The 72,089-nt window shown below is 32.9% G+C and overlaps 4 protein-coding genes across 4 annotated transcripts in view; 1 reads left to right on the top strand and 3 right to left on the bottom strand.

Annotated features, from left to right (window-relative positions):
• The window catches only part of LOC132313695 (probable polyribonucleotide nucleotidyltransferase 1, chloroplastic), a 27,390-nt gene extending 6,985 nt beyond the window's left edge, over positions 1–20,405 (bottom strand). Inside the window, exons 1-13 of the mRNA XM_059812590.1 lie at positions 20,006–20,405; positions 19,006–19,074; positions 16,881–16,987; positions 16,754–16,796; positions 15,642–15,725; positions 13,058–13,122; positions 12,794–12,950; positions 8,627–8,683; positions 7,278–7,391; positions 3,547–3,810; positions 2,303–2,377; positions 1,444–1,557; positions 256–348 (exon numbers count right to left, since the gene is read on the bottom strand). Coding sequence (XP_059668573.1) covers positions 256–348; positions 1,444–1,557; positions 2,303–2,377; positions 3,547–3,810; positions 7,278–7,391; positions 8,627–8,683; positions 12,794–12,950; positions 13,058–13,122; positions 15,642–15,725; positions 16,754–16,796; positions 16,881–16,987; positions 19,006–19,074; positions 20,006–20,290 — 1,527 coding nt within the window. The 5' untranslated portion in view covers positions 20,291–20,405. The remainder of the gene's footprint in view (positions 1–255; positions 349–1,443; positions 1,558–2,302; positions 2,378–3,546; positions 3,811–7,277; positions 7,392–8,626; positions 8,684–12,793; positions 12,951–13,057; positions 13,123–15,641; positions 15,726–16,753; positions 16,797–16,880; positions 16,988–19,005; positions 19,075–20,005) is intronic.
• A 19,385-nt stretch (positions 20,406–39,790) lies between these two features.
• Positions 39,791–43,897, top strand: LOC132313694 (uncharacterized). Its single transcript, XM_059812589.1, has 4 exons — positions 39,791–40,191; positions 41,375–41,636; positions 42,387–42,462; positions 43,533–43,897. Exons 1-3 carry the CDS (start codon positions 40,030–40,032, stop codon positions 42,452–42,454), a joined length of 492 nt encoding a protein of 163 aa, XP_059668572.1. The 5' UTR covers positions 39,791–40,029; the 3' UTR covers positions 42,455–42,462; positions 43,533–43,897.
• A 152-nt stretch (positions 43,898–44,049) lies between these two features.
• Positions 44,050–46,213, bottom strand: LOC132313692 (protein PNS1-like). The gene is made up of 3 exons (XM_059812588.1): positions 45,819–46,213; positions 44,545–45,687; positions 44,050–44,435 (listed from the first exon to the last, which is right to left on the bottom strand). Exons 1-3 carry the CDS (start codon positions 45,909–45,911, stop codon positions 44,301–44,303), a joined length of 1,371 nt encoding a protein of 456 aa, XP_059668571.1. The 5' UTR covers positions 45,912–46,213; the 3' UTR covers positions 44,050–44,300.
• A 20,027-nt stretch (positions 46,214–66,240) lies between these two features.
• On the bottom strand, positions 66,241–67,833 carry LOC132315106 (protein PNS1-like). Its single transcript, XM_059813864.1, has 2 exons — positions 66,767–67,833; positions 66,241–66,659 (listed from the first exon to the last, which is right to left on the bottom strand). The coding sequence occupies exons 1-2, from the start codon at positions 67,334–67,336 to the stop codon at positions 66,525–66,527; spliced, it is 705 nt and encodes a 234-aa protein (XP_059669847.1). The 5' UTR covers positions 67,337–67,833; the 3' UTR covers positions 66,241–66,524.
• Positions 67,834–72,089: the final 4,256 nt, after the last annotated feature.

The following is a 72,089-nucleotide window of genomic DNA, read 5'->3' as shown; positions in this document are numbered from 1 at the left end:
CCCCTTGCCTTGTCCCTTGGCGGTACAGTAATTTAAATTTTAAATATAAATTACAGTGCATGGCAACTCTCTCACAAAATTAAACGTCACAAAGTTTCTAAAAGAACAGGCTATGGTATGATAAAATAATAAATTAAAGGTAACCAAATCCTTGTAAAGCATACTCAGAGCTGCAACCAACATAATATTATCACACTGATCAGAAACAAAAATCTCATCTTCAATGCTTAAATGAACACACACACACATAAATACCTGAAGATAAAATCTCTTCAATTCTTCCACATCCACAAGGTTGTCTATTCTTTGGGCCATTTGTCTATCACCAAGTGTAACCACGGCTAGTGACTGTAAATAATTAAAAAAAAACAATAGAAACGAAAACTGCGAACATTATTTTCCATATAGTTAATGTCGCCGCCAAACTCCAAACTTAAATGAGGAAGTCTAATATCCTACAAGCTTTAGGTTGTCCACACAATTGTTTAAATGAATTGTTGATACAATTTTTCCTCCGTTTATTTCCAACAAAACGATGAATTTAATTTCCAAGTTATGGCTACAATTTGGCCTATACACGATAATGAATAGATGAAATTAAGCACAAGCATGATTGAATATAGCAAGAAACTTCGAAAAATACTTGTAAAGATCTAAGACAGTAGTTACAGGAGATAATGGAGACATATAAAAAAAGATCACATCCAAAGTCGCAATTCATGTGCAACCGTATGATACATCAATTACCATTTGGAAGTTCAATGAAACAACAAGATCAGGTAGGTTACCTCCTGCATAACTTTGGGCAATCAATAATTTATCAATTAGATTAAAGGGGTATAACCATTATAAGGATGTTCAGGTGGCTGAGTGGGGAAACACGGAAAAAGAAAAAAAAATGAGTCACCCATAAAAAATAGTCTAGAGTGTCCCGAGTGACATGTCAACACTAAAGTTAATGAGACCAAAAATAATTGCAATTTCAATCTATTGAGATAATCAACAAATCTTGTCAGTGTAGGAAGAGGTATGGTCTGTTTGGTAGGACAGAAGAGTGGAAGGAGGGGGGGGTTTCTCCTCTTTGACATTTTTGCCCAATAAAAATCCCTTTAACATGTAAAAGTTAAAAATAAAAATCACATGTTCTCTCTCCCTAGAAAAATCTCCTTCATCTTTCCTATCATTCCTTCCACATTTCCATCCCTTGTAACAATTGGAGCACCATTGAAGAGCCATATGGCTTAAAAAATACAACTCAAACACATTCATGAAACCTCATCCCTCTAAAAGTTAGTAATATCAACAGCCATAATCACAAAATATGTTTACAATATTGCCCCAAAAATGTTACAGATTGGAAGAAACACTCCAGAGAGAGAATGCATACAACTGGTCATCTCCAAATGTTTTTTTTTCCCTGCTATAAAAAGAATTTCAACAAACCTGTGTTTCCCCACGTGTGAAAAGAGCGCTTCCATGTGCTCTAGGAAGTAATCCACATCGTGAGTTAATTAAGCGTAACTCGTTTGGAGTTCGCCCATCGCTTCTTTTTCCCCCCTGTGACAAACAAAACAGAAATACAGTATAAGCAACATGATGGCTTCAATATATAGCAAGTATGGCTGGTGAGAAACCAACTTCCCATCAAGGTCAAGGGTTCCAGACTTGACCCCATAACGACATATAAAAATTAATATTTTGCTTATTAGTAAGCATCATCATTTAGTCTCTAACAATTTTGCTACTTTGACAACAATAACCAGCAGGTAAAATCTTTAGTACTCTAAGTATATCGATGGGAAGACACACATTTTAGTCAATCTTAAAGTCTGCCCTCTAATTTATCACACTTTCCAACTTTTCCAACTCCTGGTCATTCATGAAGAAAGATAATTGATGCTAATGATGAAAAATAAAGACAGAAACACTACATTAAAAAATTATAAATATAATATGTTCAAATAAAAGTAACAGTTTATTTACAGTACATATAAGAACATCAGTAGAACGACTCAAACACTTGACGTCAAACAAAACCTCCATCATTTAGATCAAGATAGAGCCTACTCATCGTGTTCATATCAATAAAAGTACATTACAATTCCAGTTGGTAGACCACTAGAACGCTTCCGTGGTTACACTTTTGTGAACCCAATATGGTGAAATTACAAAACAATTGCTAACTTCTTGTCTGTAACAGCAATTTAATGTAAAAACCAATCAATAAACAACACCATAATTATAAGGGAAATCTTTGTTCTGAATATTATATATTATTGTCACAGTAAATGAGCAGTTATACCTCCACAATACGTTTTCGCAGGAATTTGGATGTAACGTCTTTGAAAACCAGCTTCACATCAACTTCAGAAAACAGCTAGAAGACGAAAATAATAAAAAAGAATAAATACTTTAATTCATAAAACATAAATGAGATTGCATGTAAATAAACTACCAAAAAAACATTTATAAATTCAACAAGGTTAAATAAAAGAACAGAATTGATGATGCTGTTTAACATTATATAAAATAAACAGATAATATTTCTCATCAAAATAATATAACCAATGTGATATTATATGTAAATAAATCAACATTATTAAAGACCCGATGTAACTGGTCTAAGGTAATCATATAATAAAAATAAATAAATAAATAAAACATGATTGTTCATGTAAAGTTGCAGTTGATTTATATATAATTCCATAAATTACCAAATGCAACTGCAAAAATATTCCTTACAGAAAACGAGAAAAAAAAAAGAAAGAAAAAAAAAAAGAAAAGAAAAAGAAGTGCAAAAATATTAACCACTGCAATTATATTATACACACACACAAATGTGATCTCCTGCTCCCCGTCGTGGAGGTAGATTTGTGCGCAGCAGCTGTTGGATGTTATCCAGTTTCTCTACTCTTCCTGTATTCAGAAATCCTGTTTTCTTCGAAAATCGGAAGATGTAACCTAGTGTGCTAGGGTGCCTAAACTAATAAGGAAAGCTGATTTGAAATACAGCCGTTGGATTGCATTCAATGGAAAAGAACTGAATCACACAAAAATCTTGGGAGAAACAATGAGCAAGAGATCATTATTGTGTGTGTGTGTGTGTGTACATATATATAAACTGCTTAGGCATTAATTATAAGTCCACATTTCAAGTGCCTTAGATCTGCAGATCTCAAGCTCCTAGGAACTGATCAAACACTACAAGTCCTATGATTAATCAGAAAAAACCACCCTATCAGATGAATGATGATTCTTCTAGCTTGTTTGAAACATTATCCATCGATTGAAGCTTATATATATATATCAGTAATTGATTGAAGCTCATATATGCCAAAGAATAAAAATTATAAATTTGTGCTACCTACCTTAGTTAGATTAATTCTACATCTAACAAAAAAACTGCAAATCAAAAACCTTTTGGAGGCATATTCCACTTGAGAAGAAGGGACTGATTACAACCAGATAAGGAGGTAAAACCTTATAAGACAAAATCTCATGAAACAACACAAATGGAAGGAAATCAAGTCCAGAGCTAAACTTTACCAAGGGAATAGGTTTTCGTGAAACTGGCTTTATGTGCACATCACCTTCATCAACTTCGCCATCCACAACTACTTCTTCATCCTCGTCATCATCCTCAATCAAGTCTGGTATCAGTTCAGCAGCTGCAGAAGCTTCATCCTTGCTGACATAACCATTCTCTGTAAGTATAGTTAAAACTTTTTCTTCTAATGATGAGAGGGCCTTTCTTCTTGGTATTTTGTTTTCAATTTGTAGCACCTTCACTAGTTCATCACCAGCAATTTCCTGCAATGATTAAAAACTATATGATACCAATTACCACTACGAGACAGAAAATATCCTAATGAAAAGTTGACCAAACCAGAATATAAGTAACCACAGCTTATAAAGGGCAGGGAAAGTACAAATACAGAAAGAAACATTTGTAAAATTGAAATCGTAAAATATTGCACCAAATTAGATGAATGAATTGGTAATTCAAAAAGTTGTATTTAATTTTATTGACTTAGCTTCTGCCATAATTGCATTTCAGCTGTGCAGTGTAAGCAAAGTTCAAAGATCATATTATAATTCATGCTTTTATTTGTGCTGTATGCATAATATAAAATCTCTTGACAACTGAAATCCTAGTACTTGCATGACATGCACTCAAATATATATCCTAGAGAACACTGCGTAATACATAAAGCAGATATTTTAAATCCATTAACTCGATAAGACAAAGTCCTACACACAAATTTGAATTTATGGCTGACCTGTGAGAAACATATTAGATAACTTCAACAGACAAATAATTATGAATTTTTTTTGGTTGAAGTAATTTTTTTTGCCTTGATAAGAGTGGAAAGAAAAGAGAATTAGAAAAGAAAAAAAAAAGATTATTTTTCAGATTCTCCAGAAAATCTGAAGTACTCTTCAATCCAATTCAAATCTCAATCTAACTCCATCCTCTCCACTCCTATCACCATTTCCCCCTTGTTTGAATATTCTTGGAAAGAACCATTTTACCAACTTCTTAATAATCTAAAAAGAACCCTTTTATCATTTCCCAAAGCTTATCAATCATCACATTCAAATTCCACCAAGTATTCCTCAAACCTGAATTGAAATCCCAGTCTAACTCCTTCCTCTCCATCTCTCTGGAGTCTCAATATTCAAATCCCGATCTAACAATTCGATATCCATCTCCTTCAGGTAAGAACGTGAGTGCAGAGATTCACAAACGCTTAGGGGAGGAATTGAAGGCACAATTAAGACATATTTTTTCCTAGTTTTTAAAGAAATATTTTGTTTCTTAAGGCCTCCTTAAACTTGAAGTGGAGAAAAAAAAATTTTGAGGTGAGTTAGGTACCCCTTTACACCTTGTAGCGCAATTAAAGACTCAATAACTTAAGAAAATTCAATCTAGAATTGCACAACATGATACAAAGAAAATAAATGTTACAAAAAAATTTCTACTAAAAAAAAAATTAACAGTCATTTTTTTTTTTTCGACAAGTAAAATTGTATAAAGAGCACTCAAAAGGGAGCGCATCCCAAGAGAACTACACAAGACCAAATAGGGCCTCTAAACTTTCAAAGAGTCCAAAAAATCTACAATCTCCTCTAAAGATCTATAATTTTTCCTTACAACCCAAGAAAAAAGAGTGGTAATAATAGAGAACTTAAGAATGGAAATATTTTCCTTCAGAGAATCTCCTGTTTCTCTCAATCCAAAGACACCATCAGACACACAATGGTGTAACCCTCCAAACATCCCGGGCTTGGGCACCCACTGTACAACCTCTCCAAACTCAATGAACGCTCTAGAGGAGACCCACTGAACCCAAACAAAAAGCATCAAATCCCAACAATCCCTAGCCATGGCACAATGCAAAAGAAGGCGATCTACCGTCTCCTCATCACGAAGGCATATGCAGCAACAATTGACCACAACCTGATTCCTCCTCTTCAAATTATCCTGGGTCGAGATCTTCCCCAAAACAGAGGTCCAAGCAAATAAGGTCACCTTGAGGGGGGACTTAGAGCGCCAAACAGCCTTCCACGGGAAAGGAGCCCTTGCTCCTCCGTGAGACATCTATAGAAGGACCGAATATCAAAACGACCCTGAGAAGTGGGGACCCACACCCAGCCAACAGAAACTCCACCCATGATCTCCTGGCGATACAACAACTCCAAAAAATGAATGGCTATTATATCTTGAAATGACAATAATCTCTGTAGATACAACACTAAGGGCAGGAAGTGAGAGAGAGAGAGAGAGAATAGTCTATAATACAAAATTTTAAAGTAGTACACATGATTATAGACAAAAGGCAGTTAAAGAGTGTCAAATAAGGCTAATAAAAAAATCCTAATATGATATCAGACTCCAAATTTGTCACGAACTAGAAATGATTCTCCGGATGTGAGCAGCCCAAACAACATGTATAAGCAGCATGCAACACAATGTCTACGGTTCATTTAAGAAGTAACATCACTTGCTCCACGCCCCAAAATTCCTGCCTCCGAAAAATCAGTGACATAATTCCTTGTAGAAATTTGAAAAGAAAAAAGAAAAAGAAGGAAAAAGACACCGTTATTTGACCTGGCTCCTTCAATGTTAAGGAAGTGCTTAATGCTCCCTATAATCTTATTTCTCAGATACACTCAAGATTCAACTTCAACCTTTGTATTTCCCCTAGGGTTCCCAGTCAATGCAACATTATCACCAGAAACTATGAGAATGGTAATTTTACCTGCAAATGCTTTTTAAAAATAGGTTGCATTCAATCTACTAGGCTTGTAATTATATTTATGCAGAACTCGACTAGACTCTCAAACTATCAATTAGGTCGAGAATTGCATGAAGCCTGGAGGAACAATGATGAGTAATTCTTCATCCAAGTCTCCACAAAGAAAGGTTTTCTTCAGATCAAAATTGCTTAAAGAGTCCTCCAGGTATACTCAAGAGAGAGCAGCACCATGAAAAGAAGCCATCTTTGTTCAGAGCAATGGTTTCCTGATGGCCGATCCATGAGTATGGGACTATGGGATAATAATTTTTAACACCGATTTGGCATTGAATCTCTCGCCCAGTAAGGGAGGGAGTAAGGTGAGAGGAGAATGAGTAGAGTCTTAGAACGATTAATTCTAGAGTTTTGTGTGTACTACTTAAAACTACTAAGCAAATCCATTTCCGAACTATTTGGGGTCACTATATGAATCTTGTTATACCATTCTGCTCTACTTAGATCATAACCTCAGTTAAACACATGCTATCAATCTTTCCTAACCATATCAAAATATTTTAATCGATCATTTTTTTTCACCAGTGCAGTTATTCTCTCATTTTATAACTACAGATGATAAAACTATGCTAATCTATTCTCTCATTTTATCTCCAATTGGTGCTATTTCAACCATGCCATGAATAAGTTCATTTATAATTTTATCCTTTCTTGCCTTGCCACGCATTCATCTCAATTCTCATTTTCGCTACATTCATTTTACAAGTGTGTAAATGTGTAAAAATCTAAAAAATCCCATGTCATGACTGAGATGGAATTTACAAAGGGTAATCTCACCCGCTTATAGTTTGGGACAAAGCTGTTATTTTCCTAAACGTGGAAAAAAATAGTATTATCAATAGCTAATTGTACAAAGAACGCAATAAATATAAATCATCAGTTGCATAAATATTGAGAACACCAGAATTTAATTCTAGAAGATAGATTATTGGGGTTCATTAAAGAGGAAGATAAAATATATACCTCAACATGCTTATATAGCTCAGGAGGAGGTAATTTGATTGCATCAATCATTTTTGGTTTCCCACACTTCTGAACTAAAGCCTCCACCTCGCTGCAAATGGCACGTACTGCATCCTAATATTTGCAACAGGCAGAACTTTAGACACGTAAAAAAGATTACATGATCATTTAAAGAGTCAGCAGCGAGTTACAGACCTACCTCCCAAAGCTTTTTTTTTTTTTTTTCTTTTGATAAGTACCTCCCAAAGTATTATTAAAAAGTTCAAAAGAACAAGAAAGTTAAAAACCACAATTGAATTAAACAAAAGCCAATGGCAGACTACTTTTACATGATCATTTAGGGGTCATTGCCTTGTACAATGGTAAAAACTCAAACAAGCCTAAAGTGAGAGCAGCCACTTTGTATAAAATAATTTCCAAAGCTAGGTTTGTCACACAAATCATTCCCTCCAAACACCTTGGCATGGGCAGGACATATATTGGGTAATGCACTTTTAGTCTTTTAGATCATATAACAGGTAAAAGAGAACATAATATATTTTGAATCCAAATCACACAAATCCTTCAAACAAATTCTCAGCAACAATTATAATAACAATATTTACTCCAATACTACCTAAACAAGAACAGACTCATCATTAGCAATGAGTTAAGAATTTGGGTTTGGAAAAACTTGTGGTCAAAGATGTTCCTTTAAAGAGCTCATGTGACCTTCATAAGCTTACTGGAGCAATCAGGCCTTTCCGTTGCTGATATCCCTTCCCATAATTCAATTCCTTGAGATTTTTATTTTTTTGAGAATTCTAAGACATCATGAAACAGAAGAAAAACACGGGAAATAATCAACAATGAAAAAATAATAATAATAAATAAAAACCTTTTCCAGTGTGGGACTGTATCTCCCTCCCACCTCCTCAAGGTTAAAGGAGAGGAAGATTAGAGACAAACCTAACCCCTTGGCATTATTTTGGACAATGTGACTGCTTCCAAACTCAAACTCACATCTCGCGCCTGTCAACTCAAGTTTTTACCATTGCAGCAAGCAATGACCCCTTGTAAATTATGGTATACAAATAAATAAGAGAATGAAAGAACGCAACAAGAAGATGAACTCAAGTTCTTGACAAATAATAAAGTTTCTAGGACCATATCTGAAAGATAAATAATAATCTAAAATTGAAAAGTAAATGCATTTTAGGAACCACAAAACAACGTATCCTTCATGAGCAGTTGAGCACAAAGCTGAAATGATGGAAACTGGAGGTCTTGTCTTTAACTAAACAGCAAAGAGTTAAAGAGCGTTACAAAACAGAAACAAATAAGTAACATACTTAATTGAAATAAACAACCTGTCCAACTTCAACTGCTTGCAGCAACTTCTCTTCGGGAAGAAAATTACAAAACCCCTACAATGAACACCACCAGAGGCTAGAGTCGGCATGAATAAATAAGCACAGTAACTGTAAAAACTATACGGCTTTAGAGAGCATGTAAAACAGCATTTCCAAACTTGTATCGATTAACATGGATAGGGGCCTAGTGAGCAACTATTATAATGAAATTGTGACGTTGACTATTATATTGTGTATCAATTTCTGTATGCTCCATACCACTAATTGAATTCAGTAGTGCATATTAAGATACACTTGAGCCTAAAGGAAAAAGTGGGGAAAAGGATAAATTATTTGAAAAATGGTATCTAATACTGGAATGAAAAATAACAACCTAATATCATTTTTGGCAGTGCCAAGTGTCAAAAACACTCAATTGAGCATATCTAAGTACTTAAATTATAAGTGTTGTTTGAGGCATATATATGATAAAATAGAATAACTCGCTGCAATGCTTCATGAGTGGAGATAGAGTTTGAAAAGATATAGATGGAATTTGATATTCATTGAGATTGGCGTTGAAGAAGAAGAGATAGATTGGCGTTGGCTTCTTCGTTTCCCAGGCTTTTCAGGATTGCTGTTGACAGACATGCTTGGGTGGCCAACTGTTATTGGCTTGACAGCGGGAGGATCACTTGGGCTTTGCATTTTCGGCAACAGTTTAATGATTGGGAATTGGACGACGTTTCTGACTTGCTGTATCTGCTCAGGGGAGATTTGATGTCCAATCCTTTTTCTGCTGCCTCTCAGGCTTCTCAGGGGCTAATTTTCCTTGGAAGACGGTTTGGCGCTTGAAGGCTCCCCTCAAGATAGCTTTTTTTGTTTGGACAGCAGTTTGGGGCAAGATTCTGAATCTTGATAACCTCAGATGGAGAAGACAGGTTACGGTGAATTGTTGTTGCATGTGTAATAGGGATGAAGAGTCGTGGATCATCCTCTTTTGCATTGCTCCGTGGCTCGTGACTGTTGGAGTCTGATGTTTAGTCTGCTTGGTATGCAGTGGGTCATGCCCCAGTCTTCGAGAGGTTTGATTGACTCCTGGAGAGGGAGTGGTGTGGGTTCTCATGCTCATCATTTTTTAAGAGTGGCACCCCTTTGCGTTTGGTGGTGCATTTGGAAGGAACGGAATAGTAGATCTTTTGATGGGGAGGAATCTCCCATTGGATATTAAAATATTGTATTATTAGTTGTCTTTTTTGTTGGGGGATGGGAGAGATATTCTACATTTTTAGAGGAGATTGTTGATCTTTTGGGCTCCTTGGGTCCTTAAATCCCTCTTCTTTTTTTCTTTTTCTTTTTTCTAGGCTGTGGCCTTTGCATTTTCTTGGGATGCGTTCCTCTTTTGAACACTTTCTAATACATTTTTACTTATCAAAAAAAAAAAAATCCTCTGCACCCAATAATATTCATAAATTATTGAATAAGTGACATTTACAAGAATACCCCACTCTAGAATACTAACAATTCTTGGATATTAATCACCAATATTCTAACGTATTCTATCTAAACTCCCCCTCAAATTGGTGCATGGATATCCCCCATCCCAACTTGTATATTGTTGAAGGATTAAATATTAAAGTTAAGCTTAAGCTTTTGGAGTAGCTGGTTGTTAACATGGTATCAGAATAGGCAAGGTCCTGTGTTCAAACCTCGCCCCCACCCTGATAATTAAAATTGAAACACGTGTTGGACCATTAGAAGGTCACACGTGAGGGGGCGTGTTGAAGGATTAAATATTAAAGTTTCACCCTCTCTAATAACTTAAGCTTTAGGAGTAGAAGGTTGTTAACATATATAATGGAATGAAAAGATTACTATTGAGACCCTACGTGAACACATTCCCGACGGTATACAAATTAATCCATTCTTCAACTTTTATTTAATGAAGTATTTATCAATCTCAATATACATTATTCTATCTTGTTGGATTGGGTTACTAATAGGTCATTAAGACTCAGTGTTGGCAAATTCTGAAACAATAGCCAAAGGCTGTACAAATCAAGTAAATTGTTTTAAAAATGCTAGTTACGTTTGTTTGAGTTAGACATACATATTGATCCATGGACTTTGAAGATCATGACAAGGGTAAAAAGCTAACTTTTATCACTTTAATATCTAAATTAAAAGTCCGGGTTTTAATACATCATGATTAAGATGCACGACACATACCAATTATGGAAAAAGAAAAAGAAAAAGAAAAGATGCACTAGACATATTTCAAATGCATATAAACATGTTAATTAGAGGAGGGGGGGGGGGGCAACAAAATGTTGAATTGATCAAAGGATTGATCAACCATCACTGTTGAAGTTCGATCGATCACCCTACTCTTAAAACATTCCATCCCGTTTTAAGAATTCAGAGAACGGAAAACGGCTCTCATAGAACAATCTTTTATAATTCTCTGAAAATAGACATTTTTATAACTGAGTTTTCAAAAAATTGAACCAAGCAGAAGTTTTTGTACAGTTTTCTATTTTCAATTTTCTGAAAACAGAAAACTATTCTTAGAGTTGCAAACCAAGCAAGCCCATAATATTCACGATCTTTCTTCAACTTCTTTGAAAAAGAAACTATAAAGCTCTGTTTCTACTACATCCAGATACATTAGTAACGACAGCTGAGTAGCTTGTTAACACATTTAGATTCAAAGTTCGTGATGACATGTCCGTTTTTGGGAGGACCTTTGGTGCGGAGATCAGCTGCTGTCTCACTCCTTTCCTAGACTTTACAGTATTGCAGACAATAAGTATGTCTACGTAATTGATTGTTATCAACTTGATAACAGTGGAGTTACGTGGGATGTGCGTTTTAGGCGCCCCTTTCAGAACTGGGAAATGGAGGAAGCTTGTGTTTTTTTGGATACGTTGTATAGACAGAAGGATGTTGGCAGAGGGTGTGATGATATTGTGTGGGTTCCTTTAGCTCATGGTAGGTATGGTGTCCGATCCATGTTCTTGTGTCTGTCCAACTTCGTTGGTCACGATTTCCCATAGAAGTCTGTTTGGCGTTCTAAAACTCCTCTTAGAATCGCATTCTTCGTTTGGATTGCCACATTGGGAAAGATTGACATTGGATAACTTGAGAAAGAGAGACAACATCATTGTCAATTGGTGTTGTTTATGTAAAGCAGATGGTGAATCCGTGGATCATATTCTTTGATTATTGGAGTTTTATTTTTAGCATATTTGGCCTTTTTTGGGTAATGCCTAAGCACTCCTCACAATTGATCAACGCATGGAGACAATGTCCGGTTAAAAAACATGCTCGTGATTTTTTTTTTTTTTTTTTTTTTTTTTTTGATAAGTAAAGAACATGCTCCTGATTATTGGAGGATTGTTCCACATTATGTTTGGTGGTGTCTATGGTGTCAAAGGAATAACAGAACCTTTGAAGGAAAAGAATCGTCTTTAGCAAATCTAAAAATTCATATTCTTCGTTCTCTGTTCTGTTATGTAAGAAGAGCGCATGCTCCTCGATTGATGATTTCTTTGATCTTTTGGATGCTATTGGTCCTTTTGTTTTTTTTTCTTCTTGTATTAGGGACGCGTTCCCCTTTTGAACGCTTTTCTAATATTTTTTACTTATCAATATATATATATATATATATATATATATATATATATATATATATATATATATTAGTATTTTACCATCAAATTATGACATATTCCCACTTATTTTAAAAAAAAAAATTTATGACATATTCCCACATGGATAAAAAAAATTTGAGTTCACCCGCATTCCATGGACTTGCACTTATTAACCACATAAGAGAAGATGACCTGGCATCTCCTAATTAGGATGCTTGACTCGCTTCATATTTTGATAAGCATGAAGCTGTTGCTTCTGCTACAAATGGGCCATACTGCTATATTGGCACTTTGAGAAATTTTGTGCACGATGACAATATGGTGAGAGAAAAATGAACATATGAATAAAAGAAAAGTTGATTAATTCTGTAAATTTGTTGTGCAAAACAAATTTGAGAAATTTATAACAACTCAACCCCAAATCAATCCCCCTTGAGAACAGTCGTGGTTCAGAATATGCATGTGTGTGCATAGAACCATAGACATCAAGATCCATCAGCTTCGCATGGATGAATGAGTGTGATAAGTTTACCTCTATCATCAATATCGAACTGTCTGTGCCAGCTAGCAATAAATCTAATTTCGAGTCTTCCATCTCCTTGGTTGTGGGATTAATAATAAACTTGTCATCAACCAGACCAACACGAACTCCTGCGATAGCTTTTGAATTTGGCACTTCTGAAATAGCTCTGTTGTATTTCAATAATTAGGAATGAAGAATAAGTGTCTCAAAATGGCACTGATAATTTGTTCCTAAATGCCAAAATAATTTAGCAAGAAAACAAATGAAGCATACACCGCAATTCCAGCAGCTGTAAGTGCCAAGGAATCAGGGGAATGCAACCCATCATAGCTCAAAACCTGCAAGCATAGGAGGAAGATAGCAGTTCTTATCAAGATCAAGATAACATATGAACTTAGAAAGAGTTACAAATTAATTATCAAATATAGAAGCACACAATTGAGAAAATGTATTTATTCACAATCAAGCTTACTTAAACTTAGCAAAGATGTAGTAAAACGCATGAAAATCTAAAATTCAAATATTTAGTTACGCTATGTTTGCTTGGAGGGAAGGATTGAGGGGGAATGGATGAGAGGAGGGATGGATGAACCTTTTCGAGTTTGGTTGGAGGGAAGGGAAGAGAGGGAGGAAGTAAGGAGGGATGAAGCATCCCTCATTCTTTTATGTTTTTCTATCCTTCCAATTTTGAGGGGGAATGGATGAGAGGAGGGATGGATGAACCTTTTCGAGTTTGGTTGGAGGGAAGGGAAGAGAGGGAGGAAGTAAGGAGGGATGAAGCATCCCTCATTCTTTTATGTTTTTCTATCCTTCCAATTTTGGGGGGAATAGAAGAGAGAAAGAAGGGATAACTACCTACAAATATATAATTTACAATTTTAACCTTCCCAAAAAAATTGAAATGGATATCTACCTTTTATAATTTTATATAATGAGGGTGTATTGGTAAAAAAAGTATAAAAACTATATTTCCCTTCCTTCCAACCAAACAAAAAATGGGGGAGACACCTTCCCTTCCCTAAGGATGCCTAGTCCATCCCTCCCCCTCTCTCTTCCATCCATTTTCCCATCCCTCCAACCAAACGAAGCATTATAAAAAGGAGTTCAAAGGCAAAAGTAATCCTGTTACATCAGTTCAGCCTACATTTATCACTTGCTTATTTTCTTAAAGAAGTAAGGTATATACAAAATCATAGGAAAAACAATATATATATCAAGAGCCCAAGCAGTACTTCTAAGTTCTAATCTTCTATAGCCAAAAAAGTTACAGAATAAGAAAGCAACTCAGCAAATTATATCACATGTCTGCAATTGATATAAATCATTTGATAAGATGCATAATCAAATAACGACGATTAGGTTGGCAAATCATACATAGTTACACACTTCATTCACATAAGTCCTTACATCTATCAAGAGCAGTTGTTATTAATAATATTACAACACCAAAGGCATAAACCTCGAATATTACGCAATAGTCCACATAAATCAATACAAAGAATTGCTGGCCCGCCCACAAATAGTGTACTACAATAAATCATTAGAACAATATTTTGAATGCTTACAATCAGAGAAGGTGCTTACAGGACGTCAGAACAAATCGGACCTGGCTACTACAGAGAGCACAATAATTTGGAATGTGAAATTCACGGTGGCAGTTTGATGGCCTAATTCCATGTGACCAACTTTAAGTCCTAAACTTTTGTTTGGTAAAATATATGTTTTATATCAACATAGATGCAATGGGATGCATCGCACTTTGAGATAGACTGTTTGCATAAATTCTACCAATAATATAGACAATTAAAAATTGCAGCGACGATAGCTTCTTAGGATTTTTCTTTCATGCTCTTTATATAGGAAAAAGCTTGTGAAGAAATTTAAACATGATGAAATTAACCATGTGCATATGGAGAGGCTAATGTGGCAGCTGATCCTTTGGCAAATATAAGATATGTTCTTGACAGTTGTAGGTGTCAAATATATTTTAGTCCACATGGCAACACCGCATCATCAACAATGGCCCACACGGCAAAAGTCAAACAGTCAAAAGGTCAACAGTCAAAATCACGTGGCACTTACCATGTCATCAGTATACCTCGAACAGAAGACTGAAGACTTGAAGACCTGAGTTGGGAGCAGGACTCGGGAATACTTGGGATCCGAGGAGGTACTTGGTTTTGTGGCAGAAATTCAGGGTCCATCGAGTCCATCCTCAACCTGACTTGTAGAGAAAGAAATACCATTTTGACTCCCTTACAAAGAATCCCCATCTTGATTAATATTGCTTTATAATTATTTGAGAAATTTATCTCTTTTAATTATTATATTAATTAGCTCACATCACCCACCCTCTCACTTGGGCTATAAAAGGAGATGCTCCAAGGCCAAGAGAGGTAGAGCAAGGAAGGAGGACAGAACCTCGTAGACATTGAGAGCTCTAAGACTCTCTCATACATGTTGTCTTCACAACCACTAAACCTTTACCAAGGGAGTCAATGGTGTACTAGCACACTACCATCTTCTCTCTCTCTCTCAAATTAGCCTGGGCTTCCACCTCTAGGAGGGAGTGAGGGTGTGTGTGTGCGTGAGAGAGAGAGAGAGAGAAATTTCATGTCTCCCCTAGTAAAGTTGATTGGTTATCCAAGACGCAAGGAAAATGCAGAGTAAAGATGGTTGCGTAGGGGGTCAAGCAACATTATGCAAGCCAACAAATTATTAGGTTCCTAATTTTAGTATAGGTCAAATATGATACCACAAGAATATTACAATCACGTGTTTCGAACAAGCAGTTACAACCAAACAGGAAGCTGGGAACAACTACTACTTCAGCAAAGAGAAATCAGAGGGACTATACCCAAGATAATATCTGAGTTTCATGGTAGAAGCCTTTAAGCATAGTTGGACGCAAAGGCCTATCAATCAATCTACAGATAAGAACCTACATACAACAAGGAAATTTAGTTTAGACAAGGATACACACACACACACACACACACTTATCCAAAAATATATATATATACACACAGAGTAACAATTGTTTTAGTATGCACAACAGAATATCATTCTGCAAATCTAAAGGAGCTGGTTTCTTACTTTGCTATTCTGATTTAAAACTTAAATGAAAAAAAAAAAAAGAGCGAGAGAGCAAGAGGAGAAGAAGAAGAAAATACTTTACCAATCTATAACATAGAGGGGTATACCTCTATCTCTAAACACCAAGATGGATAAAAGTATGTATTGGATTCTGATCTAGACTATTAATGAATATGTGTGTGTGTGTGTGTGTTGATCCATATCAATTAATTTGTAGAAATTAGAAAGAAATATATATAGTGAACATTACTAAAATATCAGGCACCTCGTAATACAGTCAAAAAGGACGTGAGAGAGAGAATTTTAGACATTTTGACTAAATATATTTATAAATAATTTTTCCCATTAAACTAGTCCTCTCAATTTGAATGGAGAAAAAAAACTAAAATATTAAATAGAAAAGTACTTTTGAAAGGGATGGATAAAATTCATCACACCGAATTGATTATTGGCACACAAATGTACCAGACTATATACATTAGATAATGGATCTAAATCCCATTCTATATGCTAACAAGATTAAAACTTATCCTAATGAACTGCAATTAAATTTAATATTATCCAAGGCTTCCAAGCCCTTGATAATGTATGTAAACATTTGTCTGTGAACAGACATATCAAGCCAAAGGAAGAATGCTAAAATGCTGAAATTACTGGTGCCATACTGTCAATTTAATACTGAAACATAAGTTTCTTCTTCAGAAATAGAAACGACAAAAGTGAGTTGCAATCCACAACATAACTCACATCGATAAACGGGAAAAGCAGTCACATGAAGACAAAGAAAAAAGAAAAAATAATGGCATATGAAATGATTATGGTCTACCAAGACAGCTCTGGCTGTCACCTGCTACTAATAGCAGGGCCTAGTACCTCATGATCTTTTGTCCTTCCTTCTCGCTTGAAAAACCCTCCACTGAAAAATAGCATTAAATATAAGTTTCCTTTTCACATTATTAATGAATTATATTAAAGAAGAAGAAAAGAATACATGAGATACCTAGTTCGGCCAGCTGCTGAAAAACGTTCTTGATAATGTACAGAAAGAGGGAAAAAGTCAGAAGGCTCACTCGGAACATCAGCCAAACAAGCAGATGCGTATACAATCTACAAGAAGAAACATAAATCCATTATTTTTTTTATGAGCATATAGACATATTATGTCAATATGACATATTTGGCTAGTTTATTCAAAACTAGAGTCAGTTTGATTATTTTAGCCTTTGATAATTGTTTCAAAAGTTTGAGTATTTAGTTGAGTTACCTCTTGTTCAAGGGCAAAATGAAAAATCAAAGCTTTTTCAAGCAAGGGTGAAAAGGTAATTCAAACCTCAATTTGTGAACTCACCAAAATTAGGGTTTTTTTTTTTTTGTTTATAAGTAATAATTCATAAAAGGCGCTCGAGAGGGGAGAGCTCCCGAAAGGTTACACAAGCCGCCTAAAGCAACACCATAGCTGTAAACTATACACAAAATCCAAAAGACTATCCATAGATATACAATTTTTGCCCATTCACCCAAAAGAATTAAGAAACCAGTATATTGTATTTGAGAGACCAAATAGGGGTCTCCCATGCATGCATACATACCATTAGATGAGTTAGGAGATTCCTTCACTGGCAGCAGTAGACACTATCATCTGGAGTGAGTCTGGGTCAGAGGTAACTAGCGAATTCTTGTAACAGAGTTTGGTAAACCTAGTTGTAAATTTTTCTTTGTATTGACTAAATCTCGTGGTTTTTTTCCCCATGTATTTTCCACATAAAAATCATGTGCATGTGGATGTTTATTATGTTTATATGTTTTATATTTTGCAACATGCTTAATTGTAAGTTTCAAATCATGGTAACAATTACAAAGCAATACATGTAAATTATATGCTAATTGAAACTTCAAGCCAATTTTAAAGGGCCCCTTTAAAAAAACTTCTTCCAACATTGGCCTAATTTCTAAAACCGTAAAAAAGTTGAGAAAGTCTCTCTTTTGTTCTGATAACTACAAACTAGAAAAGGAGCAACATTCTTTCTCCACGAATCTAGTTTTCTCTGGAAATCGCACATAATGCAATCATATGGAAGAATATAGTATCACCAAAGGCAACAACTAGAGTATTAGAGTTCAAGAAAATAACAGAAAGCAGAAGTTGAGGAAACATGGTTCTGCCAAAATAACATGCATGCAAGGGTTTAGGGGGCTGAACTAATATAGACTCCGTTATCATCTATAACAAAAACGAATTCCCCAATACAAGGGGCCATAGCACTAGTAAGAACTCCAGTTAACAAATGTGAGGATGCAGGTTCAAGTATGTCAGCAGTCATTTTATCCTGAGAGCGGAAGTCGTTATTGTGCTTGAAGATCTCAAGGAAGCTGATTCCCTGGGTTTGAAGCTTTGCTGGTTAAAAATGATTCCAAAACTGCAGTTGGGCAGACTCATGGAAAAAGAAAAGGCTCTTGTAGGTACGTGACATTATTAGATAAATACAAAATATGGCCTCTCGAATGCAAGCGTCTTTTATTTGGATGTGCAGCTGGAGGAAATATGGGGCAGGTTCCTCGAGAAAGATCGTGACCATTATATGAAAGCCTTTCAAGGAGATCACTCTCCCAAAGTGTGTTTTTTGCAGTACAGTTCAGTGTCATTTTCCTTTTTCCTTGCCAAATTACCAAGATTGGAAGGATGTCTCATATTCCTTTCTATATCTTCTTCTTGTTTAATAGATTGGTTGGTATCAAGGAAAAATTTCAGTTTCACACCTATTAATCTTAATAACAGTCTAAGTTCATGAACATTGCCTCACAGTTTCAACAGATGGCAATACTTTCTCTTGCTATATTTGGACTAACATCGGGCCAACTAGGAATTGTGTTTCTACTTGGTTGATGAATCATGAAAGTGAGAATAAAAATATAAATTTAAGAAAAAAATGCACATAAAAGAAATGCATGTGGATCCACACAGGATATGAATAAGGTTGCACTCTTGTAAGTTTAGGTCTAACCAATCAGAAATAAACATCTAACTTGGCATTCACGCCACAGCTAAATACTCAAATGGCACAAAGATATTCCATTAATATATGAAGATACATATAAATAAACATATCATTTAGGTTAAAACTTACAGTTTCTCCATCTGTTACTGTAACAGCACCGCTAGCTTGTCTCCCTATATGACCCGTCTCAACCAATATCTGTGAAAATGTAATGACATTAAATATTTATTGGACGAAAGAACATTTGGCACACAATTTATCCCTTAGGAAAAGCATCAATGACATAAGCTTAGATTCGTATACAGTCCACTGTGGAAAAGATCCCTAAAAAGGTAGATTCGGCACAACATCTTACGTGACAAAATGTTTTTGCTTCACTAGGAGTGAATGACAATGATTCTTCCATTTCGGCAGGTTTGTACTTCTTATTTTTTATGTTTTTGGTGTGGATCACAATAAATATCGGAGGAGTTTGTAAATATCTTTAATCTTCTATGAACCTCTAGAAAATAACGAAACAGCGATATTATTATTCAAATTTTATATAAAGAAAATAATTTTGCCTGCCATCAGGAAAAAGACACATCCCTCCCCTAAATCAACTTTTGAAAAAAAAAAAAAAAAAACAATAGAAGCCTCATTTAAATTGTTCCAGCACACTCCTACTCTGACATATGTGAAAGATGGCATTTAACACATGAATCCACTCGGTAATGACCCAACCTACCACTAAGCTGAGAACTAGTAGGAGAATATGAATGAAAAAAATTCCCTTCCTTTATTATTGTCTTATTAGCTACTGATAAAAAGCCAAGTTCCCAGCGTTAAATAAATAAATTCAAAAAATCAAAGCAACAATGAATGGCCAAACAGTTTCAAAAATGTTACTTTTGTTCTTTCTTCTCCCTTTTACTCTTCAAATTCCTTTGATTCCCTTAAAGAAAACAGAGGGTAGCTGCCCTTGATTAACATATTATTTTGCAATAATTTTTTTCTTGTTTGTCTTTTGATTTGAACAAAATCTATATTTTGTCATGTTAGTTACTGAAATGAAATCCTGGCTTACCGTACACCAATTGCAAATTGGAGAAATAAAAAACTCCATCAAAAATGAAAACTTCTAACTTACATGTCTATCGCCTACTGGAATTCTGACAGAGTACGGCTGCGAAATATACTGTGCTCCATTGCTAGCCGGTTGTGAAGCCCCGTATTCGGCCGAAGCTTTAATACGGAATCCACGACAGCTTCTTCTTGATGAAATAATATATGAAGAAGGAATAAATAAAGATTTTCTGCAGTGAACATTGCGAGGACAAGGGGAGAAGGGGAGAGAAAGTCTGCGACAAGTAGAGTGAGAGAATCGAGAGGATGGATAATAAGGTCTGCCATGGAAACTAGGGTTTGCCAACATTTTTGCTTAGCACTAGCAGTGCTACCAAGTGAGCGCGCGAGAGAGAGAGAGACTTATCCGTTTTTCTCTCTCTACAGTAGAGTATTGTGTGTGGGCTTTGATTTTTTTTGCGTTTATTATTGTTATAGACATGGCGACGTTGCAGAGTCAAAATGGGTCCATCGGGGCTAGCGATGCACCATAGTTTCATTTTATTAGCCAATGAACCCATCGTTAAGTGGTCCAACTCCAACCCACGGGGTTGAGTACCATTGGATGGGATCAGTTGTCCTTGGTGAAGGAATGGATATACCGTATTCGGGCACACTCCACCAACTCATACCCATTTGAATTGTACATTCTTAAGTCATCGGCACCAGACTATCCGGCTTTTGCCTCTCTGAAAATGCTACAGTAACTTTTTCAAGAGTTATATCAGCAATTTCAAGAGCTACGTAAGTAATTTTTGCTCTCCAAAAATATGAACTCCATCAGGCTCTCCCAATTTTCGCTCTCCAAATAAAATAATAATAATAATATTTTTTTTTTTTTTTAACTTTTCCTAAACAATTATATTCGTAACGGGTATATTTTTAACAACTATATTTGCAACGGCTATATTTTCTCAACGGCAATATTTTTCAATCAAACAATATTTTTGCAAATTATTAAAAAAATTACGATTTATATTAGAACTTGAAACAATACATTATCCATTATGGATTAAAAAAAAAACAAATTAAACAAAATAATTAAAAATAACTTAAACAATACAACATCCTAAATTGGAATGAGAAAATAAATAGATCAAGGATTACAAAATCCTATGGGAACTTTGAGGCGGACCGTGAATTCAAAGATGTCAATATCTCATTTTGTCGTGCAATAATCCAAGCTTTTCCCGCTTCTGTTGGTGCCGAATTTGAATCTGTTAACATGAGCTCCTTCTCTTCAAGTCTCTATTTCTGTAATCTCTAGCTGCTTTATCTTCTTTTTCTCCATTTTTCTTACCTCTCTTACCACTTGGGCATCCTGCATTTTCTCCTAACGACTCTCAAAATGGGTGGTGATATTATTAAATTTCAAAACAAATCAAGTTTGTAATTCATTCGCTGAACTAATTTTTGCTCGACGCTGCTTTGCCGCTTTTTTTCCTGCTGGTCTTTGTAGTTGATATTCTTCCACACCGGGTGAATCATTTTCCCCTGTGTGTGGTGACTCTTAAGTTGAAGCTCCATCTGTTGTGGCTGCATGACTTGACGAAGTAAATGGTAATAAGTGCCCAACAGACTCATTAATGTCAAAGTCAAATCCACTCCTCTTCTTCGGCTCTTTTTTCTTTTTTTCCTTTTCCTACTTGTTCGGCACGATATGAATTCCATTTTTTGTTATGCTTCAAGATCTCCCGGCAACTTTCTAACTTAAATTCACCACCTGTTTGGTTAAGAAACAGATCTTTAACTGCTATCATCTACACGAAAAAAATAACAAAAAATTAAAAGCCGACTATTTAAAATATTTACGAGTTATATTTAAATAATAAATAACTCACCATATCATCACTGCTGAAGCCGCTAGAACGATTCATTTCTATGGTAGTCATGCAGCCGGAAAATTTGCTAATTTTTTGTTGAATCACCAACCAATGATTCATCAAACCTCCATCATTTCGTTCAGTTGGAACACCAATATGTTGTTTATATTGTTCCAGAATTCGCTCCCATAACTTCTTCTTACTTTGGTCGGCCCCCGTAATCGCATCAGAAGTAATCGACATCCACGCCCAACATAAAGCCTCATTTTCAGCCTTGGTTCAATTATTATGCCAGATAGCCAGTTGTTTTGACAGGGGTTTTGAGTTATTTGTTTGTGGAACACTAGTACCACAGTATTGAAGAGAAGTTTGGGATGTTTGATAAGAAGGTTAGGATGATTGATGAGAATGAAATTGAGAATCTCTTGCATAAAAATTGATATTGTCTTCGGGAAATGGCAAAAACTCATCGTTTGATGAGTTGAATTGGGTGTTGTAATAAAATGGATATCGAGGATTCATGGAATCAAAATAACTTTAAAAATAATAGTTAAGATTGAGAAAATAAAAGAAAAAAAAAGTTGAATGGTAGATAATAGAGATGTGATGAGTGATGGTAGGAGTTAGGGTATTTATAGAGATTTTAAAACTTTTAATTAATTTTTTTTTTAATAAAGTTAAAAAATTTTGAATTTTTAAACTTTTTTTTTTTAATTATAGCCGTTAAGGCACTATTTGGTACTGTAGAAACAGTGCCTTGACGGCAAAATACACTATTTGGCCTACACATTTAAAATTTAAAGCAAAAAAATTTAAAAAAAAAACCAAATTTTAAGGGGGGAAAAAAAAAAAAAAGTTTTTTTATTTTTTTTTGGCCCAAAATTTTTTTTTTTTTTTTTTGACAAACAATGCCTAAACAATATATTCTTTATTTAATAAATTTTACTATATTTTTTTCCCAAAAAAAAGAGCTCTAAATAACCTATTTTTAGGTTTTAATTCAAAAATTTTTCCTGAGGCACTGTTTGGTAACAGTGCATAGCCGTTGCACAAAAAAACAAAACACGCGCTAATGCAAAATGACGCCATTTTGCATTAGGAAAAAACAAATAAAAAAATTACAGCGATCGCAGGCCGGCTCGCTGAATACCACTAGCCGACCCGCGATCGTTAGTGGGCCCCAGTCTATCTAACTAGGCTGTTGCGCGGCCTTTAGTCCATTAGCTCGCAGAAATTAGGCTTCCGCGAGCCCGCTGCGGATAGCCTTTATGCAAGTATGACTCAAATGAGACCGCACTTGGGCACAACTGGTCAAGGATTCTCTCCGAAGGAAAGGTTCAGCACAATATTCAATAGTTGAAATTGAATTGATAAAGAGGATCAATTAATAATGATGCAATTTTAACCACTAGATACTGTGCTGAACCTCTCCTGTGCTGGAGAGGATCCTTGTCCGGCATAACCAATATCTTCTCTCCATTGGTTTTTTCTATTTTCTCAAATGATTTATAAATTATAATGTTATGATAAGGAGAACTTAAATAAGCAGATAAAATAAATACAAAGTTGTTCAATTGGGCAAAGATAACTTCGGTACAAGTTCAAATTCAAAGGAATAAATAATTTTCCCCACAAATCTCGTATGATCTCACGACAAACAAATCTCATCTGATCTCACAACGAATTAAGGGAAAGCCAATAATAAGAACAGGACCCTACCAGTCAATCAGATATGAGAAAAAACGATATATTAAATCCCTACCTTTCTTTTAGACCTTCGGTAATTGACTTGATCGTCAAAGAGCTATTGGCAGACATCACACCAGTGTCGTCTCGGATCGTGCTGATTTCCAGTTCAACATGTTATAAATTAGAATGTTTTGAAACCATTGATTAATATTTGTTTTAATTTTTCTAAATCACAACGTTGTTAGTTTAATAAAAGAATCAAGTGGCACATTACCCTTTTATTAAACCATAAATATGAGGAGTTTTTTTTAAAAGGGTAAAGTGCCAAAAAAAAAAAAAATTTATCGCATTAAAAAAATTTACATTTTTCAAATTAAGAAAATAAGGACAATTCTTCAAATTTGAGATTAAAATACCTAAAATGCCCTTTCGACTAATTAAAAATTAAAACCAAAAAACAAAAATAAAGATATAAATAAATAATTAAGTAAAGAAAATTTTCAAAATTTTTATAAAAAACAAAAAAAAAAAAAAAAAAAATCTATTTTGGTATTTATTTATTTAATTTATTTTGTTATTATTTTTATATTTAAAAATTTTTATTTATTAAAATAAATAAATATATAAAATTCTCTTAAGGGTATTTTGGAATTTTTATACAAAAAAAATATTGATCAAAATTAACAACCACGGGAAATATGCTCCAAGTTTTAAAAATACATGGATTGATATGCATATAATAAATTTCCCTCAACAAATCTTGTATGATCTCGCAACAAACAAATCTCATCTGATCTCGCAACGAACTCAGGGAGAGCCAATTATAAGAACAGGACCTTACCAGTCAATCAGGTACGAGAAAAAAATAATATATTAAATCCCTGCCTTTCTTTTAGACCTCCGATGACTGATTTTATCATCGGAGAGCTATTAACAGACACCACACCGGTGCCGTCATTATTCATCGATCTTCTCCTCTCTTCTTTGCAATAAAACGGCGTCGTCCCAGATCGTGCTAATTTCCAGTTCAACATATTAGAAATTAGAATGTTTTGAAACCATTAATTAATATTTGTTTTAATTTTTATAAATCACAAAGTTGTTAGTTTAATAAAAGAATCAAGTGGCATGTTATCCTTTTATTAAAACAGAAATATGAGGAGAAAATAATTTTTTAAAAAAAAAACTGTAAAGTGCCAAAAAAAAAAAAAATTTGTCGTGTTCAAAAAATTTACATTTTTCAAATTAAGAAAACAAGGACAATTCTTCAAATTTGAGATTAAAATACCTAAAACGCCCTTTAGACTAATTAAAAATTAAAAACAAAAAACAAAAATATATATATAAATAATTAATTAATTAAGGAAAATTTTCAAAATTTTTATAAAAAACCAAAAAAATATCTATTTTGGTATTTATTTTTTATTTTTTTGTTATTATTTTTATATTTTATATTGTAAAATTTTTATCTATTAAAATAAATAGATATATAAAATTCTCTTAAGGGTATTTTGGAATTTTTATAATAAAAAAAATTAACAACCACGGGAAATATGCTCCAAGTTTTAAAAATGCAGGTATTGATATGCATATAATAAATTTCCCCCAACAAATCCTCGTATGATCTCGCAACAAATAAATCTCATATGATCTCGCAACAAATAAATCTCATCTGATCTCGCACCAAACTAAGGGAGAGCCAATTATAAGAAGAGGACTCTACCAGTTAATTAGGTATGAGAAAAAATGATATATTAAATCCCTACCTTTCTTTTAGACCTCCGGTGACTGACTTGATCGTCAGAGAGCTATTGGTAGATACCACACTGATGCCGTCAATATTCATTGATTTTCTACTCCCTTCTTTGCAATAAAACGGTGTCGTCCCGGATCGTGCTGATTTCCAGTTCAACATATTAGAAATTATAATGTTTTGAAACCATTGATTAATATTTGTTTTAATTTTTCTAAATCACAATTAGTTTAATAAAATAATCAAATGGCATATTACCCTCTTATTAAACTAGAAATATGAGGAGAATATATATATATTTTTTTAAAAAGGGTAAAGTGCCAAAAAAAATTTATTTATCTTGTTCAAAAAATTTACATTTTTCAAATTAAGAAAATAAGGACAATTCTTCAAATTTGAGATTAAAATACCTAAAATGCCCTCTAGACTAATTAAAAATTAAAAACAAAAATAAAGATATAAATAAATAATTAATTAAGGAAAATTTTCTATATATATATATTTTTTAAAAGGGTAAAGTGCCAAAAAAAAATTTATTTATCTTGTTCAAAAAATTTACATTTTTCAAATTAAGAAAATAAGGACAATTCTTCAAATTTGAGATTAAAATACCTAAAATGCCCTCTAGACTAATTAAAAATTAATAACAAAAATAAAGATATAAATAAATAATTAATTAAGGAAAATTTTCAAAATTTTTATAAAAAACCAAAAAAATATCTATTTTGGTATTTTTTTTTTAATTTATTTTGTTATTATTTTTATATTTTATATTTTAAAATTTTTATCTTTTAAAATAAATAAATATATAAAATTCTCTTAAGGGTATTTTGGAATTTTTATTAAAAAAAATTGATCAAAATTAACAACCACGGGAAATATGCTCCAAGTTTTAAAAATACAGGGATTGATATGCATATAATAAATAGTAAGGGCGTTTCTAGCACATTTTTTTTATTTTATTTTTATATAACTGAGGTTTTTTAGGCACTTTACCCATAAAAATATTATATTTCTATTCATCCATCTTAAGATTGTTATACGAAAAACAAGGCTGATAATCAAATTATTTGGTCTTCCAACTTGATTTCATAGTACAAAAGATGACTAAAGTAGTCATAATTTAGGTGAATAATTGATTACTTACATTTTGCGTTGAGAGGATTAAATCAGTGTTTTGAATTTGAAAGTAATTCAATTAAATTTTACACTAATTTTTATTTTATTTTAAATTCAAAATGCCAATTCAATTCTCTCAAACATAGCATGATGTGTTTATTCGTACTACTAGCATCTTACAAAAATTTCCCCCCTATTTTAGTGCCTTACAATTGATACCAACTTTCGAAAAATTAGCCAAAGCAATCATAACAAAACTATTTTTATAAAAATTTTATATTCACAATAGTTTTTATTGAAATTTTAATGTTTTATTATGAACTGACTAGCCTTTAATTATTTATAGAAACTACTTGAGTAAAATCAACACTCCTAATCAATCCCACAATTTTAACAAAAAGTAGAAGAGATTGACAATAATTTTATGCAAATATATACACACATAATGACTGTGTTGTCTCATTTGAGATACAAAAATAACTTGCAAGTGTATATTATTTTATGGGTTAAGTGCAAAATATAATCCCAAAACGGGCAATTACTCTTTTATTGTTAGTAAAATTTTTCTATATTTTTTTTTTATTTGTGCAAACAAGGACAATTCATAATTTTGGCATGATTGAAGAATAAAATTACTAAATTATCCTTATTTTGTTATTATCAAAAAATAAAAAGGCAAAAGGTCAAAAGCACCCTTAAAGTAGTGACATAACAATATTTTATATGGAAAATGATAAGGGGCCGAAGGGTAACCCCCGAAAAAACGATCGAATCTAATGTGGGTTGGCACGTCAGATTCTCTAAAACTTCTTACGCGTGAAGAGTAAAAAAAGCCATCACGTGCTTTGCTCACCCTAAAATAAATTGAAAAAAAAAAAATTTTGTTTGAGAAGGTAATGTCGGGGGTATATACAAATAGAAATATATATATACACACAATTACATATATGTTAGTAATAAATCATAAATATTCAAAGATTTTTTTCTACAAATTTCTCAATAGATTTATGTATTACTCAATGATCTGATTTTAAGAATTACATGATGATCTTGTATTCGAATCACGCACAAAATTTCGAGAGTATTCACAACATCACTATTTGATTCGGGATTGGCTCTTTCTCTCTATCTGGGGTTTTGAATAAGTTTTCTTCTCCAGCAATAATTCAATCGGTATAGTGATTTAATTTGATATATCTAGTTCAGTGTAAATTCTAAAATATATCAATTATGAAAAAAAAAAAAATTCTAAAATATACTACATAACAAGATAAAGATAAGTCAATTCCTAAAAAATAAAAAATAAAAAAATAGGATAAAGATAAGTTTTCTCTAATTTTTGAGACTTCTGAACTTCCGGTATTCCTTTTTCATGATCACATTCCCACTTTTTCTTTTTTTCTTTTTCTTTTACCTGCACATGATGGACTCTTTTGCTCCCTCACGCAAAAAGGGTGAGAATCTGATGTGGCCAGATCAGGTCACGTTCGATGATTAATTCGGAAGATACCTTTCGGTTCTCCTATCACTGCTCATTTTATAATCCCTATATTATTGTGTTCCTTGCACCTACCACCAAACAATTAAAACACATACCACCCAGTTTGTTGTTGATTTTCGATCCAGGTTTTGTCAATTCATCATTCAAGGATTTCACTATGTTTTTGTGTATACGTAATAATATATAATAGAGTCAATTACAACGATACCCCTTGAAGTTTGCCATATTGACAGCCATATACAACTTAGTCTATTTTTGAACAAAGACACCCTCTAAGTTTGCAAACTTGAACAATGACACCCCATTTTAAAAAAATAAAGCCAAACACAGCCTTAAGTGACATGAAATGTCTAATATACCCTAAGATATATTTTAATCCTCACCTAAAATGACCAAACTACCCTCTCATCTCATCTCTCTCTCTGTCGTTTCTCTTTCCGTCCCTCTTAACCAAACACAACCTTATGAATAAATATTTGACAAAAAAATGTGCTCCATAGCTGTCCACCCAAAATGCACGGATGGCGAAGAAATCGGACGGTGAGGACGCGCTGGTTCGGGCAAGGTGGTGCCGGCGATGGGCTGTGGGGAGGACTTAGCCGTGATGGTCTGGTTCGTGACGAGATGGCAGCAGCGGTGGACTCGGCCGTGGATGATGGCGAAGGCGACTTGTGAACCCCGACGTGGAGATGGGCTGGCTATGACGGCGATGGGCTGGTTGTGGCTTCGACTGTGAGCTTGCGGATGATGGCAACGAGCTCTCTCAAACCCTGTACTTTCTCTCTCTAACCTCTCTATGCTCTAAGCAAACAACGGCAATAATGGAATACGCCGAAAAAGATGGAGTTCTCTCTACCCATTCACCATCATCTCCACACACTACGCACCACCCTTGTTATTTTTTCTGCAATTTTTTTTTCACCCAAACCCTAGCTCCATCTATCTTCAAATTGACTCAATAATCTACATTACACTAACTGAAATATTAGGGCTTTGATTCTAATAATCAAATGTGACGGCTCTAGATGCATCGTCTTGGAATTGTATGACGTGCTTAAAAGCATCCTCGGATTGTGCATTTTGTGCTAATGGAATGAATCAAGTTCGTTCTCCATACTCGCCCGTTTGGTCATTTAGAAATCTATTTCAACCTTTTATGTGTTATCAATCAACTTAGTACTTTGGTACTTCATTTTTCCCCCCTCTTTCAACATATACTACTATACAAACATTTTTGCAATCTGTTACCCTCAAATTTTTTGAAACATATAACATTGGATGCCTATTACATTTCCATTATTAATGAACTTCGTCTAGTCTTCTCTGCCATGGTATATTACTGATTAAAGTTGTTTTTTTTTTTTTTTTTTTTTTTTTTTTTTTTTTTTTTTTGTTAGTATCATCCCTGGGCGTGCTTAGCTTCAAATGATGTTACCAAAAGAACATGTGGTGCAGAAACCCGTACCTGGTATACAAATGGTTGTCCAAGCAAATTTGGGATTTTTGCAGTTCTTGTTATGGGATTATATATTATAAGTTACTCACCTGGAATGGGAACTGCACCTTGGATTGTGAACTCGGAGATATACCCATTGAAATACCGAGGCATTTGTAAAGGAATCGCTGCAGTTTCTAACTGGATTTCCAATCTCATCGTAAGTGAGATGTTCTTGACATTAGCTGAGGCGATTGGTTCAGCTGGCACATTTCTCCTGTTTGCCGGATCCATATATGACTCAAGGAGGGTAATAGATTGCACCTGTGGATGGCTCGAATGAGGGTGACAGCGGGACGGTGATGAGCTCGGCTGTGGGCTGTGGCGGCTTGATGGACGGCGGGGAAGAAAGGCTCACAGGGAATGAATGGGAAGATGGAAAATTTGGAAGAAGGGATTTTTTTGAATGAGGGTAATTTGGTCATTTTATGTGGTCAAAGGGTAAACATGTACTTTCATCATGTTTGGGGTGTCATTGTTCAAGTTTGTAAACTTAGGGGGTATCTTTGTTAAAAAAGGAGTTAAGTTGTTTATGACTGTCAATATGACAAATCTCATGGGATGTCGTTGTAATTAACCCTATATAATAATATATGCATATACCTTATGTCCCTTCGATATCATCTCTCTCTTCACTTGATAAGTGCGTTGTTGAGTGCGCTTGAGTTGTTTTTCCGTGGTAGACGTACACTTGGATTTGATTGAACTGGTGTAAGTCCTTTAATCCATCAGATTTTTTGTTTATTTTTTTGGGTTGATTCCATAATCAGATTCATCACAAATTCACAATGCAAAAAAATGTATGGACTATAATGGAGAAGTTGAATGGTTATACAGTAGTCTAAGGAGTAAAATGACATGGAAGTCACTTTCCCTCAAATAATCACCTTCATTTCCTTTGGAGATTGTCCGTAAGTCATAAATTTCAGAGAGAGAAGAAAACAATTTACAAAATTTATTTTTGATAAGTAAAAACAATTTACAAAGATAATTGAGAGTGAGAATACTATTGGCGACAGAGAGAAAAAATTTAGAGAGAGATTTGTATTTTTTGGAAGGTTTTGGGAGCACATAGCCATTAGGCTCAGTTTGGTGCAATAGAAAATGGAAGAAATGAAAGTAAAGAAAAGGAAAGGAAAAGTAATGGAGGGTGATTGAAAAATTGTGGTTGGTACAGATGGTTGGAAGAAAATGAATGGTTTTAGAATGATATTATAAGACTTAAATAGTAACTTTCTTATTCTCTAAAAAAAAAAAAAAAAATGAGAGAAAATGAAAAGAAAGAAAAGGTGTGGCTTGATGTAATCTTTTTTATGCCAAATTTACCCTTAACACAAAATCAAATTTACACTTGATTCTAGGGCATGTAATCAGTTTGCTGAACAGGGAAAACAAAGGCGCCAAATTTCAATGCCGGTGGAAAACAATGGCGCCAAAATTCACTACCAGCCACGGAGAAATAAGAGAGAGAGAGAGAGAATGAGGGGGGAAGTGGGTTCATGTTGTGGTCTCGCGTGCTTGGGAGGAGGAAGTACAGAGATCTTATAAGTTTTGATGCTGAAACTGTAAGAGCTTTAAATATAGTGCTGATGGTGGTTGTCTAAGGTACTATTGATCCTATTGGTAGTTTTACAAACAAGTTTTTTTTTTTTTTGTCACAAACCAATCAAGGCGTTGTTGATTTATTTATTTTTGTAGTTGCTTGAAGTTTTAAGGTAGATTCTGTGATATATCAAACAACAATTGCAGCAAATTCGCTGAATGGTTATCCATGGGGTTTGAATATACGTACACTTAAAAATATGAATGATGATTGTTTGTTAGCAATTATAACACAGCATTTATTTTTATATTAGAAACTTAAATCGATAAATTTGTCTTTTAACATATAAATGGATATAATAATAAATTTATTTAAATAATTTTCTTTCCTTTCTTTTCCCATTATTAACCTTTCTTTTTATTTATTAATCAACTAAACACTATCATTCCCTTTCTTTTGTTTTCATTTCCCTCCTAACCAATATTATCTCTTTTTTTCTTTTTCATCTTACCAAATATGGTCTAAGGGTTCAAGTATATAGAAAATTATTTTTGTCATTTAAAAAAGATAATTTTGAATTTTCTAAAAAGTATGACATGTTATTGACTATTTTCTACTCAGAGGTAATTTGCTAATTAATAATCCATGAATGCACATTTTTTTAAAATAGGAATACTTATTGCACATATTTTTGTATAGCTGTTTTTGTTTTTGTTTTTTAATTTTAGAGTTAATTACAATGATACCCTCTGAGATTTACTATAATAACAAGTATATACAAGTTGGGCTATTTTTAAACAATGACACCCCTCATAATTTGATAAAGATAACAAAGACACCCCAATGATGGCATGCCACATCTGCATTGACAAATTTACCCTTTGACTTATAAATGGACCAAATTGAGTGATGAAATTACCTTTCTAACCTTTATCAATAAAATAAAATAAATAAAAACAAAAAACAAACAAACTATTTTCTTTCCTATTCTCTCTAGTACCGGCTCTGTCAGTAAAATCTCGCCAATTAGGGCAAAAAGTTCCTCCAATTAAGTATCCAAGATGCTGCTTTCTTTCCCCCTTCTCTTTCTTGCTCGCATAGACACATGATGAAAATAAGGAATTGCTTCTTTTTAGTTGTTGCAAATCCATGGAAATGGTCCAGATTCAGGAGTCAAAAATCCAACCCTTTCACTATGAGGGGTTGGTTATATCAGGGAGCATCGACGTGATTACTGCAATTCCAATCAAAATCAATTCTAAAGATGAGTATTAGAATTTGTAGTGGTAAAAGAAAAGAAGAGTAGGTATCATCAACCAGCTTTATAATGTTCTGCAATAAAAATAACAAAAGTTTTATAGACTTGATTTAGTCTACTCCAGTATCTCAGTTGTTTTCCTCTCGTTTTCTCAGTTTTTTTTTTAGCTCCTAAAATTTAATAAAAGTTTATCAGTAAAGATTGAAATGGTTGATGCGTAGATATACAATTAAGTAAACATTGTCATTTGTTTTACAATTCATAATTGTAAAAAAAAAAAAAAAAAATCACATTCAACCAAATCCAAAATGAAGCATAAAATTATATATATAAGAAGTTTATATGAAACCAAGCAAAGAACCCTGTAGGCTTATAGAAAAAATGAATGCTGAAAAATTAGTTTTTATGATGAAACTATTTTGTGTTGGTAAAATATATGCTTAATGTGACTTTTAAGATATAACAACCCTTATACTAATATGTCATGAGATAATTAACAATATGCTAATAAATCATTAATTAAATATGCAACTCTATATTTAATTAAATATGCAAAATAAAGCAATAAAATAATAATAATATGCAAGGAATGAACCTGGACCGAGGTTAGTATTGGATACTATGTCTTTAAGACAGATTCGCCCTGCTATGGTGCTAACGGACTCAGTGGCGTCTATCTCCCAGGATACAACGGTCTACATCCACCAGTAGCAGCACTACAAACTCGTGGATACGGCGAACCTCCTCCGTGTAATACTCTCTCTGACTCAAAAATGCATCTATATACTATATAAATGCTGAATTGGGTGTAATCCGAACCAAATGGTTCGGACCAATCTTAATATGGCTCGATGAAATTGGATTAGGGTCGAAGTGGCTCGAACCACTTAACATATGGTTTGAACCCTCTTGGGTTGGGTTCCAGTCTAGAGAGGGAGATAGAAGAAAATGAAAATGAATGAATTGCAAATGATCCAAAGGGGGGTATTTATAGAAACAGATATGCCTTTTCGGATTGGGTGTATTTCTTCATTATTGGACACAACCATTGCAATAGGTTGCAATGGTTTACATGGTGTCTGTTCACCACTAGACACATCTATTCCAATAGGTTGCAATGGTTCACATGGTGTCTGTTCACCAATAGACACATCCATTCCAATAGGTTGCAATGTGCCTTTTCGAGTGGGTGCAACCATGGGTCATGATGGTTCGGAAAAAGGTGTAACCCTTTGAAAAAAACTAAAAAGTGATTTTTTAATTTAAAAGGTGTAACCATTTAGAAAAACTAAAATATGGTTTTTTTTAATTTAAAAGGTGTAACCTTTTAGAAAAACTAAAAAGTAGTTTTTTTAATTCAAAAAACCCACTCATTTGTGAAACCCATTTAAATAAGCCCAGCCCAAAATTAGGCCCAATCCAAAATTCAAAAAAAAAAAAGAATAATCTGGACTTTACAATTAGGCCCAAGCCCAAGCCCAAATCCTAAACTCAGCTTATTTAAATTTCAATTTGTTTCAACATTTTTTCCATGTGGGACAAACACTTCCCACATTTTGTATACCCATTTAGGCTTATTAAAACACCACAATTTGAAGCTAATTTCTCATTCATCCGGAAATGGATTTCAGAAAGTAAATATACCACGTTCATCTCCTTGCGGAGAGAAACGCGCTTGTCTAGAGATCCGTAAAAAATTATTAGCGGAATTTATTTCAAATTTCATCCAAAGTTTATGTTTTTAATACCCCCGTTTCCAACAATCCCCCACATGAATGGAATTTGCGTAAAATGCAAAAGATGATCATGCAGACACTAGAGAGAGTATAGTCGAAAAGTTACTGCATCAGGATAGGTGGCTTTTGGCTTTGAACCTTCCCTAGTGTATTGCTATCGGATTTACTGGCTAACCAGTGAACGCGATGTCTTGAACTATTCAGCCGTTTGTGTAAACCAAGACAATAACAAACACACAGTAGCTTTCCTCACAAAGTTGGTTCTCATTGTTGTGTTCATTTTGGCCCTGAACAAGTCCTGGTATTCAATGAGTGCTCTAGAAAACTTAGCCTTTATAATTCTCATAGAAGCGGCCCCACTTCACACTCATATAGGTGACTTCTTATTAAGAGTATCCTACCAAACCTCACTTGAATTTTCAAGGTATAAGAGTCATTAAAAGCGTAGCTTATCCTGATCATCGCTGTAGGTAGCACTGTTTCATCATAGAAATGGGTAGAAGATTTATATCTTCCCAGTGCTTCTGGTGAGTCACTCAGAATTTCTGTTGTCCCTTTGAACCTAGATCTTGGGATCTCCAATCAGCTAGGTTGGGTGTCCATTAAGGTGACTCGTTAGCTTTCGGCTTTAAACCCCATTCCCCTCGATGAACTGTACAATTGCTTTCTAGTACAACCTTCAATTTTATATGTGGCCACAAGGTTGTGTTTAAAAATATTACACTCTGCAAAGATTTCTCCAGGTGAGAGCAATTGTATACTTTGTGCCCTAAAATTGCTTATTGTTAGCAATATCATTTTCTTTAGTGGCACAGGAGTAGACTTACTTTGAATTTTCCTCTAGGTGAAGTCTATTGACTTCCCTATTTGATTTATTCAAAGTTTCTAACTTTGAGTTATATTAAGAACATAGAACTATACCTTTAATATAAAAGACATATTGGATTTGAAGTCTTTAATATCCCATATCCAGATTGTGTCACTGTTACACCTCCAATTTAGTTAGATACCTCGATCTATGCAATATTGGATTTAGGGTATATCTCAACTACCCAATTTATTGTTTTTTAGTGATCCGATCCTGGATTGAAAATGTGCAATTAAACACAGTTATTAAGATGCCTTGCAATCTCAACCAATGATATACTTTGACTAGTATTTATATTTGAAATTTACATCTACAAAAGTTAGCTAGGCTTTTGTTATCATAACTAGTATTATCTCAATCTCATTTTATTGAGAATATACTATGTTATTAGATGTTAAATCTTTCATATCAAATATACTAATTAGTATATCATTATTATTATTTTTTTTTAAGGCATACAATGACTTATACATCGCATTTATGTCATTGTCTTGGTACTAGCTTTAATCCACTCAAGGACTTATAAGTTTGCACACTTTACTCTTCAACTAGAACAAATAACTCAGCTCTTCCACTGGAAAAAGAACTTTTCTAGTTGTTCCATAATATTTTCCTCCTAGGAAACAACATGCACTATTGTTATAATACTATAAATGATTTTTGGTTCTATCTAAAATTTCATAGGATTAAGAACCCTACATTCATAAGTATTTCTTATTTGGTGAGGTAACTCATAGCAAATTTTATCTATGGACAATATCCCTCCACAACTTTGAGATAATCCTGAAATTTTATATATGATATATTTCTTATGGTTTTCTAACTCTTGAAATACCATATATTAAATATTTCACCTCATCTACCTTTCCAAAGTTCCATATTCGCTTCTCAACAAGCATATATAACAGTCTCTAGTGCATATGTACTCACTTTATCTTTAGCATATTCTTATAATAATTCACCGACATTACCGTGAATTAATGCTAAAGATATTAATTACAATGGGCTCTAATTAATATTTGCTTTTACATCTTTTTATATTTATAAATTGAATTATTCATGTTTAGGTTCATGTTAAGTCAGTCATATTAACATGTTATAACCTTTCATGTGTCACACATCACATAACTCAATCGTTTAAACAAATAATTATCTTATTATTTAAGCTTTGGATACAATCACCACAGAGTGAGCACTCGCTTCTTAGCTATCATTACTAGTCAAAAGTGAGTTCTTAACTATCATTACTAGCTTAGATTAAGCATACTCTTCTCATATCTCACTACTAGGTTATGATGAGCACCCACTTTTTAGCTATTACTGCTAGCTTGAAGTTAAATTTGTTTAGCTATCAATTCTAGTAGTTCATAGTTTTAGTACACACTTATCTAAGTAGTCTACCTTGGTAGTAGAGTAATTTGTTTTGAAGAATATTCTTCAAAAACTACTACTTTACAAGTAGTATTATTCTCTCCTACATGAGCAGATATGATGTATAACTTAAATAACTTATGGCTAAAATGGCTACTCATCACCCTCGTGTTTTTTACTACCAAGTTGAGAGCTAGAACCAACTAACAGATTTTCCATCTTCCTCTTAGGTTCTGTGCACCTCATTAATTATTTTAGCTTATAGCTAAGCTACCTTATTTGCAACTTAGTAACATTTTAGCCTTTAGCTAAATTGTACATTAGAGTTAACGAGTTTGATTTAGCTTGTCTTAGTGTACTAGCTTAGTGTATCCATAACATTAAACTCTTTAGAGTTATCGGAAAATCTTTTCTTATTTAGCCCATTCACAGCTATACGTGTCTTAGACACTAGTATAGATCTTTCTCCCTTGACTATTAGAAGAATTGACATACTTAGACTAATCAATTTTTGTCTGTTGTATTAAATACACAAACCAGTCATGAACTCATACAAAATTAATAATATCACATATTAAATAAGCTATATTGTAAAATTAAATTACTACGTACACTAAGTAATTCAACTACATATCTCAATATTATAATCTCAAATAATAAACTTTTGTAAAAATAATATTGAATTTGCATAACAATATAGTTTCATATTATATCACATGATTAATTATATCACATAATTAATTTAAGAAAAAAAGATTTGTGCCTCATTCTCCAATAAACATACTAGAAAATTAGGACCAAAAGATGTAGACGTTCTAGCCTACAAGAAAATGATATGCACTGATGTTATAACCTATCAAAGGTTTTATGTAACGATCCACTCCATCACATAGTATGATATTGTCCACTTTGGGATCAAGCCCGCACGATTTTATTATTGGATTTTATCTCAAAAGGCCTCATACCAATTAGAGATAACACCACTACATAAAATCACTTTACCTTTCCTTTACATAGGTGGTGTGGGACTGTGCACCTGTAACTTGCTCAATGTGATAACATGTCAGTGCCTCTTGCACCCGCCCACGGCACACCCACCCACATGGTTGCCACATTATAGGTCTCAATTTAAACTTTCTTAGGAGAAAGTACAACCTTAGTTAGACACCCCCACATTTTTTAGAATTTATAAGAAGGTTTTCGAATTTTCCATAATTCATATGGTGTCACATTTCTAAGGTTTCATCTTTGCTTCGTGGCAAATACACATAACGGTATTTTGTGCAACCAATGATAAAAGTAACGAAGTATCTTTTTTCACCTCTAGTAGGTACATGTTTAAGGTAATGTCATATACTTCATAATATCATATTACAAAATTAAATAATTCAACCAATATTGAATAATTCAATAATCCACTTATATAACATGCTTCAATTTCACATAATATTGAATGCATTAATATTTAACATATTATCATATAATAATGTATATAACATTATTTTACCATATCTCAACTATTAGTATAATATCTACTTGTTTATATCTTAAATAGAAACATATAATAAAATCTATGTAAGGAAGGAATCTGTCTTAAGATTGTTGGTAAAATATATGCTTAATGTGACTTTTAAGATATAACAACCCTTATACTAATATGTCATGAGATAATTAACAATATACTAATAAATCATTAATTAAATATGCAACTCTATATTTAATTAAATATGCAAAATAAAGCAATAAAATAATAATAATATGCAAGGAATGAACCTGAACCGAGGCTAGTATTGGATAATATGTCCTTAAGACAGATTCGCCCAGCTATGGTGCTAACGGACTCAGTGGCGTCTATCTCCCAGGATACAACGGTCTACATCCACCAGTAGCAGCACTACAAACTCGTGGATACGGCGAACCTCCTCCGTGTAATACTCTCTCTGACTCAAAAATGCATCTATATACTATATAAATGCTGAATTGGGTGTAATCCGAACCAAATGGTTCGGACCAATCTTAATATGGCTCGATGAAATTGGATTAGGGTCGAAGTGGCTCGAACCACTTAACCTATGGTTTGAACCCTCTTGGGTTGGGTTCCAGTCTAGAGAGGGAGATAGAAGAAAATGAAAATGAATGAATTGCAAATGATCCAAAGGGGGGTATTTATAGAAACAGATATGCCTTTTCGGATTGGGTGTATTTCTTCATTATTGGACACAACCATTGCAATAGGTTGCAATGGTTTACATGGTGTCTGTTCACCACTAGACACATCTATTCCAATAGGTTGCAATGGTTCACATGGTGTCTGTTCACCAATAGACACATCCATTCCAATAGGTTGCAATGTGCCTTTTCGAGTGGGTGCAACCATGGGTCATGATGGTTCGGAAAAAGGTGTAACCCTTTGAAAAAAACTAAAAAGTGGTTTTTTAATTTAAAAGGTGTAACCATTTAGAAAAACTAAAATATGGTTTTTTTTTAATTTAAAAGGTGTAACCTTTTAGAAAAACTAAAAAGTAGTTTTTTTAATTCAAAAAACCCACTCATTTGTGAAACCCATTTAAATAAGCCCAGCCCAAAATTAGGCCCAATCCAAAATTCCAAAAAAAAAAGAATAATCTGGACTTTACAATTAGGCCCAAGCCCAAGCCCAAATCCTAAACTCAGCTTATTTAAATTTCAATTTGTTTCAACATTTTTTCCATGTGGGACAAACACTTCCCACATTTTGCATACCCATTTAGGCTTATTAAAACACCACACTTTGGAGCTAATTTCTCATTCATCCGGAAATGGATTTCAGAAAGTAAATATACCACGTTCATCTCCTTGCGGAGAGAAACGCGCTTGTCTAGAGATCCGTAAAAAATTATTAGCGGAATTTATTTCAAATTTCATCCAAAGTTTATGTTTTTAATACCCCCGTTTCCAACATTTTGATGTTGCTTTTGGTGTTCGGACAGGGCGGACTTGTCGATACTTTCATGGATCTCATCTTCTGATAGCCCATGATCTTCTGATAGTCAAAAATCCAACCCTTCCATTTGTGGATTTCGATTTAAAAGATGTTAGGCTGGTTCCTTATGTGCCTAAGAAGTAATCCGGCGAACCACCACCCACCTTCGTCACCATCCACCGTTGATGGAGCCGCCGTCGGCGGCGATGAAGGGGGACACCACCGAGACAGACAAGTTGAATCGTTCTTCCCGCCAATCTCCGAGATCCGCAATGTAGAGCCAGTACCTGGAAGCAGATCGAGAACAAAAGTGAGGAACTCAGACAACTCGTCAACAATAGGTAACGCAATCTCAGCGACTCCGCCGACTCTATTCGCCATCCTCCACTCCTAGAGAGAGAAGGGCTTCTAATGAAAGAAGGCGAGAGAGGAGAGAGATTGGTGAGGTTTTGATGGGTACAAGTGTCATTTAAGAATTTAGAGATTTTATAATAAAATATGTAAAGGTAATATTGACATTTCACATCTTTTAAGGGATTCTTTGGGTCCATTTTTTGATAAGGGTTGTCATTGTTAAAAAAAAAACTCAATTTGTATATGATTATTGTTATAGCAAACCTCAGGGATGTCATTGTAATTAACCCTTATTTAACTCAGGGTTCATTATTTTACCTGAACCCGTTTCATATTCCAAGTCTCGACAGCAGATCCGGATCGGCCTGCGAATCACCCATTTCCACAAGTTCCCAAATTCCGTATGGATCGTTAACAACGAGGCAGCAAATAAACCCCCAACTCCAATCGATCATTCCAAGGCTTAAAATCGCTTCGATTGCTGGCTTCAGTTTTTAAGAAAAATTTATCAATTCTCATTTATCAGCTGGGTTTTGGCTTGCGACCTTGAATTGTCTATTTTCTGAAGAACCAAACAATGGATTGTGCGCTGAAGATTTCATCAATGGCCTTGCCTGTTCCTTCCTCACTCAGTTCTCACAATCTTCACAGGTTTTCATGGTTTGGTCCAAAAGGAAAAGAACCCATTACGAAAATCCATGCCTTCTCCAATAATGGCGCTGTTTCTTGCTCCCAAGGGGTTAGTACTCTTTCATTTTATATATATATTTGTGTGTATACATGTATGTGTGTGTATATTTGTTTATGAACTTTGTTTGGTGACCGAGAATACATAGGGAAAACAATTCAACTTTTATGTTATGGTTCATGTGAAAAGAAAATAACCCTCCCCGCTTTAGTCCAACAAAATGAAATTGGGAAGACTAAAAATTCCAGAATTTTATTCTATTTTGATTTCCCACATTTTGTAAGCAATCGAAAGGAGCTGTAACTTGGTTATTTTGTTTATATATATATATATATATATATATATATATATATATATATATATGATAGTACAAGTAAGAACCTTGCTATTACATATGGTCAAGCAAAACACAGAAACGCAAAAGTTTAAGCTGTTAGGGAATGGGTTAGACAATAGATGTCAGGATCTCATAAACTCAAGACTTGCAATGGAATTTCAGTGGTCCTTCGTGGTCTGGCTAGTGAGATTTATGTTGTTAAGCCTCTTCCAGAATGAAAATTTCAACTACGATGTAGTATTGTTTCACTAGTTGGTTACTCATCAGCATTTCGAATGGGATTCAAAATACTGGTTCCCTTTCCTATCTATAACAAAAAATTATTGATCTTTCAAATGTATTATATTATGCATTTTATCAATTTCTTTGTCTTGGGTTGCACATTTAGTTGATTTTCTAGTCCGATAGTATTTCTTTAATTTTTCTTCCTTTATCTCCATAATTTTGTTAGATTCATATAGTTTCCTTTCATGCGTGCCCTCTTCTGTGTTTGTGCATATCATTGATACTGAATTCCATTCCTTCTTCTGAATTTTATAAAGGTCCATTAGGACAATGGGGAATTATAGTGTTCAAAATCGTAAATTCGACATATGCTATGTGTTCATGTGCCATCTTCGTCTCTCATATGTAGCTTGTGCAAGCATTTTACCATCTTTCTCTGAATCACTATGTGCACGTGTGTGAATGCTCCATCTACCGTAGTCTGTATGTGTGAGTCAGCTTGTTTTCTGAAACTGGCAAAAAGATTTTTGTTTTCTGTTACCAAAAAAAAAAAAACCATGGTACTCTACTTCTTTTCCTGTCCCTTGAACATAAGCTGGCTTGGTAGAAATGGCTTTCATATAAGAAAGAAAAGGTACATGAGGCTTGAAAGGACATATTGTGTTGTTGCAGGCTTCATCTAGTTCAGTTGGGGATATTAACAGGCAAAGAAGCAGTCTTGATAATTTGTTTTGTTATGATAAGGCTATTCCTGAGGAAATAATTGAGGAGCCAATCGGTTTATCTTTGGCTGAGAAAGTTATTGGAGATAACCCCTGCTGCTCTGGTTGCCAAGCCAAAGGTGCTGTCCTATGCAGCACATGCTCTGGTTCTGGCCTGTATGTTGACTCTATATTGGAGAGCCAGGGAATCATTGTTAAAGTCAGATGTCTTGGTAATTTCTTATGCCCTGTTCTACAGATATGGAGATAGAAACTGCATACATTTTACATATTGGCATCCATGTTGTTATACATATTGACATTGAAGTTGTAGGCTAGCAAGTATGGGTAGTTGTCCTGTTTCAGTTTCTTGTTATATCATTTTGAACCATATTGTCATTAATACTTGCTTTGGCATCTCGAATGGGTCTTTTATTTAACAAAAAAAAAAAATTGAGAATCAATGTGTTGAACTTATTCAAGATGGATATGGTTGGCAAATTTTTTCCCATAATTTGGAAATGCTCTTAAGATGAAAGTAAACATACCGTCTTGTTACGCACGGAGTAAAATCTTAAAATACGGACTTTCATGCTTTCGAGGAGGCAATTTTTTTAGCTTTAACTCAGGGATTGTGGAAATTGAAGGTACGTTAATGATATTGTTTGTTCCACTTTTTTAAAGTACTTTTTATAAGCAAAAAGGAACTTTTGAACTTTTCTACTTCTGGTTTAAAATCATTTTTAGGAACAGTGATTGAGATAAATTTGAATTTCGTTGAGCTTGTTTTATTTAACAGTGATTGAGTGTCACTTGAAAGAAAATTATGACAATCACATATGTTAATGATTATTATCTTACCTTTGTTGGCTGATGGTTTCTTGGATTTTTCTGGATAAAGTTCTCAAATGAGATGCTGCAAAATTGTTTACCATCAAGATGCTGCGTCAATGCTCTTTAATGTGCTAATCATTTCCATGTAGGTTGCGGTGGAACTGGTAACATTATGTGTTCAGAATGTGGAGGCCGAGGTCATCTTTTCCGCAAGTAATTATTAAGGTTCGGTTTTGTCTTTTCTTTAACTTTATATGAGCATCCTATGTGTTAACATTTGGTGTGGAGATGCTCTCTCAGTTATATGTCTATTGAAGACATGCTGTTTTAAAATTTGTTTGGTTCATAAACAAAAATTCATGCCAGTTCTACATTATTAAATATATTTAATTGAATTCATATTTGTGAAGGTATATTATCTCTCGTTTGTATTCTTTTTAGTCTTTTGGAGATCAACCGTTTTCTTGTTCATCTACTGATTGTGTCTTTATATAGTTGCTTTTCGTGTTTGCATATTAAATTGTTAGATTCTATGTGTTCCATCTGCAATTGTAACGTGGACCTCTATTTGAAAGCAATTTATGATTATTGCAGAACTTACTGTCTGTAGTTACTGCTACACTTACCAACCAAGTTGATTCGTTTTGCAAAACTACTGTTGTTGAAAAAACTTGTGTTGGACAGGAAACAGTGTTTGAACCATGTTCAGTTCTTCATGCATGTCCTTAATAATGTGGAAGTGTCTTCTGTTTCTATGCCCAGAATATGTTCTGTTCCTCATGCATGTCCTTGATGATTTGAAAAAGTCCTCTCTTTCTTGTCTCTCCGTCTCTTTTTTCTCTTCTTTTAGAGCTATTAATTTTTTGAAGTAAGCTCTGTTGTAAATATTGAATTCGTGAAGCTACACTTTTTTTTCATAATTTAATTTGTTTTGGCTCTCCCTATATTCTACAGTTCCCAAGTGCTCATAAATTTGATACTGCAGTTGCTATAACAATTCTGATTTCTCCCAGTAGTCTTTCTTCATATCTGCCACATTTCATTGACTTTTTAAATCACTCCCATTCATCTAGGAGCACATTACTGGTATAAGATGAGAATATGTATATACGTAAACATATAGAAGTATGTGTTTCGATGCAATATTATGCCTATTTTGCAAGACTAAGTAGTGTAGAATTTAAACTTGAAGGGAAATTATGAACAAACATGGTTTCTAATCAACTGCTTGACCTTGTCACTTGGGATGGTGGTTGTTTTTTTTTGGCGACTGTAGTTTTTGATAACTTGTGCAGATACAAATGATTGAGCACAAGGTCTTGCTGAGCTGAGTTTTGGCAATTCAATGATTAGTGTGTTAATTGTTACCGTTGAGGTTGTGAGGTGGCCGGTAGCTTATTTGTTCAGAATATGGTGGTCACGGTCATCCTTGATGAACATATGTTACACTTCTTTTATTTGTTTTATGTATTATACTTGTATGGTGTAACACTCAGTAGGGAAATTAACATTGAAAACACACCTACTGAAGACATGCCTTTTTCCTTGGTGAGGAATTTTGTTTGATTCATGTATGACAAATAAGCTATACAGAATAAAGATTTTATTGTATCCAAACAGGTTAATTTTTATTAAGGGTATCTTTACCTTGTTCTCTAAATCATTTTCAGCTCTTGGAGTCCAAAGTTGGGTTTGCTTTATAAACAGATAAAAGAATCTGGTTTGTTCCTTCTCCCCTATCCTCACAGTGCATTGGCATATAGAAGTACATATATACGTATACACACGCACACACACACACGCCTGCGCCTGGAAGTATCAATACTGTAAGCTCTTAAAATCAAGAATTCCATCAGATTTACAGAAATTCAAACACGATGCTATTCAGGGAACTAATTACAGAAATTTTACAGCTTCCTATTCTCTCTGTCCTTGTTTTTTTTCATCATTGTATAGTTTGTCTGTGTTCATATTGTAGCTAAAAATGAATGTAGTATGTATCTCTGGTAAGTGGGAGGTTGCTGCTTCTGCTAGAGCTGGGTTGAGTCAGTTGCCAACGACGGCTAAGCTTGAGATCTCTGTAGCACTTGAATGCGTGCTGGTATCGTCTGATCAAACTGAACGCTCTGTGGGTTCTCTGCATAAGCCACATAGTAAGCTGAAACACAAGCTTGTGGCCATGCCATGGCGACCCGGCACTGCAGTTCAGCCATCAGAATTCAAGTTAGTAATTGAATGTATAGATTTGTAAACACACACACACACACACACACACAGACACACACTTATGTAAACACATGTTCTTACCATGAAATAGCCTATTAAGAATGCATAAATTGACACTTCCGTTGCAGATCCCTTATAAACCACTAGTGCCCATGAACCACCCACTAGTGTACATATTGCACCACCTGCCACTCCACACAGGAAGCAGAATGAACTGGTGAGGTCTGAGTCTATCAATGGTTCCAACCCAGCTCTTTTGAACGTCTCCCAAGTATCAATCGATGCCTGCACAAACCCTTTTTTGTAAACCCCTAGATGGACAAAACCCCACCTATTCCCATATGTTATCAGTCTTGAAGCAACTCCTGAGTAGCAATTAGTACATGAGAACATGAACTCATCTGCATCCCCTGAAATCAGACTTGTGGCCTGGGCTGAACCATGGATGACCCCAAGGACCGGTACGAGTACTGAGCCAATGCAGATGCTCCCAATTGAGTGCTTAAACGTGTCATGGAGAGCCATGCTCGTGTCAAGATCCGCCCCACACGAGAAATGCATGTATTTGACATGAGAGATTGTTACTTGCAGTGTGTTCTTGATCACTTGCATTGTCCATGCTAGGCTTAGCAGAATCACCAATATGAACATGGTGTCTAAGGTAGTACCGGTGGCAGTGGCTCCTCCAATGCCGGACACCAAGAAACACGAATAAAGGGTACTGGCGGCTATTGAATGAACAACCAGCAGGATTGTTTTAGCAGGAGGGGATGCAATTGAAACTGATAACAGCCGGACAGCATGATCAAACCGGGGATTGGCCCAACAAACATAAAGGGATTGGATTATGGCGAAAACAAGAGCCAATACAGCTGCGGCCAAACTTGCGGCGGAGCCAATGGAGAAGAACATGACTCCTGCGCCGCACGTTGACAGAGGGCCGAGCCAAAATGCTGCTCTTATGGCTTTTGCAGGGTTGCAGCGAGTGATCCATTGCCATGTAAAGGCAATAATTCCGGCACACGCCGTGGCAGTGAGGAGGGGCGGATACCATCGCCGAGGGCGGAAGTGGTGATCATCGGGGGCGAAGATGAGTCCCCGGACGGTGAGGAAGACCGTTAAGATAGTTATTAGGAAAATGTGTAGGTAGAATAGACTTTGAAGGAGCTTCCTCAAGAAGCGTCTCCCCCTTCTCCTTTCAAACTGGGTGTTAGGTTCTTGTACCTGCATTCAGACCAAACAAATTGATATATATGTGTGTGTATCTGTGTGTGTTTTCACATATAACACAGCTGAAGATTCAATACGCAGGGAACGCAAGAAAGAGAAGAAACAAGAAATGGGAGAGAGAGAACCTTGATGGGATTTGTTGATTGTAGGTTGTGTTGTTGACTATGATGAGTTGCTTGGATTGCATGTGGAGTGTGAGAGTCCTTGATTGTTGCCATGTGATAGTGATCGATGTGCAGTCTTTAATTTCTTTATATAAATGTTTTGAGTTCTTCTTCCGCACTCTTGGCAGCCACGGTTCACCAAAATCAGAATGAGATATTCAACTTCAAACCCACATATTATATTACTTAAACTCTTTCTTATCTTCTTAAACACATTACGTATACGTATATATTATATATATTTATAGATATATATTATACTGCTGACAGAGTCCTACATATCATAATACAAATTCTTTCGAAGACTAATCTGGCAAAAAAACAATAATAGAGGAACTAATCCAAATTTTCACGTGCCTTTGGGCGTGAGAGTTGGTATTTGGATGACGTGGCGTGATGAATGTGGACGATAGAAGTGGTGAAGTGGGGAGAAGGGTGTTCTATAACTGTATGGTGCTCGTGAGTTAGTTGGAATTTTCCCGGGAAATGCGTTTGGTCGTTAAATAAAGAGAAGTAAAAAGTAGTCGTTGTTTCCTTTTTGTGTGTAATAAGAGGCGGTGTGTGTTTGTTTTTATTGTTTTGTTCACCTGCTAACGAATTAACTGAAACTGAATTTAATTTTTCATTTTATTTGAAGAGCAGAAATAGGAGTTGCGCAAATACGTTTTATAGGTGGGATGGGGGTGGTTCTGTCCAAATCGCCTCTATAATCAAGTTGCTTTGATCTTTTAACCTTTATTTATTTGTACACGTGCTTGCACGTAAGTAAAAATTGAATTTGAAACAAAATTATAAATTATTCTTTAAAATCTTAAAGTTTAATTTATTGATAAACAATAATCCACTTAAATTTTATTTATTAAACATTTTTTATTATAATAGTTTTTAATACAAGTAAACAACAATGGAAAAAACTATCGAAGTATGTTTTTTGTATTAATTTTTCACAGATGAAAATTATTTTTATAATTAAACTATTTTTTATTTATTTTAGGAATTGAAGGAGAATTGTTTTTATTATTAGAATAAATTATTTTGTAAGGCATATCTAAAATATATTTATTATTAATTTTAATTTTTATTTTTAAATCTTAATTGTAGAAATAAGAGAGCGGAGGAGATGTACATATTTTCTTCTTCTGAATTTTAGGAATAGAGGAAGAGTGGTGGAGACTAACTGTGTGTAAAATATTTTCAGTTTTATTTTTATTTTCTAAAAAATTTTAGTAGTACAAATTCTAGTTATAGAAGGGAGTAACGAAAATTATTAATATATTTTGTGAATTGATGTAAATTATTTTTATTATTATATGCAAGTTAGTAGTACAATATTTATCTTTGTATCAAGTTGGATAAAGTGATTATAAATATATATTTATAAGAGTTCAATTTTATTATTATTTTTTATTAATACATTTTATAAACAACAATCAAGTAGAATTAATAATAAAATAATTGTGATCCAAAACTAAAATAAACAATAATCAATAGAAATAATGTAGCTTCTATATGTAAAAAAATAGATGTGATCCAAAACTAAACAAAACAATAATAATTTATCAAGTTGCTAATCAATTACACAAATCACATTGAAAAAGGATAAGAGAAATTAAAATTTTAAAGAAAAGAAATCAATTTACTTAAATTTTTTAATTTGTTGTCAAGTTTCTAATCAATTAATTTTTAATTTTTATTTTTAATCTCAAAATAGAGAAAAGGTTGCTAATGAATTATTGAAAAAAATAAAAAAAGAGAAGGAATTGAAAAAATTCATAACAAAGAAAATGTAACATATTGATTTTTTTTTTTTAATTTTAATTTTTATATCTATCTATATATATATATATATATATATATATATATATATATATGTAAACAAATCACAACTTTGTATGGAATAGCATAGAAAAGGTAGCATAAATCTAATTAAAAATCATAACTTTGCACTTACAATTTATTATTATTCTCTCTCATTATTCTTCTTCCTGTTGATTCTTCTTCAGCTGCAAACCCTATTAGCAAAACAATAGCAACTCTGTACACAAAATAGAGAATATGAATTAAAAATAAGAGAAATAAAAAGTTAAAAAATTCAAGTTACGTAAAAATATAAAATACTTCCATGATACTTCTGAAAAAATAAAAAAATATATTTGCAAGATCAAACATTAAACAAAGAATAAAAAATAAAATAGTTTCCTGGTGTTTATGAGAAAATAAAAATAAAAACTAAAGAAGAAAAACATAACCCTGTAAAAATATAAAATACTTCCATGATACTTCTGAAAAAATAAAAAATATATTTGCAAGATTAAACATTAAACAAAGAATAAAAAATAAAACAGTTTCGAGTGTTTATGAGAATATAATAATAAAAACTAAAGAAGAAAAGTATAATCCTAATGAACTTACCATATGATGCTAAGAGAAAAATGAACACCAATTACAAAGAAAAATGATGGATATAGTAGAGGTAAAATACAGAATAAAAAATAAATAAAATACTTTCAAGATACTTTTGAAATAATAAAAACTAAATCACAATGCAAACTAAATTTACAAGATCAATCAATGTTGTCAGCGACCAAACATATAATACACCGTAAAAAAATAAAGAGTAGTGATACTCACATCGAACACTTGCAATGAATTGCCTAAGCGAATAAATTTTACCAAATACGAATAAGTGGAAGGCTTTACTTCCTTATTTGTTGCATAATTGACCAATTAAAAGAGGGGCTTGGATCCTCTAAGTTAAATATTCACTATTATCTTAAGTTGAATTCGTTACAGATTGATATACTGTTAAACTACATTAACTAATTTAAAGAAAGTTTGAAAATTGTACCGTTCGTTTTGAGATAAGAAAAATTTACTAAGAATTTAAAAATTGCACCGTTTTGAATTAAGAAAAATTCACCATACTATTTTTAGAAAAAAATCCTCCCCCTCTTTCCTCTTTATTTATATCTTAAACAAGTGGCGATGGTTTCTATTTCTCTCTTAACCTGAGCTCTCTAATATTTTCTATATATAGGGCTTTTGGTTGTATTTTCCTAACTCCATCAATATCTATCTACATATTTGTGGGAATGAGCAAGAAAAGATCCATCAATATCTATCCACATATATGTGGGAATGAGCAAGAAAAGATGAGGGAGAGATGAGGACGTTAAACATCGTTAGAGTAAGACCAGTACTAGATAGATTTTAATTATTACGTGTCAATTTGTAACGAATTCAACTTAGGATAACTTAGAGAATATCTAAGTCCTTAAAAGAGTGCAACTATTCCAAGCAAGAATCATTTTCAAAAAATAAAATACTTTCATGATGCTTCTGAGAAAATAAAAATAAAAAACTAATAATACTATTTAACTTACCGGATCAAGCACCTAACCACTTGTGAGAAAAAAAATCTAAACACTAATTACAAAGAGAAAAGGGGTAAATATAGTAGATGTAAAAGTAAAATATATAATAAAAAACTAATTTCTTCTTTCCAATTATATTTCCTTAGTCCATATGAATTTTAATAATAGAATTTTGAATTCAAGTATATTCTATCCCTAGACGTTTTAATTAATTAATTTATTCTGCATTTTAGTATTCTTTTATAATTCTATTTATTCTTTCCAATTTTATTATTTTTAATTAATTAATTCCATTACTTATTTTGAGTTTTGAATTCAAGTATATTCTATTTATAGATTTTTTAATCAACTAATTAATTTATTTATTATGCATTTTAGTATTCTTTTATAATACTATTACTTCTTTCCAATTTTATTTCCTTAATCCATACGAGTTCTAACAATAGCTTTTGAATTCAAGTATATTCTATGTATTCTGTGTCTATATTCTCCGTATTCTTGTGTCTAGACTTTTGTATTTTTTCATAATACGGAGTATTATATATTTCAATACGTAAATAGAAGAATTATTTCCCTTAACTCTTACCAAACATGAATTATTTTCTAATTAGATTTCTTCCTACTGAAATTAAAATTAGTAGAAGAATTTTTACCAAACATGTATTTTTTATAAACAATTACCTATTTTATTAAAATTAGTAAAGATATAGTAGACGTAAAAATAAAATATATAATAAAAAATCAATTTCTTCTTTCTAGTTGTATTTCCTTATTCAATACGAATTTTAAGAATTTAATTTTGAATTCTATATTCTATCTATAGACGTTTTAATTAATTTATTTATACTGCATTTTAGTATTCTTTTATAATTCTATTTATTTTTTCCAATATCCAGTGCACACTGAATTTTAATTATTTATATTGCACACTGATATTGGGATTTTTTTATTCTTAAAATTAATTTATTTATACTACATTTTAGTATTCTTTTATAATTTCATTTATTTTAATTAATTCTATGTTATTATTCCAAAAAATTAAGGTAATTTTTTGTTACCACACCCCATGGGAGTTGAACCTTGAAATACCATTAGGTTACAGTCTTTAGAAAAAATTTAATGAGTTGAGAGAAATATGTGTATACCCACAATAAATAAATAGATACTCGTATATATCTATATAAAGGAAATTACTCAAAAATAAATTGGAACTTCCTGTGCCAACTTGCTCTACCTCGTTTTGATTTGCAAGGTTTCAAAAATTTACAAAGAGAGAAAATCGAAGAGAGAAAATGTTTTAGTTTATGTCTTTTACTTTAACGCATAAAGAATTTGGATGACTTAACATAACCACATCAGTTTCGGATGAAAAATTGGACAAAATAATCTGACAATATGTTATTATTATTTTTTGACCACACCCATGGGAGTTGAACCTTAAATATTATTAGGTTACACTTCAGTCTTTTGAAAAAATTTGATGAGTTAGGAAAAATATGTGTATACCCACAATAAATAGATAAATATGTATTTATATAAAGGAAAGTACTCAAAAATAAAATAAAATAAAGAAATGCAATGATGCAATCCTCCGAAAGAGCTACCCTCAAGGAATTTCTCAACACAATTGGCTAGTATTTATGAAAAATGGACTAAAACAATAAATAAAAAAAATGCAGAAATTCATATAACATCATTTATATAAAAAAAAAAATACTGTATTGAATAGTTAGTAACACTTGAACTCGTACATTTTAAGTAACACACTATTCAATATTAGATATTGGATCGAAAAACACACACTAATCGCCTTCGGTGCAAGCTCATGTGAAATTCTTCATAGTTAAGGGGTGTTTATGTAAGTAACATTTATCATCATGATCATCACCATCATTATTATTATATATTATGGTTTATAAAGCTTTAGTGCCATTGGCTTCCTATTGGAGTTTGATCTCTTTTTATAACTCAATGCTGCAAAGAACTTAAGCTTTTTCCCTGCTTCTACAACTATTTATATTAGAAGAATTTAATTTTAGGTTATTCCTACCATGTTGGTTGCAACAGTTAGGTCTACTCCAGAATGGTTTGGTGTAGGTCATGTAATGAAAACAATCCAGCGGTATACCACGATCACATATGTGAGTGCATTCCATTTCAGGAAACTATATTTTCTTCTTCATACTTTCAAATTGACATGCTCATTTCGAAATCTGTTGTATATTTGGCAAGATGCGAGGGATTACATATATTACTGCAACAGCTGAATGCCTGTTTCTTTGTTCACTCTCTTCAGAGGTTGTACCTCATGTGGAAAAGTTTTAGATGGTGTCAAATCTCCAAATGAACCCACCCTTGTTAAAAGAGCAGTGGTAAGTTTTGTTATTGTCATTTATATATTCTGCTTGCTGGTGATTGTTAATACTCTTCCACTGACGTTCTTTTCACTGATGTTCCTTTTATCGGTAAACCGTCCACTGATATTTTTCAAGTATTTGATCATGTGCATAATTTGTGCTTACAGTGATTGTTGCTGTTAACCATTTGTTCATCTTCCTGGAATTGCATTTACATCAATATGTTGTATCTCGGAAATTTGTCCTTTTTTCCTTCCTTGTATCAAACATTATCCCGTAGATCACAAAAACAATGCACATGCTAGGAGCTCTTATCACTGTGAATGATATTTATATATCGGTTCTTCTTCTTATTCATTAGCATAAATGAGCAAACCTAATTTTTTTTTTTTTAATAAAACCTAGCTTGTTAGTTTGGTGCAAATGGCCTTTCTGTTAGTTTCTTTATCGTGCTGGTCTGAACAATGGCTATCCCAATTCAGAATCAGCCTTGTGCTTGCCTGAATTTCTGAGATTTTAAACGTCACCATAAAATACATATATACATACGATACACACTATATACAATTTTTGACGTGACTCCACCACCATCATCATCCTTGCCTTTATCCCATATGAATGTGGTTGGCATCATGAAGTCTTTTTTTTGTCCTTCTTTCTTTTCTATTATACACCAGGTTTTTTCTAGTATTTAATTTTTTAAAAGTTTTGGTCAGGCTCTTTGAATTGTCACTTACCATTTAGGCAAACATCTCTTCCTCTTCCAACTAGCGTGTCTTCAGATCTACTACATTGTTTATAAGCATACCAAGTCTACTCTAATTTATCATTGATTTGCAGGATTCCTAGTTTTCCACTCACTCATTCATTACTAATCATTTCTCTTCTAGCCGTTAATATTATCCGTTGTAGCATCCTCATTTCTATTACATGAATGCTATTTTTTTTTTTTTTTTTTCAATGCCCAACACTCCGCTCCCTACAAATTGACCTTACAACTGTCCTATATAATTTTTCTTTTAAATTATTTGGCATTCGTTTGTCGCATAGGACGCAAGAAACTTGCCTCCATTTTGTTCTACCCTGTTCCAATCTTACTACATCACCATTTGTCTCCCATTCTTTTTGTAATATTGACCCTAAATAAATTATTTTTTCTAATAATATTGTAATGCCAAATATCATATGGACTAATTTTTTTTTCGGTAATTAAATGTCATATGGACTATCCAAATTACATAAATTGTTTTTTGCCCTTATTTGGAGTAATATTTGTAGTTTTTTTTTGCATCATGATAGCGGTTCTTCTTACATTTTACTGTGTATTCGTTTTCGATGCTCGCCAGCTTCAATATTTTCCAGTGAATATTGTCAAGGAATTTCGCGAGAACTGTTCAAATTGATTGGATCTCAGCTTCACAGGAAAGAAATTTGACTGATGGTACGCTCTTCATCTAATCTTGTTAAAGCATTATTGATATGTGAAAAAGAAAAAAAGAAAAAAAGAAGACCACTATGACTTCTTTGTTCCCTAATGAAGTTCATATAGCATAAAGGAATTCCATTATCACGATTTTAGTAATCTCATTTCGACCTTGGCTTATAAGTAACATTACCATTTAAGTAATCTCATTTGAAACAAAGTTTATAACTAATATCACATGGAAGGATGAGGAAGCTCAACCTGCATAGATAAGCCAAAGCAGGACATAAATGTACTAATATAAGAAGCCAATGACAACATAATATGCAACAACTTGAATGTGATGCCAATTTATTAAAATTGTAACACCAAATTGGCATTACTTGTATTCTCAATAATGAAATGAGATAAAAAGAATATAAGGTTTGGTTTTGTTATAAGAAATAATACTTTCCAATAGCTAAGAGAACATAATATTTATTAAACCAAGAAATTTACTGTATTTCACAATCAGTAGTTATGAAAGGTTCAAAGTTTAACCTAAACTAACATTCATATAACTAAATAGGAAGCAGAACCTATTGAAAAAACTAATTTGTATGGCATGAGAATATAATGTAAGAAATTTCAAAAGACAAACTACAGTGGGCTACTAATGCTTCACAAAACAACAATTTTGGAGGTCTTGAAGAATCCAAAAACAATGTGATGATCACATTCAATGCGTATCTATGATCGCTTTGCACCTACGCTCCTATCTAATAATATTTACCTTCCTTGCACCTTGAAGGTTATTTAGTTCAACCAAAATCCGCTCCGCTTGGCTCTGACGACTTCTGCCAGATGTTTATTTAAAATATATATATATATAATAGTCCATATATATATATCATTTAATGTTATGACTTTTGTCTTGACTCTCTAGGCATTTAGAAAAGTGTATATATAATCAGTCGAGGAAAATCAGTTAAGCTAGGAAACAACTATCAAGTGATGAGTTCTTCCTTGTAGTCATTGGATTTATAGACGAACAGTCCAGCGATGGCAAGGGAATGCTTGACAGTGTTTCCTTGACAGTCTTGCTCTAGAGTCTATAAATTACGACGTCTCCACTATTGAGCCTTAGTTGAAGTAGAAGAAATGTAAAATTACTCTTTCTACAAGATTTTGCGTCTCTCAATCCAACTAATGCATGGATATATAGCTGGTGGTCCATTGACAGCCTCACCATTAAATTACAAGTGGTCTATACTTTAGTGCCTTCAAATGTAGGAGAAGTTTGAAAAACTCTTCTACAAATTATGATAACCACATCTTCTGTAGCCATCAAATGCCCACAGAGGGACAAACCATAATTAGTTTCTTTGACTAAAAGGTTAACAAGATATGGTGGTTTAGGATTTACAAAAACTTTAGTAAAATGGGTGTATAAATTTGAGGGTTTAGTTAGACAAGGGTGGCAAAGTTTATGGGTTGTTCTGGTCGTTGTAGTAACCATGAAGAGTAACTTTGCTGATTTGGGCTCCTTTCTGTAGATGGAGGGTAAGAGTTGCGCACACGGTGTCAGACCTAGGGGCTGAAGGGTGAATAGATCTCCTTTGTCCGTGATTTGTTGGAAGATTATTAATTGATTAATGGTTTTTAATGTAATTAGTCATTAGGCATTCCTACATCAACCATCCAAATAATTAATCAATCAAAAGAATAGAGATGACACAAACTGTTACCTGAGAAACTAAAACGGTAAAAATCTCATTACAAAAAAAGAAGGTTTAAATCATGTGCAATTGTGCAAACAAGGCCTCCCAAAAGACTCGAAAATATTCACATAACCTGCAATTTTGGTCACAGGCATGTGCAGTTGCAATCTAATGAAGAATACACAATAATATATAAACTATATATCTATAAATATATAATATACCAACTGCATATTCTTCTAGGATGAATGATTCATCTTGTAAAAACCAAAATGAAAAAGAAGGTACGAATTAAGGAAGTATACTATACCTCTATGCTATGCTATATAGTCTATTATATATATCTTAACATAATCTTTCAACTATCATTTTACTAATTAAATATAATTATGTCCCAAAGAAAAATAAAACAATAAAACAATAATTTAATTAAATAAATTACAGGTAAAAAAAATCAAGTAAAAATTATTGTAAGTAAAAAAATAAATAAAAAACTGGAAAATAAAAAATTAGCACTTTGTAAAAGTATGACACAACAGGAAATATATTTTACATGATTGTATAATGTAAATTACTTTGTTACCCCATTTGAGGAAAACCTAGGAATGATATGAGAAATTGGAAGCTCCAGAATAAGACTCATGAACGGGGCTGATAGGTTTAACACGAAACACTATTTTTATGTTAGAGAACTAATAACACGAAACACTATCTTATGTTAGAGAACGAAGTGGAAACAGGAAAAATTCAAAGATCGAAAAATTTACCGACTATTTGAAGTATTGAAAGTTCCAATTCAACAATTAGGCTCAAATCTTGATTCTTCTATTTGGGTCATTTGCTCATCTGTTCCTATTTTTATTTCTCTGTCCTTACTCCAGAAAAGGAATGTGTTAAATCTCTATAGGGTTATTTACCATCAAATTTCCCAGATGTCGTATTTTTCGTATAAGAAGTTTTCTCTGTCCGGTTTCTTCTGAGAAAAGTTGTGGAATTTGTGAAGCATCTAATGTTCATATTTTAATTTAATTTGGTCTTCATTTATGAGTACTAAAATTATAAATTGGTTTATTCTAACAGATGGCTCCTGAGAACTCCAACTGAATCATACACCTACAATAATGACAACAACTAGCCATACAGCAGCAAAAAAGAAATGAATCAGAGTACGCATATACAATCAAACTTCATATCTCCATATATAACATAGAGGAGCAGTAGATTGCTTTCTATCAATCAAAAATATTTAATTGATAGAAAATTAAAAATAACTTTTCCCCGCCTGCATTTTTTTTTCGAGGTGAATTAGATTTGTGGCTCATATGATGACACAACTAACGATGTCACATGCTAGAGTAATTTGATGTATGGTGATTTTTTGCTATATAAAATAAGATTCCTTTAATTTGAGATTTGTTTTCCGTTCTTATTCTTTAAGAGGGAGGACCTTCCAAAAAAAAAAAAATGGTTAGAGTAGAAATATAAAAAGGAGGAGAGAATTGTGTAAAGCTTTAAATGAGGTAACTCACGCATTCACAATTTAGTATTTATAGATAAAAAAACACATGCTCATATTACAAGAAAGAAAATTAAATCAAATCATAACATATTCTATGATATATTTGATGCAATGATTTGTTACTATCAAATCTCTGCTAATATGGTAAGTCATTCTATAAATCGTAGCAATCATGTCTATTAACACTCTCTTTCAAGTTGGTGCGTGAGATGCCCAACACCCTTCTTCTAGAAGAAGAGTGCAAATCTGACTAGTAATGATTTTCTCTCAGATCGATCAACAAATCAAAAATGTCTCCTCAGACCAAAACAATTAGCAATGTCTCTTCAGACTATAAACAACTAATCATGTCTCCTCAAACCGTAAACAACTAACAATTTCTCCTTAGATCATTTTCCTTCATACGCATGTTTAAAACATATAGATAGAAGAATCAATAATGTCTCCTCAGACGATTCCCCATCATATATATATTTAAACAATGTAGATGAAAGAATCAACAATATCTCCTCAGACTATAAAAAGAAACAATTATGTCTCCTCATACCATTTCTGAATAGAGATGCCAAACTCGCAACGCCCGCCCTCATTGAGGTTGGACCACCTTGCCTACCCGATACTTCCCGGATGGGCGATGTCACCTTAGACCATTCCCGAATGGGTGGTGTCGAACTCGCAATGTCCTGATTGCAGTCAGACCACCTTGACTCTGATACCAAGTAAAAATATAAAAAGGAGGAGAGAATTGTGTAAAGACTTGGATGAGATCAATCACTCATTCACAACTTTATAGATGTCTTCAATGCAGTCGGATCACCCTGACTCTGATACCAAGTAAAAATATAAAAAGGAGGAGAGAATTGTATTAAGGTTTGAATGAGATAAATCACTCATTCACAACTTTAGTATTTATAAATAAAAAAACACATGCTCATGTTACAAGAAAGAAAATTAAATCAAATCACAACATATTATATGGCATGATTTGTGACTATCAAATTTCTGTTAATATGGTAATTCACTTCATAAATTGTGGCAATCATATCTGCTAATAGTTAGATATAAAAAATTTATGTTTTATTTTAAGAATTTTTTATAGGTGAAGGATTGTGTTCATAGCCACAGGTGCACACATAATAATTAAGTGGAAAACTTACCATATGATTGTATTTGTTGCTATCCATTTTTTTCTTGAAGTGACCTGTCAAATTGTTTATAGTAAATTTGGACGTGTTTATATCTAATTTTCACATGTATTAGTCTAGGTTGAGTTGTATAAAGTGTTAAAAGTTAATGAATTACTAAGATCAAATCATGAGGTGAATTAACAATTAAAAATGGGCTACACACACACAATCTGACACGCACAATGTGGTATGAAAAAAAAAAAAAAAAAAATCCATCACTCATGACACTTGAATGAACTTGAACTTTTTGGTTTTTTTCCATGAAAGGTGGGTTGTTGGTTATTTATACGCAACACATGTATCGTATATGAGCTGACAAAGCATTCCACAAGAGAAAGTTTTGCAATTATCATCAATGATCTATCCACTAAGCTTGCATATAACAAATGTCATCATCTGCCTTTGTTATATTAAACTGGGCACTGCATTAGAAATTTGAATAGAAAAATAAGATAAATCAAAGAAAGAAATCATACAGACAAGATGATAGAAGTGATGATGAAAAGCAGCAACGATTTCTGTGTTTCTCAATCCCCACTACTTAAGATGAGCTGCCCCACAAAGGATCCAAATGTGTGCTTAACCGGAATTTGATAAGGTTAAAATATGTAACACATTTAAGAGTAATCATTCAAAAAGAAACATTATACCTCTATTTTGATCCTCTTTGTGTGTGCGCGCGCGCGCGTTTGTGTGTGCACTCTTCCTTCCTTCGATGAAATGAAGAAAGTTAACTTTGACCGGCAACATTGTAGGAAATTATTTGAATGCTTCATATCAAAACTCATAAGGTTTCATGCTGTCGAATAATTTATCATCAGTACTGCCCTAATATCATTTAATCGAGGTCGGTCACATGAATTTCTTTTTTTATTCCTTCGAGCAATTCTCTATTCTTATTATTTTTAATATAAGTTAGGTCATAGCCAATATGGTCCACACTAATTAAGGTTGCTGGAAGCCTGAGACTGAAAAATTTGGAGATATATCTAACAGTTTCACATAATTCGTACAAAGTGACTACTTTCAAGGTTAAAATTCGTGTTCTCACACTTTGACAATGGACTGAGCAATATTGTATGTTATTGAAAGGAGATGCTAAAATATTATGGACTCATTTGATGATGAGGGCAAATACATTGAATTCAAATTTGAGAGATTATATACACAGAAGTGCCATCCATCCATTCAGCAGCTTACATAGGCTATTTATCTCTCTCATATATATGCCAACCATTTGTGTATTAATATGTAGGACCGGCTCAGACCTGTGCTCATGGAAATTGAATTATTGGACTACATTCCGGTCATGAGTCATGACAATATGAAACAGTCTCAGAAAATAAGTGTAGTTAAGACTTGAGAGTTGATTTTTTAGAAAATAGCTAGGTACAGATACGATATAGACTCTTTCGATGTAGATGTATCAATACATACATTATCAACTAAACTTTTTGAAATAAATGAAAATTTTGTACAGGGTTGCCGAGTTTTCTACGATCAGACAACACGTGTTGTATTACGGATGAGCTAAATTCCATATTATATATATATATATATATATATATATGTATGTATGTAGGGATCAAACTTCGTGGAATCAACCACTCTATCAGTAGAGAATCTTGACTATTTATTTAATGTCCATTGTAGTTCCACCATGGAACCTTGTGAACAATAGTTATGGACGGCCAGTACCCCACAGTATCATCATATTATTGCAGTGTCACTGTTCAGTGAATCCACTAGGAGAACCTCCTAGTATAAGTAGAGAAGATAAGAACAACTTTTTTAATTATTTATTTAATTTTCTTTTTAAGTTAAACAAAGAGATAATTCTATAGAAACTTCAATCATTATGGCCAAGGATTGCATGGTTAATTATCATGTCACAAAAGCAAGAGGCATGAATTATATTGGCAACTAATACAAAAGGTGGTAGCTTGTGCTGTGTTTTGTGATATCTGCGGGGGTCAAGTGCAGGCTTTATAGGTGTCTTGAAATTTAAAGGGCAAAAAAAATAAAAAATCTCTCCAACTAACACACTGTCACTCCTATTAGAATTTCAAAAATTATACGTAATATATACATATTACTGAGTTCAACCATTTATTTGGTTCGGTTGTATGAAATTGATGTTTCAAATTGAAATTGCAAAAAAAAAAATTGGTTCAAAGTTTTTAAAGCTCCATAGATATAGAGAAGAGAAATACTACCCCACACCGACTAAGATACCGACTAAGATATGACTTTTTTTTATTCAAATAACAATTAAAATGAAATTGGATTTTCTCGATGAATCTCGATTAACAGATTCATTTTGAAAGTTTGGTCGAGACCATTAATTTCGAAATCATATATAATAATTTTTTCTCATTTCTCCGTCTGGATTTGTTAATAGATTGTATTTACTTTGGAAGAAGCACCATAGATTGTATTTACTTTGGAAGAAGCACCATAATTAAGGGTGATGAAACCAATGTCTCTATAGATACCTTGCTTGATTGACTTTTCACGAATGAATGAAGTGGGAATCACCTTGCTTTTGGGGGCTAAGTCTTTATCAATTTATAAAGATAGATTAGTGCTCTTAATGCTATTTCAATGACAGTGATGAAACAACACAACCCACTTTAATTGTGGGTGGGCTCAGACATTTCCATATCTTGTTTAATTGGATTGGTGGTCATACTTTTTTTTTGGTATGTTTTGGTGTCATCACATTCACACGTCAACAGTGACTCCAACCCATTCATTATATTGTCTGTGAATGTGCCTACATTACATTTCCAAAATCTCCATTATACTCTCTACTTTCTATGTGCTGTTCGCATTCACCTTCTCAGAGGTTGACATTTGACAACCACAGACGTGTTCATATATTGTATACATAAAGTGTTTCTGGGTTCATGATTGTGTGAACCACAAATTTCATCCTAACAAAACGGTTGTAGTTCTAATAAATAAAAATAGTTGTTGTAGTTCTATTGTTCTTAGAAGCAAGCAGGTCCACAGTTGAAATCCCTACATACACAACACGTGTAATACATAAAGAGTTTGTGTCTGTTGAAATTCTTCTTTGGATTAAACTCGCTTAATTTCGAAATTTTGATTGGTTGATGATCATAAAATGTGTCATATCATATAATAGTGTTGAATTTATATATAATACTTACATTTTTCACACTTAAACAATGTAAAATTATGTATGTGTACCTTGCATAATATGATAACCTCTCAGTATCTCACACCCACCACATAAAATCAACTTATACATGATTGTGTAAACTATAAATTATAAAACTAACAAATAAAAAAGTAAAAAATATTAGAGTAAAGTGTAAAACAACTCTTAAACTTTACTCTCTCCCTAAAAAACCCCCCCCGAATTATATTTTTTACAATTAACCCCTTAAACTATCAATTTTTTTACAAAAAGCACCCACCGGTAATGTTCCGTTTGATTTCTCAGGCGAATTAGGCGCGTGATGTACACATGCCAGCAATATATGTTTAAAATGACAAAAGCTACCCTTATACTATTAAATGTATAAAATTAAAATTGAAAAATAAAATAATCCCAAATTAAAAGCAAAATCTGTTCTAGTTCACAACCGTCACAAACCAAACCCTAAGACAAAACCTCTTACGCGATCTGAATTTCACCACCGCCGTGTCCTCAGCCACATTCTCTCTCTCAATATCGTCGTCGCGACCTCATCAACGCTGCGAACCTGCTGTCGCCGCCACCGCTGCGAACTTGCCGGCAGCGCGCGTCTCCATCTCCAGCGTCGAATCGGCCTGTTGAGGAGTCAACGAGGATGGGAATTTTGCAATTGGGTTTGGTGAGTTTGTTACTCACTTTGCAGGTCGGACGTGTTCAAAAAGGCTATAAAACATGGCTTCTCTGTTGAGGAGTTTTTCGGGCATGTGGGAGGCAACAAAGAGCACCTCTATTTGGAAGAAATCAACGAGGATGGGAAGTAGTCCAGGTTCCGATCAATGAACTGTTTGTTGGTGTCGTTTGTTTGAAGGTAGCAATTGTCATCAAAACATGGTTCCCAATAACGAGTGGCGACCAGCGATGCCGATGGGTTGTCTTCACCTTGGTACTGTAAATGGTGAATAATTGTCATCAAAACATGGCTCCAAAGAACGAGTGGCGACCGGCGATGGCGATGGCGATGGCGATGGATTGTCTTCACCTTTGGTACTGTAAATGCCGATGGGGTTTCTATTTGGGGATTAGGGTTGAACTGGCAGATTGGGTTTCAAATTGGTGTTCTGAGGAAGTTTGGATTTCAAAAAAATTGGGAAGCCAATTGGATTTCGGCGAAACTCCTCATCGTCGCTCCGCTGCTGGTGCGCTGTGATTGTTCCCGGAGATGAGGAGAGCAATACAGACCTTGACCTTGATCGTATTCGTCGTTTGGGGATGCGGTGGCGCCACTCCAGGAGAGCGGTGTGGGTAGGTGTGGTGGCGGCAAGGGACGCTGAGTTACGGCGGTGGAGGCCGACGACCTCTGCGCTGCCCGGCCGGTAGTGTTGTAATGTGTATAATTTATATAATATACTGAGTATATAATTAAAGCACCAAAACACTCTCGTTTCACCAGAGGGTAATTTTGTAATCTTATTTTTCCGGTGCCAGAGACTTGACTGTTGTTCTTAAAGGTAACTTTTTAATAGTTTAGGGAGACATTTATTAATTAAGAGAGTTTTGTGCAATTGTTAGTTCAGGATGATTTTTTTACACTTTACCCAAAATATTATAATTCGATAGTGCTTTAACAATAGAATGATTTACCGTCACGTTCATGAATGGTTCAGAACATTATAAAGATTTTTATGTTTGGATGGTTGGGGATGTGATTCAGGGTTGGAATTCATATAAAGATAATAATATGTACGTGTGTTTCTTGGCTGTAGAACAGTAGAAAGTTATTGAAATCAGGATTTTATTTTATTTTATGATTTTTAAGAAAGTTATTTAACTTCATCTTCTTTAATGTTGGTATAGAATTGTCCAACATTAGTACTAGTGCTCGTGTTGACCCCACATTAGCTGTAGCCTTTAGGGCCTTACAATATCAATACCCACGAAAACTTAGATCCATTAATTATGGGAAACAAATGAAAAAGTCAGACCCATTACCACTATATATATATATATATATATATAGTAGTTTAGGATATTGTTATGCCAAAAAATTAGGGCCACCAAATTATATATTTTGAGCCCTCGTGTTCCTAACATTCTTTTAGAATTATTAGATATATAAATCTAATGCATTAGGTAAATCTACTTGAGAAGTCAAATATCTAATTTCATGATACAATTTTCACATATACCTATATCTACTATCTAATTATATATATATAGTTAGTAGTTTAGGATATTGTTATGCCAAAAAATTAGGGCCACCAAATTATATATTTTGAGCCCTCGTGTTCCTAACATTCTTTTAGAATTATTAGATATATAAATCTAATGCATTAGATTAATCTACTTGAGAGGTCAAATATCTAATTTTATGATACAATTCTCACATATACCTATATCTACTATCTAATTGTATTTCAGTGATTAGCTCTATAAATAAGCATTTACTTCTGAAAACAAAAATGTCTATATCTTTTGACCCGAATGACAATGAGCTGTCTATAATAGTATATAGTAGGAGTGGTAATTCTTGTTGGATATAAAAATATTATATTAAATAAGTAAATTCAAATTTAATTCATTTAATAATCGTATCAAGAATTATCAACATTAATCTAACCTGTTTATTAAATAGGTAAACATGTTAACCCGTTTAATGATCTATTTATCAAAATGAGACATTTAATATTTAATCAAATACTAAATAATAATAAAAAAATTGTCATAATTAACCCAAATATTCAAAAAAAAAATCATAAGGTATAGACAAGGTTTATGTTGAAATGATTTAACTATCTATAGTAATTGGGTTTAAACAGGTAACATATTATATAGGTCATATTCATGATTATAATATGTTGAGTTAAATGGGTTATAAACAGGTTACACGGGTTGAACTCCTCAACCCTAACCCTAACCCTAACCAGACACGGTTAAGTAAATGGGTTAATCGTGTCGACCTTTTTATGATCCAAACCTGTTTATGACAAATTCAAACCCTGTTAAATCATGTCGTGTTGTCTTATCGTGTCGCAATTTGTCACCCCTAATATGTAGGAGGAGAACATGGTGTTTTTTAAGCTACGACATGCATAATGCATTGTAGTTATTGTTGCGGGTATTTTTAAGCTACAACATGCATTGTTGTTATTACTGTTACTATTTTATTCAAGAATTTATGATTTTTGGGACATAGTAAAATTTATAATTAAGAAAGGGGGTAATTACTTGGTAAAATGATAAAAACTCAAACTAAAAAGTATTTTCCCGAATTAAATTCAGAACAATCACTTTAATAAAAGTTGCGTCTCTCTTTAATGTTTACTTCTCTATTTCACATTGACAAAATTATGTTTGTTTATGAGTCCCGTAATATGATTGTTATTTTGCCTATAATAAAATAAAATATGATTGTTATTTTTACCATTCGTTGTGATATGATAGTTGGTTGGTTATTTGAAATATTTGTAGATTTGTGACAAGAAACTTTGCTTGGTAAATCAACATTCCCTATGTTTTGAGACCTAACTTTGTCAACTTTTAGATTCTTGTTTACCGTTTTAGTCCATAGAGTTCCACACTTTTGTCTAATTTTGGATTGATTGAACCGACAAATTACCCCGAAGTCAACCCACCTACGTTTTGCCATGCCATGCCCTGCCATAAAGTGGTAGTAATATGTAATAATAGGTGCAATTGACATGGTCTCTCTCTCTCTCTCTCACACACACAACACACAACACACAACACACAACACTCTCTCTCTCTCTCTCACACAACCACTTTTAGACCATCCACTACAACCTACTTGTTCATAACTTCAAGGCCTAGTAACTTCAACAAATATATAATTGAAGGGCGAGGGCCACCTTCCGTTTTTGTTTTTCTTATACGTTCTTTTATGTAACGTTTCATTCACACACGACATCCGAAAAGTAATATATTGTAACATATATATATACACCTATATTTTATATAATATTCTGTAACATGTTCCTCAAGTGTGGACCTTTTTTTTAAGTGCAATTCGTTATTTCATTTCAATTATTAGAAAATGTGATTTAAACTCGACATCTTTTAATTATAATATCATAATAGAGCACACCAAGCTTCACTCACAAAGGCTAAAAGCAAGTGGTAGAAAATAATACACATAAAGTCAAATACACATGTACATATATTGACAGAAAGGTTCTTAGGAGGTCTAAAATAAAGGACTTTTTAATGGATCTAATTTAGTTGCACATTATCACTTTATCAGAATTAACTATAGTAAATAATATTAACTTTAACACCGTCACAGCCACCATCTTCATCATTACATTCACAACACAATTATCATATTCACTCCCCAAAATCAAATTCCAAAACTACCAAATCCCAGTCACTATCTCTTTCTCTCTCTTCTTTCGGTACTTTGAATTTTTTTTTTTTTTTTTTTTCGCTCTTGTAATTTTTTTCTTTTCAATTTAAAGGGATTGTTTAACTTTTGCGCTTCATGTTAACCAATATCTTTCCTTGGCATAGTCGTGCAGTCTGCAACGCTTTTACAGTCCATGAAAAGAGTTGATATTGGGTTTTTTTTATTTTACCTAGTGATTCTGTATTTTCCTCAAGTGAAAAGAAGCAAGAGAGTATAAATAAAGGTTGCATGAAAGATATATAAAGATTGCATATATAATAGCTAAGATTGCACGAAAAATAGATAAAGGTTGCACTTGTCATAGTTAAAGATTACACGTGTCATAGAAAAAGATTAGTGCAACATTTCCCTACTTTTTGTGTAACCTTGGTTACGATATGTGCAACTTTTCTCTATTTTTTGTTTTTTCATACAACCTTTGAGAGTTAGTTGACCATCATACAACCTACAGCAGGGGTAGTCTACTGGGATTACAGGAATAATCTATTAGGTACTATTTAATATTTTTAATTATGATTAATTCTGTTAAAGTATAACTAAATTAAGTCCGTTGAAAAGTTTTTTCATTTTAACAGCCTGATAGTCTTCCTGTGTATATAGATATGTTGTGTCTCGGATTTTTAATATCACGAGGGAGGGCCACAAGAATTAGACAGGTGAAGGTTCCGGCCTTTGAATTCATTTGAATTGGAGGTAACCCAAGAGACAAATAAACATTTCACATCTGATGTTTGTCCAAGCACCGCCCAAATATATGATTGCATGGTCTTCCCATCAATTATAACATCAAAAGATTCCTTTTTATTTCTTTACTACATTTTTTTTTGGTGTTATTATTAATTAATGTGTATTTAAACAGTCCGTACTACGATAATCACATTTAAGATTAATGTACAAAATTCCAACAAAATAAATTAATGCCACAAAAAAAATAAACTTAAAAAATTGCAAGTTAGTGTCATAATAATATTATCATCTTGTCACCAAAATAATGATGTCCAGTCGGTCAATGTTCTATTTCGTTTCTGCTTTGACTTATATGAGGAGCAATTACATTGACTTCCTCTTTAATTAAGTGAAATTACAAAAACCTCTCCCTTGTATTTTAAAATTACAATTGACATTCTCTGTTAAACTATTTGGTGGACGGCATTAACGGAAAATTTGATTGTACCAATTTGGCTTCACGTTTAAAAATAAATTTTACTTGTATTTACACATATTTTAAATGGCATTGTACTGAAATAGTTTGCTAATACAAGCAACTTTTAATATTAATCAACTTTGAATCCTTGATACAAAGAATTCCATCAGATTTACAGAAATTCAAACACGATGCTATTCAGGGAACTAATTACAGAAATTTTACAGCTTCCTATTCTCTCTGTCCTTGTTTTTTTTCATCATTGTATAGTTTGTCTGTGTTCATATTGTAGCTAAAAATGAATGTAGTATGTATCTCTGGTAAGTGGGAGGTTGCTGCTTCTGCTAGAGCTGGGTTGAGTCAGCTGCCAACGACGGCTAAGCTTGAGATCTCAGTAGCACTTGAATGCGTGCTGGTATAGTCTGATCAAACTGAACGCTCTGTGGGTTCTCTGCATAAGCCACATAGTAAGCTGAAACACAAGCTTGTGGCCATGCCATGGCGACCCGGCACTGCAGTTCAGCCATCAGAATTCAAGTTAGTAATTGAATGTATAGATTTGTAAACACACACACACACACACACACAGACACACACTTATGTAAACACATGTTCTTACCATGAAATAGCCTATTAAGAATGCATAAATTGACACTTCCGTTGCATATCCCTTATAAACCACTAGTGCCCATGAACCACCCACTAGTGTACATATTGCACCACCTGCCACTCCACACAGGAAGCAGAATGAACTGGTGAGGTCTGAGTCTATCAATGGTTCCAACCCAGCTCTTTTGAACGTCTCCCAAGTATCAATCGATGCCTGCACAAACCCTTTTTTGTAAACCCCTAGATGGACAAAACCCCACCTATTCCCATATGTTATCAGTCTTGAAGCAACTCCTGAGTAGCAATTAGTACATGAGAACATGAACTCATCTGCATCCCCTGAAATCAGACTTGTGGCCTGGGCTGAACCATGGATGACCCCAAGGACCGGTACGAGTACTGAGCCAATGCAGATGCTCCCAATTGAGTGCTTAAACGTGTCATGGAGAGCCATGCTCGTGTCAAGATCCGCCCCACACGAGAAATGCATGTATTTGACATGAGAGATTGTTACTTGCAGTGTGTTCTTGATCACTTGCATTGTCCATGCTAGGCTTAGCAGAATCACCAAGATGAACATGGTGTCTAAGGTAGTACCGGTGGCAGTGGCTCCTCCAATGCCGGAATGAGATATTCAACTTCAAACCCACATATTATATTACTTAAACTCTTTCTTATCTTCTTAAACACATTACGTATACGTATATATTATATATATTTATAGATATATATTATACTGCTGACAGAGTCCTACATATCATAATACAAATTCTTTCGAAGACTAATCTGGCAAAAAAATAATAATAGAGGAACTAATCCAAATTTTCACGTGCCTTTGGGCGTGAGAGTTGGTATTTGGATGACGTGGCGTGATGAATGTGGACGATAGAAGTGGTGAAGTGAGGAGAAGGGTGTTCTATAACTGTATGGTGCTCGTGAGTTAGTTGGAATTTTCCCGGGAAATGCGTTTGGTCGTTAAATAAAGAGAAGTAAAAAGTAGTCGTTGTTTCCTTTTTGTGTGTAATAAGAGGCGGTGTGTGTTTGTTTTAATTGTTTTGTTCACCTGCTAACGAATTAACTGAAACTGAATTTAATTTTTCATTTTATTTGAAGAGCAGAAATAGGAGTTGCGCAAATACGTTTTATAGGTGGGATGGGGGTGGTTCTGTCCAAATCGCCTCTATAATCAAGTTGCTTTGATCTTTTAACCTTTATTTATTTGTACACGTGCTTGCACGTGAGTAAAAATTGAATTTGAAACAAAATTATAAATTATTCTTTAAAATCTTAAAGTTTAATTTATTGATAAACAATAATCCACTTAAATTTTATTTATTAAACATTTTTTATTATAATAGTTTTTAATACAAGTAAACAACAATGGAAAAAACTATCGAAGTATGTTTTTTGTATTGATTTTTCACAGATGAAAATTATTTTTATAATTATACTATTTTTTATTAAATTTTAGGAATTGAAGGAGAATTGTTTTTATTATTAGAATAAATTATTTTGTAAGGCATATCTAAAATATATTTATTATTAATTTTTATTTTTATTTTTAAATCTTAATTGTAGAAATAAGAGAGCGGAGGAGATGTACATTTTTTCTTCTTCTGAATTTTAGGAATAGAGGAAGAGTGGTGGAGACTAACTGTGTGTAAAATATTTTCAGTTTTATTTTTATTTTCTAAAAAATTTTAGTAGCACAAATTCTAGTAATAGAAGGGAGTAACGAAAATTATTAATATATTTTGTGAATTGATGTAAATTATTTTTATTATTATATGCAAGTTAGTAGTACAATATTTATCTTTGTATCAAGTTGGATAAAGTGATTATAAATATATATTTATAAGAGTTCAATTTTATTATTATTTTTTATTAATACATTTTATAAACAACAATCAAGTAGAATTAATAATAAAATAATTGTGATCCAAAACTAAAATAAACAATAATCAATAGAAATAATGTAGCTTCTATATGTAAAAAATAGATGTGATCCAAAACTAAACAAAACAATAATAATTTATCAAGTTGCTAATCAATTACACAAATCACATTGAAAAGGGATAAGAGAAATTAAAATTTTAAAGAAAAAAAATCTAGTTACTTAAATTTTTTAATTTGTTGTCAAGTTTCTAATCAATTAACTTTTAAATTTTTTTTTTTTAATCTCAAAATAGAGAAAAGGTTGCTAATCAATTATTGAAAAAAATAAAAAAAGAGAAGGAATTGAAAAAATTCATAACAAAGAAAATGTAACATACTGATTTATATATATATATATATATATATATATATATATATATATATATATATATAAACAAATCACAACTTTGTATGGAATAGCATAGAAAAGGTTGCATAAATCTAATTAAAAATCATAACTTTGCACTTACAATTTTTTATTATTCTCTCTCATTATTCTTCTTCCTCTTGATTCTTCTTCAGCTGCAAACCCTATCAGCAAAACAATAGCAACTCTATAAACAAAATAGAGAATATGAATTAAAAATAAGAGAAATAAAAAGTTAAAAAATTCAAGTTACATATAAATATAAAATACTTCCATGATACTTCTGAAAAAATAAAAAAATATATTTGCAAGATCAAACATTAAACAAAGAATAAAAAATAAAATCGTTTCATAGTGTTTATGAGAAAATAAAAATAAAAACTAAAGAAGAAAAACATAACCCTGTAAAAATATAAAATACTTCCATGATACTTCTGAAAAAATAAAAAATATATTTGCAAGATTAAACTTTAAACAAAGAATAAAAAAAAAAACAGTTTCGAGTGTTTATGAGAATATAATAATAATAACTAAAGAAGAAAAGCATAATCCTAATGAACGGATCATATGATGCACGATTGCCGCATGCTAAGAGAAAAATGAACACCAATTACAAAGAAAAATGATGGGTATAGTAGAGGTAAAATACAGAATAAAAAATAAATAAAATACTTTCATGATACTTTTGAAATAATAAAAACTAAATCACAATGCAAACTAAATTTACAAGATTAATCAATGTTGTCACCAACCAAACATATAACACACCATAAAAAAATAAAGAGTAGTGATATTCATACCGAACACTTGCAATGAATTGCTTAAGCGAATAATTTTTAATTGACTATTTATACCAAATACAAATAAGTAGAAGGCTCCACTTCCTTATTTGTTGCATAATTGACCAATTAAAAAAGGGACTTGGATCTCTAAGTTAAATATTCATTAAGTTATCTTAAGTTGAATTTATTACAGATTGATATAAGACATTTAAAATATATCTACTGCTACTGTTAAACTGTGTCAACTAATCTAAAGAAAGTTTGAAAATTGTACCGTTCGTTTTGAGATAAGAAAAATTTACCAGAATTTAAAAATTGTACCGTTTTGAATTAAGAAAAATTCACCATACTCTAACTACGCTGTTATTTCTAGAAAAAAATCCTCCCTCTCTTTCCTTTTTATTCATATCTTAAACAAGTGGCGGTGGTTTCTGTTTCTCTCTTAACCTGACCTCTCTCATATTTTCTATATATAGGGCTTTTGGTTGTATTTTCCTAACTCCATCAATATCTATCTACATATCTGTGGTAATGAGCAAGAAAAGATCCATCAATATCTATCCACATGTACGTGGGAATGAGCAAGAAAAGATGAGGGAGAGATAAGGACGTTAAACATTGTTAGAGTAACATCAGCACTAGATAGATTTTAATTATTACGTGTCAATTTGTAGCGAATTCAACTTAGGATAACTTAGAGAATATCTAAGTCCTTAAAAGAGTGCAACTATTCCGAGCAAGAATCATTTTCAAAAAATAAAATACTTTCATGATGCTTCTGAGAAAATAAGAATAAAAACTAATAATACTATCTAACTTACCCGATCAAGCACCTAGCCACTTGTGAGAAAAAAAATCTAAACACTAATTACAAAGAGAAAAGGGGTAAATATAGTAGATGTAAAAGTAAAATATATAATAAAAAACTAATTTCTTCTTTCCAATTATATTTCCTTATTCCATATGAATTTTAATAATAGAATTTTGAATTCAAGTATATTCTATCTCTAGACGTTTTAATTAATTAATTTATTCTGCATTTTAGTATTCTTTTATAATTCTATTTATTCTTTCCAATTTTATTATTTTTAATTACTTAATTCCATTACTTATTTTGAGTTTTGAATTCAAGTATATTCTATTTATAGATTTTTTAATCAACTAATTAATTTATTTATTATGCATCTTAGTATTCTTTTATAATACTATTACTTCTTTCCAATTTTATTTCCTTAATCCATACGAGTTCTAACAATAGCTTTTGAATTCAAGTATATTCTATGTATTCTGTGTCTATATTCTACGTATTCTTGTGTCTAGACTTTTGTATTTTTTCATAATACGGAGTATTATATATTTCAATACGTAAATAGAAGAATTATTTCCCTTAACTCTTACCAAACATGAATTATTTTCTAATTAGATTTCTTCCTACTGAAATTAAAATTAGTAGAAGAATTTTTACCAAACATGTATTTTTTATAAACAATTACCTATTTTATTAAAATTAGTAAAGATATAGTAGACGTAAAAATAAAATATATAATAAAAAATCAATTTCTTCTTTCTAGTTGTATTTCCTTATTCAATACGAATTTTAAGAATTTAATTTTGAATTCTATATTCTATCTATAGACGTTTTAATTAATTTATTTATACTGCATTTTAGTATTCTTTTATAATTCTATTTATTTTTTCCAATATCCAGTGCACACTGAATTTTAATTATTTATATTGCACACTGATATTGGGATTTTTTTATTCTTAAAATTAATTTATTTATACTACATTTTAGTATTCTTTTATAATTTCATTTATTTTAATTAATTCTATGTTATTATTCCAAAAAATTAAGGTAATTTTTTGTTACCACACCCCATGGGAGTTGAACCTTGAAATACCATTAGGTTACAGTCTTTAGAAAAAATTTAATGAGTTGAGAGAAATATGTGTATACCCACAATAAATAAATAGATACTCGTATATATCTATATAAAGGAAATTACTCAAAAATAAATTGGAACTTCCTGTGCCAACTTGCTCTACCTCGTTTTGATTTGCAAGGTTTCAAAAATTTACAAAGAGAGAAAATCGAAGAGAGAAAATGTTTTAGTTTATGTCTTTTACTTTAACGCATAAAGAATTTGGATGACTTAACATAACCACATCAGTTTCGGATGAAAAATTGGACAAAATAATCTGACAATATGTTATTATTATTTTTTGACCACACCCATGGGAGTTGAACC

Source organism: Cornus florida, unplaced genomic scaffold (genome assembly GCF_030987335.1).
Source record: "Cornus florida cultivar Cherokee Brave unplaced genomic scaffold, ASM3098733v1 CherokeeBrave_3.0.0_Hap2_Chr06, whole genome shotgun sequence".
NCBI classification, from domain to species: Eukaryota; Viridiplantae; Streptophyta; class Magnoliopsida; order Cornales; family Cornaceae; genus Cornus; species Cornus florida.
Note: the sequence above shows the minus strand (reverse complement) of the source record. Positions and strands in the feature narration are given on the sequence as shown.

Coding starts and splice junctions, on each gene's coding strand:
- LOC132313692 (XM_059812588.1), bottom strand. CDS start 45,911: ATGGCAACAATCAAGGACTCTCACACTCCACATGCAATCCAAGCAACT. Junction 45,688..45,818: donor AATCAACAAATCCCATCAAG/GTTCTCTCTCTC, acceptor GTCTGAATGCAG/GTACAAGAACCTAACACCCA. Junction 44,436..44,544: donor TCTTAATAGGCTATTTCATG/GTAAGAACATGT, acceptor GCTGAACTGCAG/TGCCGGGTCGCCATGGCATG.
- LOC132315106 (XM_059813864.1), bottom strand. CDS start 67,336: ATGTTCATCTTGGTGATTCTGCTAAGCCTAGCATGGACAATGCAAGTG. Junction 66,660..66,766: donor TCTTAATAGGCTATTTCATG/GTAAGAACATGT, acceptor GCTGAACTGCAG/TGCCGGGTCGCCATGGCATG.
- LOC132313694 (XM_059812589.1), top strand. CDS start 40,030: ATGGATTGTGCGCTGAAGATTTCATCAATGGCCTTGCCTGTTCCTTCC. Junction 40,192..41,374: donor CTGTTTCTTGCTCCCAAGGG/GTTAGTACTCTT, acceptor GTGTTGTTGCAG/GCTTCATCTAGTTCAGTTGG. Junction 41,637..42,386: donor TGTTAAAGTCAGATGTCTTG/GTAATTTCTTAT, acceptor ATTTCCATGTAG/GTTGCGGTGGAACTGGTAAC.